At 38.0% G+C, this 72,089-nt stretch overlaps 2 protein-coding genes across 2 annotated transcripts; one reads left to right on the top strand and one right to left on the bottom strand.

The window, feature by feature from the left end:
* Positions 1-2,622: 2,622 nt before the first annotated feature.
* On the bottom strand, positions 2,623-29,758 carry pamr1b (peptidase domain containing associated with muscle regeneration 1b). The gene is made up of 14 exons (XM_015002603.2): positions 28,867-29,758; positions 19,517-19,693; positions 17,769-17,894; positions 16,956-17,070; positions 13,370-13,587; positions 12,598-12,705; positions 9,701-9,871; positions 9,337-9,528; positions 7,493-8,371; positions 7,232-7,408; positions 6,779-6,845; positions 6,396-6,625; positions 3,633-3,991; positions 2,623-3,554 (listed from the first exon to the last, which is right to left on the bottom strand). Exons 1-14 carry the CDS (start codon positions 29,021-29,023, stop codon positions 2,985-2,987), a joined length of 3,546 nt encoding a protein of 1,181 aa, XP_014858089.2. The 5' UTR covers positions 29,024-29,758; the 3' UTR covers positions 2,623-2,984.
* Positions 29,759-51,341: 21,583 nt separating this feature from the next.
* fjx1 (four-jointed box kinase 1) lies at positions 51,342-56,417 on the top strand. Its single transcript, XM_015002596.2, has one exon. It carries the CDS (start codon positions 52,045-52,047, stop codon positions 53,326-53,328), a length of 1,284 nt encoding a protein of 427 aa, XP_014858082.1. The 5' UTR covers positions 51,342-52,044; the 3' UTR covers positions 53,329-56,417.
* Positions 56,418-72,089: the final 15,672 nt, after the last annotated feature.

A 72,089-nucleotide genomic window follows, 5' to 3' on the forward strand; every position in this document is an offset into this window, starting at 1 on the left:
GCTAAAATCTTCTGAGGTAATGAGGATTTTCCAGTAGAGAACATTGTGGCACATCAACAATGGAGAGTCAAATCAACTTGCTATTTTCAACAATGAAACGTCATGCATAAAATAGCAACTGTTGTCCGACTTCCCTGAAAAAGGGGAAGATAAACATCGGTAATATGAGTTATCAGCTTTGCTTCTTACCAAAAATGTAAAATCTCTTTGTCACAGTTTGACATTACCTTCTCTTGATATATTAACTCAGAACAGTGATAGACGGTGAGCAGTGAATTATGTGTGTCATATAATTTGAAAACTCAATTTCCTGCTGATACTGCACTCAGATTAGAGATAAATACATATGAGAAATTGACCTTGAGTTTCATAAGGTGCTGCATGTCACACATCATCTCAAGGTTTTGCAGGTGGGTTTTTATTATGACACAATGTTGTTATTCATTAAATAGATAATGAGACTAAATATTTATTGAAAAATCTGGCACCCTTTTCTGATAACTGTCAGAAACTCACAAGACACTGAGAAGAATGTGACATTTCTCAATAGGTAACAGTTAGTAATTCAGCTGTTAAGGTGAAGCATGCCCTGCTCCTTGCAGTCACATCATCTGGCATTTTAAAGTGGAATTTTTGTAGAGTCATACTGATCACCAATCTTTCCTGTGTGGACTCAGAGCCTTTCTGTTAATGTTCAAAATCTCAGAGTGAATGACACAAGCAGCTTAATATGGAACCTAATATTGGCCTGCTGAGCAAAGCAATTTCTTTAACAAACCAATTTCTTTGCATTTCTTCTCTGACATTGCAACATCAGCACTTTTGATACACTGGCATCTCAGAAACCACGTGTTGACATTTTTTACAGAATGCACTCAATGTTGGGTTCTCTGAGCTGTGTCAAAGCGGTGGATGTGTTTCTCCTAAAAACCTCTCTCTACGCAGATTGTGGCGGGCAGGACTAGAGCTGATCAGGCAGCAGTCAGAAGCGGTACTAAGAGGAGTGGTTTCCCCAAGGCAGACACCAGATGATTCCCTCACCTCAAGTGGTAATCGGATCTGAAGGTAGAACTTATTTACCTTGAAAACTTTCCATGTCGCCTCTCCTTGCTGTCTCATCCAACCTCCAGTAATATTAATAATCACCCACCTTCCCTCCTAGAGAGGCCCTGCTAGTGCCCCACTCTTTCCTGAAATGCCACTTCTCCACAATAAAACTATTAACCTTCCTGTTCCTGTGTGTCCATTGTCTGCATTGGAGTCTAACAAAAACAATTATTATGACACACATGTATAAATTTTGTGTGTGCCTCTTATACCTTTTTAAAAGCATGAAAGGTAGTCTACTTGAAATTTTTAAGACAAACTGGCACTCTGCACAGTAAGAAAACTAATTAATATATTTAAAGACAGTTCCTTTGCCTATGATTTTGCTCAAGGTAGTTTAAAGTAGTCATCCTTTATCACACTGTCTGCAACCTTCAGCTCTAGTCACATATGGCCATTTATGCCATTCGGCCATTAATGATACAGAACTGAGCAGTGCTAAAGAAACTAATGGATTGCACAAATTGCTTCAGTCTCAGATTATTCTATTGCAATATAATGTTTTTAACCTCTGGTTTATAGAAAATCTGCATCAGCAACATTAATGCTTGAAAACAAATTACTCCTTCAAAGCAAGTATTCAGATTCCATAAAAAAAATGTAATAAAATTCCCAATTATGAATTAATTCAATTTTGTCGCATTGTGAGAATCTAATTTACCAGCATAACAGATGTGTTCATTTTCTTCATCCCAGGACTCTAAAAGTAAAAATGGTAGCAGATACCAAACTGCATCAACTGAGTCCCCTTGTGAGACATTGTACCCCACTGCCTCTCAATGCGCTAACCTCTTTCTCATGGCAGCGTTTTCTCACCACTGCTCTGGTCTAAACTCAGACAACGCCTCCGTTACCAGGTCAGTCAGACTATGGTTGAGTGTTTTCTGTCTCTGTCTATTGATGGTGCCTTGTGAGTTTACAAGTGCCTGTGAACGGAGACCATCCTCTGGGAAACACAGAAGTTTGGTGAGCTCAACCTTTTGTTAAAAAAGGAAGACGACTGTGTGTCTTTTACTGATAGTGTTAGTCGTACATAGTTAAATCCGTCCTCATGGGCAAATATTTACCAAAATATTTCTGCACTGGATCAAAGTCAGTGTTCTAATTTCCAATACTGTATTTTTTAAATTCTGACTTTCATGAGTTCCAGAGTATTTTATTTATGGTTTGACTTGTCCATTCTAAGCCTAATTGCTTTCTCTGAAGATACACATTGTATATTGAAGCCACCATACTGATTCTACTTTATAACATTGTAATCATGCTTTTACATTTTGAGTGTTCAGACTATTTTTCAGTTCTTTCAAACATGTTTTTTTGATTCGATGACTTGTGATTTTACCTTGGCTATATCTTTTTTTCTTCGATTTAAATGCTTTTGGTTCTATTAACTGATGATGATGATGCATTTAGTTTTGTGGTTGCAATGTAAAAAAAAAATAAGTGTGGAAAAAGTTGAAAGTGTAAAGTACTGTATCGTGTACATATGATGTTTTAAGAATGAGGACATATACATTTTAACACACTATTTTCTTTATTAAAAAATGTAACATTTTACATTATGTCTTTTAATACATTATATACATCTTTTTCACCATTAGATCTGTTATTATTCAGAACACTGACTTAATAGATATTACAATCCAAACCTTTATTAGTTAGAATTATCATCTAAATTGTTCTCTGGTCATTTTCAAGTCTAAGGCACCCAAACTCTGAGCTATTCAGAGGAAGAGATAACTGCTTAACACATCTATGTTTGCTACCACCCCAATTCACTTAAAGCATTATATTGTCCAGTGTTGCGTCTGCATTTACTTGGAAAATGCCCTTTTGCATTAGACATTGGACAGGATGAGTACTCTGAGGCCAGGTCTTTATTTGATGTTGCTCTCAATCCAGTCTTTAAAGTTAGCCACACGTGTGTAAACTGTGTAGAGTTCAGGGTCACATTCCCCCTGATCATAGCCAAAGCTCACCAGTCCCAGGAGTCTCCACAAGCCTCTGTTGTCCTTTTGCACCTGAGAGGACTTTGAGTTATAGCCGACCTGGTTCCCAGGGTTGGCAGGGAGGACAAGGATGCCCCCAGTGTCAGACGGACATATGTTAGACGGACCGTAGTCAGGTTTTTGGCTTGCACATAGCATATTGTCTGTAACACTGACCGGCACACCGTTGCGAGCATACTGATGCTCACATGGGACGATATCAGCAAGGTGAACCAGCCCAACCCTTGCCTTTTCCTCGAGGCCCAAACTAGAATCCTGCAACGGAGACCAGCCTGTCACAAGCCCTTGCTCTGATGTAACCTCTTCCTCGTCGTTCTCTGACAGGCAGAGCGGCAAGACTTTTTCTCCAATTCTTGCCTTGTCTAGTAACTTGATAACAGCAATGTCAGAGTCAAGAATATGAGGATCGTAATTTGGATGCACAGCAATGGAGCTCACCTAAGAGAGATAGAGATTTGTAATGTCATTAGATTTCTTGAAGAGCAAAATTGGAAAATAAAACATCCAGAAGCTTACCCTGAGGTGTTGAGGACCCTTATTTTCCCTGTGGTCACCGCGATAGTGCTTCCCAACGACCACCTTGATGGTGGCTGTATCCACAGGATACATCTTTCCAAGCTCTGTCACACAGTGAGCTGCAGCTACCAGACTCCTTTGGTTAACCAGAGCCCCGCTACAGATAAGCTGCCAGTCAGAGGCCTGATTTAGGTTGCTACTTCTGTCTCCAGCATCTTTCTTCAGGGTTTGGTCCTGGTTGCTTGTCTTCGTCACCTTGGTCTCGGTCTCCTTGAGGGAGCGGCGGTATATGGCCGCCAGCCAGGGCCAGTGAGCCTCTTCTGGCCTCTCTGGGTCAAAGTTTACATGTTTCCCACAGACTGCCAAAAAGAAAGAAACAAAATGAGAGGTGAGACTATTATCAAGGTGAAACAGGAAGATACAGGGGAAAAAAAATATTTAAATATAGACTGAATTAAGAACTTACAGACTTTTAATAATTTTTATTTCCTTTGAAGACAGATAAAAAGCAAACCAGTGCTGGCAATGTCAAATTCCAGAAATTACTTTTTTTTTCTTTTTTTTTTTTTCTTTGCCTATCTGACTAATAATCTAAAAGACAGAAAAATAAAACAAGATAAATGCTTAACTACTTGTTTGACTTCAACCCTTTCACTTCATCCATAAATCTCCTCTTTGGTCTTTCTCTGGGTCTCCTGCCTGGCAGTTCCAGTATCAGCATCCTGATAATGATGCATTCTCTCCTCTGTACATGTCCTAACCATCTCATCCAGCCTATCAACCTAAATAGTGCATATTAGGGGGAAAAGAGTTTATTTGTTTGAAAAATACAGATTTATCTGGCATTCCCTTCCAAGGCCAGAGATTCTAAACATACAGCCGGAGGTTGAATGTAATGGAGTCTGTGCAAGTCTCCAAATACCTCAGACAAAAGCAGGAAGATAAATACACAAGCATTTCATATTTATTTACTTGTTTAAAATGATATAGTACATGTTTCCTTCCACTTAACAGCTAGAGGTATGAATAATTGATTTTTTTTATTATTATTATATTCTTGAATAGTCCATTTTTATAAAATGCTGCTGTTGCTCATGACAAAAAAAGAACAATACTGTAGCAGTGATGAAATGAAAATTTAATTGCAGCTTATATGAAAACCTGTTAAATAAAATATAGCATTGTTTTACAGTCTCTTTATATGTATTTCTTAATTCAGTGCTACACATCAGTTACAGTTTTATTAACATGTTTTTATACTGAACTGCTTGTAGAAGTAAATAAAACAAAGGCAATAAAATTAGATCTGTGTTCTATAAAAATATGTGATCATATTTAAGAACAAAGACAACTTTCTTTGTGGGTCTGTGTGAAGTGGTTCTAAATGTTGCTTCCTTATGATCATCAAGAGACACATTGGACATACTACATAATAATTAATCTCAAATCATTCCACTTGAAACCATCTATAAAATCAAGCACTGCATTCAATACAAATCTAATATAGATATATTAAATTAAACTAGATGTTCTAGATTATTGTCTTCAATTCCACAGTTTGTGGTTAGTTTTCTTTTTTTTTTTTTTTTTCCCCAACAGTTGAATTTACATCCATTCATGGCATTGGGCCTGCTGTTTATCTCAAGCAGTCAGTTAACTTCACATTTCTCAGAAAAAAACCCTACGGGCATACTTTAATCTTTTTTTTTTTTTTTTACTGCAGCAGTTTTTCATTGAGAAGTTATGAAAACTCAACATCTTATTTACTTTAGATAACCCCCATAGCGTCTTCAGGTTAAAGACACAGTAAGATAGAATGAGGCCATGACAAAGCAGATATTTGCATGTAAGAACAAGTCTCATACTAAAATGCAATAACTACAATCTTCCAGAGTATTGTAATTCATATATTCATAAACCTTTGTTATTCCATTGTGACTATAAAACTGATGAGTTAAGGAGCCTCTGACCACAGTGTCTCTGGTGTAAAGTAAACCAGTCTAAAAGGCAGTGCATTCCAGTAGCTAAAGAGACATTAAAATGATTGTACGAACCTGTAATTTTCTATTAAACAACCTACGCTGGCGCCATCTGGTGGGCAGTTGATGCTTAATCATTTTCTACATTTTCATCCAGAAGCATCAGCCCCAAAGGAAAACCTATCAAGAGCTAAGATTAAATTATTTGCACTGTCCTAGTGCACTTTAGCCGCCCATATGTCTTAAAAGTGTTATAAATGGCATCTCTTAATTGATGGGATGTACTGCCGTGCTTCCATGCCTGCTTCCATGTGTGAATCAGTGTATTGCTAATTACTTATACATTCTTTATAATGGGAACATTATAAAACTGATAATAAGGTGGTACGGGGTTTTTAACCAAAGGTTGGGGGATTTTCTTGCCTTTTCAAGATGACATTACATTTGTGTCTTGGTTTAGTTCTGCCTAGGTGTTAGCTCTGTAATTTCTCTTTAATAAACAAGCATACCATGAGAACGAAACAAAACTAAGCCACCAGCAAAATTACTTTTTGATTTAAAATCGACCTGTTTTAATAAACCTATATGACTAATTTTCTCTTCTGTTTAATATTTTCAAATAAATATTTACATCCTTTGCCATTGCCTAATTCTAAACATTTATAAACAGTAAAAAATAAATGATCTAATTGCATTTTATGACTGCAAATATATCAACGCAGCAGTAGCGAACCGTGCATCTTCTTCTACCTCGTGACCATATGTGAAGCTCTGCTGCCCTCACCTGGTGAACATGAGACATGGCGTCCGCTCCACTTCCCTGTCTTCAAGCATGTGCGCCGAGCGCTGCCAAAGTGATGATAATACTGAGAAGCACACTCATACTCAATATGGGTGTACAGATGATGGAAACCCTGGGACAACTGAGGAAGCACTGGGGAACTTTTAGTGGGCCCAAAAGACTGGAGCTTCTGGTTGACTGCAGAGGAAAGGAGCCTGTGGACGATCGTCTTCCTGTGGGGTAAAAGAACCGCTTGAAAAAATGCTTTTGCATGCAAGTGCTGAAAAAAAAGAGGTTCTTTCTGATCTGACAGTTAACCGTTTTAAGCAGTGTTATAGCAGGTCTTTTATTTCAATATATTTGTGTGAAAACATTAATAAACATACCTGGACGGTACCTGTGGTGGCAAAATTTTTTGCTTGACCAGTTCCGATACTTTGGGTTCTCGACATGCTGTGAATAATAATAATAATAATAATAATAATAATAATAATAATAATAATAATAATAATAATAATAATAATAATAATAATTTCAAAGCATGTCTGATACAAACAGTAAAATTGAATTGACCTTAGGTTCTAAGAAGGTAATAACAACTCTTTAAAAGTGTATGTAAAACTTCTCAACTAATATAACACAAGGGAATTGTAACAATGGGAACTGGTCTTTGTAGGATGGGAGTACTCTGAAGCATTTACTACTTTTAGTCTGCTTTGGATTTTTGCCTCTTTCTTACATTCATCAGGAGAGCAAAGTGATAATTTCCCTTATTTATCACCTGGCAAAAATCTGCAAAACATTTAGACCAAACTAAAATAAACATAAGGTACCAGTACCTCTGAGACAGAAGGGCTGCTTGCCACTCCAGGTACCATCTGGCTGACAGGTTCGCCTTTTATCGCCGCTGAGAGCATATGAGTGGTTGCACATAAACTCCATAGTTTCCTGATCCAACCCTGGCACCACCTGGTGGTAGCCATTGTACAAGCGAGGAAGAGGAGGACACCTCCTTTCTGCAAAAACGGAACACACTGTAGATGAGCTGAAAAACTCAGAACATTTTTATTTGTATTTTTCTTTTTAAATAAAACGCTTGCCTGTTTGGCTCTGGTTGGCTTCTTTGTCTTTTTCTCTTTCTTCCTTCTTTCTTTCCAGCTCCTTAGTTTTTTCTAAGGAATCTTTCACAGTTTCGTCTTTGGTGTTAAGGGAGTTTTCCTTTGTTTTACCATTTTCCCCATTTGCTCTGTACAAAGTGTACTGTGTCACATTGATTCGAGAGGGATCAATTTTCCTCACTGTCGTCGGAGATCCAGTGGTGTTATTTTCCTTCTTTGCATCCTTTGAGGCCTGAGAGTTTGTGCTGTTCTTTGTCGAATCCAGCTCAAATGTTTCCACAGTGGTGTCACCCTCAGACACATTTGTCTTCAGTTTTGTGTCATTTGGGCCAAATTGATCTGGGTCTCTCTTTCCATTAATTTGCTCCTCTTTTCGTTCCTTCCCTTCCTGCCCTTTGTCCTTTTTTGGCACTATTTCTGTGGTGTTTGCCTTCCCTTTCTCTGGCTCAGGGTCTGAACGTTCTTCCTTTTTCTCCGGTGGCTTTGGTCCCTCTGGTTCTTTTTTCTCAACTGTGTTAAGCCTGCTGTCTGTGCTTTTAGGATCCACTTCATTTTTTTTGTCTTCGCTGGGCCTCTCTGACCCAGTATTTGTTTCGTCTGAATCACCTTCTTCCTTACCTTTGTCAACAGTATTTTCTGGAACTGTTTCAGTATATTTATCTTCAGTGTCCACCGATGTTGTGTTCTCTACCCAAGAGTATATATCTTCCCTGCCAGCACTTCCTTTTTCTGTTGTGTTTTGTTGAGGTATCTCTGTAGCTTTACTGTTATCTGTCTCACTCTCTATATCTATTCCTTTGCCAGTGTCTGCCTCTTGCACTTTGTTTTTATCTTTTTCAGACTCAGTTAGAGTGTTATTCACTGTGGAAGAAAGAAAAATAAAAGATGTTAAGAGAGACACTTGGAGCTATTTCCGGTCATAACAGGAAAATCTGTCGACATGTCAATTATTAGTTCACCCCAAATCAAATTTTGACTACTTTGACTGGCATGTTGGAAAAATACTGAAATAGGTCCTCTGGTCCAGCAAGAATAAGACAGTATATTTTAAAGTACATACATAGTGGTTCTGTCTAGGGTTTGACAGAAAACCTAACATCACCCTAAACATGCTGCACTCACTGCAAAAATCGGTGCTGGTAAGATAATAATACTGGGGATAGTTTTCTTTGGTAGGGTTAGTGGAGGTGATCAATTGATGGGAGGCAAATGAAGCTAAACACAGAGCAATTCTTGAAGAAAAGACGTCACAAACATGTATTAATGAGGTTTGTGTTCTATTAGGACAATGACCTGAAGCAGCCATCGAAATGGTTTAGATTCAAGAAGAATGACGAGTTGACTTGTTCGAGTCAAAATCCAGATTGTTGCAAGAGTTGGGAAAAATGCATTCACTGAAACTCTCTCTCCAATCCCACTGAGCTTGGGGAATTTTACAAAGCAGAGTTGGCAAACACTTTTGTGTTGAGACGTGGAACAAACAACAGACACCTGCAAAGGCAGCAAAAGATGCACAAAGTATTGCTGAATTCAAATGCACTTCAGTTTTTTTTTATTTTGCACTTTTTCGGAAACCATATGTGCACCATTTCTGTCACATAAAATGCTAATAAATAAATTACACATAATGTCATGTTACATTAAGTCGTGTAAAAGGTGCGATTACTTTTTTTAGACTTCAACAAGCTGTAAAACAGTCTTGGATCTTTTTAACTTATTTCTTAAAATATATCTTTATAAAAAGAATATTGATTGATACGTAAATATTTGACCCCCAGTCGGATTGTTTTTATGTTATTCTTATGTTGTAGGAAACATAGTCTGACCTTTAGAGCAAACAGGAGGAGTCCCACTCCAGGTGTTGTTTGGGAGGCAGGTTCTCTGGGAGATCCCAATGAGTTCATAGGGCTGGTTGCACATATACTGGAGAGCTATGAGGACATCATTTGGTCCATACACCAACAAGTGGTCACCATTTACTGGCTTGGGTGGTAAAGTACAGACTCTTTCCACTGGCACTAGAGACCAGGAAAGAAAATCAAGTTATTTTCCATGATCTACATCATTCCTCAGGCTGTGTGAAAAGCTTACAAAAACAAGAGAGTGCCACACTGACTACCCAAATCCACAACTGTTGCTATTTGGAAAAAAAAAAGAAAAAAAAAAACTAAATCCCATATTTTATCTTACCACATTCAGGTGCTGCTGCACTCCAGGTGCCATCGGTCAGGCAGATGGCAGTGCGAAACCCCCGCAGTTCAAAGCCCAGGTCGCAGCGGTAAGTGATGCGAGAACCAGAATGTAGAAACAGACCCTCCGTAGAACCGTGTTTGGGCACTGGAGGCCTGTGGCATCCCACCACTAAGAGGAAATACAGACTTGCACAGTTTATTAATGAAAACATGCTGCTTTCATTTCCTCTTTCATAAACAAACAGTGGATGTTCACAATTATGATGTATAGACGGCATCTTGTATGTCTCAGCCTTTGTTTTATTAGAACTCGGTGTTCTAAACAACTACGAAAACACAAATCAATGCAGTCATATCCTTTCGGTTTTTGCCAACAGGCAATGGACTGACAAAAGTCAAACATACCATCTGATTTCCACTAAGAAGGTTCCAAAGATTTTAAAGCGCACCCTGCTATCGCTGTCACGGGTGCTTGTTTACAGTTAATTTCACCCAGCATGGTAAAGTGTGAACAGTTCACAGCGAAACTTTCGCACATGGCTTGTAAATTAGCAAGAAACAGATGCAATAAAAGCGCCGTGGTCAAACTGTTCAACTTTCCACTGTCGTAAAATAGCATTTATGAACTGAAGTGAGACAGACTGATAAAACGGTTGTGGAACAGATGAAAAACTCAATTGTTCCTGTGTTGGATGTTAGAATTTTTGTGCAGATTCTAACGTGCAATTTCTATGTCCATATTTAACCTAGAAGACCTGCAACACCAAGAGTGGAGGTCACAAAGAAAGTGCATTAAAACTGCAGTTTTCCATGTCAGGTAATCTCTCAGGAAAATTAATGTGTCGATGTGAACTGCAACAACTCCAAGAAACTTTCGTTGGCTTTGTGACTTGGAAAGCAAATTTATAACCTGGGCATGTTTTCCTGTGGCCTCTAAGTCTTTTATTATCAGGAAATAGAGTTTTGCAATATGACTCAGACGCCAAAGGATCAAAACAATTTTCTATTCTATTTTGAAGCTGTCATGGCAAAATATTTATTTCATCATGTAAAAAGAGTAAAAAGAAATAGAATGAAAATATGTAACACAACAGCAAACCTACCAACAAACTAAACTAAACTAAACCATTCAGAATATTGAATTAATAGCCCCCTCATTCGGATCGGAACTTCTCTTTTTGCAAAGGACGATGGTTGTTCACAGTGCATCCAATTTCTTTTAAGCTACTTAGCATCGAGCTGGAGCATTACAAAAGTCACAGACAAACATTAGTGATTGGGTAAAATTTAAACAGGCCACGCCTCCAGGATGCAATGATTTCTCAGCAGCTGAGAGTTCAGGCCCTATAGGCCCTATGTATGACGTTAACAGTGTAGGTTTTTTACCAGACTAGGAAGAGTCAGGAAAAGGATTCAAAGTTTTAGGATTTTTGTTTTTTTGTGTGTTTTTTTTTCTGTAAAAAAAAAAAAAAAGAATCTAAAACATTATCTGTAGAGCTATCTGTTGCCGCATTTGCATCTGCAAAGCTCCAACAAGTTCTTGGTACAGGTTTGCCCTGTGTTTAGCTCCATCCATCCTCCCCCTATATCTGTGCAGCTCTCCTGTACCTGTTGAAATGCATGATGCTGCCACCGTCATGTGTAATTAGCCCTTTGCTCCGTTCAGTGAGTCAGTAACGAGAAACGATTGCTTCCTGGAGACATGCAATGTTAATTTTCTGCCACTGCTAACATTTTGCACGTATAGGCCAAAAATGTTGAAACCAATGCACTTTCTTCCACAGGTGACATTCAAGTCTTCACAAAAAAAAAAAACTACAAAGAGGAGATTTTAGGAGTTTCTTTAAACAATGGCAAACAGTTGCTGAGTCAAATATTCTGAAACCTGGTCTCTATAGTTCCTTCATATTTATCACACACTTCTTGTCCTGCTTCATGCTCTCTATGACTGTAATTTCAGTTATAATGGACAGTAATTTGTTGTTTTATTAGCTGTTGTGCCATCTGTTTTTTTTTTTTATTATTATTTTTGGGCGGGGCAACTGAATAGATACATTGTTTTATAACCTATTTCTGCATTAAGTTTCACTACAGCTTTTTCTCAGAGATTGCTTCTGTTTCCTGGTCTATTAAGTAAACAGTCTTTTGAGGATTTAACATGACACCTGTATTAGCACTGAGATTCAGTTTCACAAAAATAAACTCTGTTTACTAATTAGGTGGCTGTTATCACAGGAAATCAAAGTACAGGGTTGTGAATAAAAATACCTGTCACACTGTTGTACAGCTTTCTAACTTAAAGTCTAATTATATATATTTTTCTTTTTATTAACATTTGATTTTGTTGAATGAAAAAATAAATAGAAAAATGGGTGTGAATACTTTTGTGGTGTACGGTGTCTGTCCACAGCTAAAATAATTACAATATTTATTGTTTTAATGTATCCTCCCTTGAATCAGGAAAACCGATTAATTGGGTGGATTTCAGATTTTTGAGTAAAAATTAATTTCATATTTCTTGAGAATCTCAGATGTTGGAGGCAGCTGCTAGAAACTCGGTCCAGACCACAAGCATTTCCCTCATGACAGTGAATCACTGGCTGACTCAAGGCAGAAACACCAGGGGAAAAAAAAAAAAAGAGAGAGAAAAAAAAAAAGCTTCAAGGAATAAATACGTTCTTGATAAATATGCTGTAACTAGGTGTGTCTCCTTTTAGAATTACTGAAATAGCTATTATATTTTCTTTTTATTTCCCAAGGCTTCAGTACAGTCCATGCCACAATGAAATTAAATATTCAAAGTATGGATTCTCTCAGTCAAAACCTGAACACGTTGTAAATACCAATAAACAACTACACGCATTTTGTTTGCAGTAATAAATCCTGAACACGTACCATTTTCACACCTCTTCCCTGTATAGCCAGCTAGACAGGCGCAGTGGTAAGTGTAAGAAGTGTCCAGAATACAAGTCCCGTCATGCAGGCAAGGGGATGAGCTGCAGGCTGTTGACAGGAAAATATGACACTGACACACAGCCATAATTAAGGATTAATCACACAGACATAAATGCCCGTCCATATCATATCACATCCTTTATGTTAAAAGCTGAAGTCTTTATTGCTTTCTTTTTTTAAATGCATGTGGGCATTTTACACAAAACAGCCTCTGTTTACTTTTACAACTTTTGACTTGGCTGCTAGTAACTGATGTGGGTGCATGCGTGTGTGTGTGCGTGTGTATGCGTGTGTGTGTGTGTGTGTGTGTTTGCTGTAGTTTGTAAGAAAGAAGACCTTTCTGGAAAGAAGGTTTTTTGTTTTCCCAACTGACTAATAACAGACTCAATACCGTGACGAAGGCTTTTGCTGTAACATGTAGGTGCCAGTCGTGTATTATAAAAGGCATTTAAAAAGGCCATGGACACAGCGTGTCATGGAAACTTCTTTCTTGTTTGCCTCTGTTGTGGACTACAGCTTTAAAGAGCCTCTTTATTCACTGAGTATAACTTCACAAACGCCCTTTTATTTATTGCACATGACACAGTTCTCATTTACAGAACTAAGACTTGGTTTAGGTGAAAATTGTTCTCTTGGGTAGGGGTTAGCTAAGGCAATTTATTCATTTAAGTGGGCGCAACACTGCTTTCATTTCCTCTTGTAGATGACCCACCTGAATTTTCTTGGAAAGTAGCGAAGAATCCATCAAAATTCTTATAACCATCAGAAACAAACAAAATGTGCAAAGTGTTGCTAGAGCTCTGGAGTGCGGCAGGTCGATTGTTCCCGCAGAATCTACCAATGACACGAGAGTTGATGCTGTCTCCATCACGTACCTCCACAAAGTCATAGCGACAGGAAGGGTGAAATTCCAGGCTCAGCATCATAAACCTGTAAGCACAGACATCAGAAGCATAGTTACAGTCAAAAAGTTCATGTAATTCGTCACAGTCTTTGATATCATTTTGGGTTTTAATGATGCACTTAAACATGTTTTCTTTCTTCTTTCTTTTTTTTCCCCAGAGCGGAATAATCATATGATATAAACATATATTCTCATACTATGACTGTGTCAAACTGGTTTCACTGTGTGGGCATTTACATTGGTGCTCCAGCAGTTTACAGTTTACTGCAGGGATGAGAATTGATGATTTTTAAGAAACCTTTTTCCCACTCCTTCTCCTCTGGAGCAACCCTACCACAACTACCAAATATGGTGAAAGCGGAGGTCGAACATCAGATTGAAGAAGAAGTTTAAGTGGAACAATTTCTGTCAGCAATTAGGCCCCATTTATTCCCCTGTTACGTGCTTCAGCTCAGCCTCCCAAGCCATCTAACTGCATAATTGGTTCTGCATGCAGAATCTAGCAATCAATGCTGCCACAGAACAGGACCTGGATTGCTGCTTTATTTTATTCTTTTTTGGTTACTAATAACAATGATTTGTTTCTTTTTTTGTTTGTTTTTGAATCCAACCTGAAAAGAGCTTAAGAATCTCTGTGTTTGCTTTCATAGGCATAGTCGTATCACAGAAACACTCACGATTTCAGCAAATATGGCAAAAGAGGGTTGTTTTTTTTCTGATTAGTAACCTTGATTGTCTTTATCTGTGTTTGAAATACAAATTACTTACCATTATTAGATATAATAATCTCCACCGATTGTGCAGATTGTTTTGCTTGCTTTTTTTTTTTTTTTTTTGGTAGGAAAACAATGATAAGGATTGACATATTGTGATTATCCTAACAAAAACAAGATGGAGGGATCTGAGTAATGGTTAATATAACATGTATTAACTAGCTATAACTTTGCTCCTTTTTTTTATTTGCCATTTCTGGCACCACCTTAATGTATTTCTTAATGGGTAAGCCATATTCACCACCGATCATTCAAATAAAAATCTGTGTATGTTGTGTTACATTGCTGTATTTAGCTAAATACTTTCAATAATATAATTCGCTTTCCTTGGAACTTATTCACCATGTAGATCACTCTAATTATAATTGCCACCTTTTGAAAGCCGGTTAAATATTTTTTCTTGACGTTGCAGAAACATGTTAATTGCGCATTACTTCCAAAATAAGAAACGCAGCTGTTAATAACTTAAACAAACCTTTAAGTGAAATTAGTAGAATCATTTTCAGAAATGTGTGTGCTCTTAAAAGACAGCTGCTTTGGGATCTTAATGTGATTTTACGTGACTATAATAATGATAAGGAGAAAGTTACTTTATTCACTTTGTATCAGCAAGTGATTTTGAGAAAAATCAAGAAAATCTGAAAAATCTGACAAGTAAGATTGATTAAGCATTTCTAAATTTTACGTAATATCATCCAGGCACTTATGACACTGAAACCTGGACGAAGGAAGGTTGTTCTGCTGCAGCTTCTACTAACATGACTTACAGTTGAGAGATGTTAATTTGAATATTGTTCAATAACTTAATTTTTGACAGAAAAGAATTAAAGCTATTTAATTATCAGCCTGAATGTGGTCTCAATAAATCTCTGTTCAAAGGCTTGCTTGTAAAACTCTTTATGTGAAATGGGAAACAGACACAGAAATAGAAAGTTATCATGGCACAGCGAAGTAATGGCTTCTCCTGAAAAAATGTGGTCTGTTATGGTTTTCAAATTCTGGTATAAACTTGCCATTAGTCCACAAAACACTTTGTGCAGAAATACTTGAGCAAAGTGGAAATTTAAAGAAAGGAGGGCAGTTCTTAATGGCTATTTCAGATGGTCAGTGAACATACCATTTACTTTGACCACACAAAATGTGTTTTTGTAATTTCAAAGTTATTGTAACAAAGTGGTCATTTTGAGAATTCTCATAGCGTTTTCTAAGACACTGCTAGGATTTTCTTTGGAAAGTACGACTTAAATCTGGAAGCAGCAAATTAAAACAAAATGCAGAGCATCTATATGATGACGGGCTGGTCATGTACAGAAACTACTTTCCATGATTTAATAGACTCTATACCAACTTTAAACATACTTTCTATTATTGAGAACGTAATCCATTTTGTTATGTCAACCAATCCTCACAGGTTGTGAATTTGGCCTCTGGCTTGTGTGCAAGTTTGAAATTGCAGCTATTAAACTTACTTTAAATACATGTCTATTAAATTAAACTTCTATCATTAATTTAGATCCCGTGAGACCCAATTAATATAGCGGTACTGCTGCCAGACTTATTAAACCATTGTGTGGAATCAAACCTTATCATTAGAAGTAAATATGAGGACATAATAAAACAAAACATGAACTGCTTTCATTCTAGGTTTTCTAAAAACAATGTCTGAAGCAGAGGTTCCAGAGTTTTACAGAAACATATGAAGTCAATTGCAGATTTATCTAGCTATGGACACTATGTATTAACATTTCATCTGAACTAACTGCCTTTCATAAAATCTTAAAAACAATGGTGGTCGACCTGTTTCCAATTGTGTTTGGATGATTTCCTTCTTGTTTATTTTGTTTTCTAGGTCTTGCCCTTCACTTCTGTTTGTCATATTGTTGAGATTTAAGGTGTTGCCATGTGAGTTAATTCCTTTGTATTTATTTATTTATTTTATTTATACTCGTGTTCTGCTCTTTGTGCCATTGGATTTTGTTCTCTTGAATCGGTAGTTTTCTCTACCACTTGTTTTTCTTTGAGTCTCAGTTCAGCCCGTTGGTGTTAATTATTCGTCTCTCTCGGTCTACTTGTTTGCCTTCCTTCACAGCTGCACTCAGTTTGTCATCAACCTCCTGCTTCTTGTCAGCCATCACACTCTTTCTTTTTGTCATTCCCTGCTGGATTCTTCTGGTTTCTCATCTGCTGTTTTGTTGCATGCTCTGCTCTTCAGTGCATTCAGCTCTAAGCCTCCTGATTATTTTGTTATTTATCATTAAAAGAACTCTGTTTCTGCAACAGTAAATATCTGTGTTTAGGTCCTCCATGAACTTAATAATGACACAATGACCAGTTTTAAAAACTATAGAGATGCTTTTTCTTTTCTTTTTTTTTTTAACACTTATACTGATTAGAATGTCATTGTTTTTGATTGGTGCAAAATAAATTGTAATGTTAGAATGTTCTGGTTTCTATAAAGTAAAGGTCATGCAATAGGGAAGAAAACAACTCATCCTACAAGTAAGTTTTATATTGAGACCACACGTTAACATTGCGTATCCATGCTATGCAGAGAAACTATATAGCACAGCAGTATCACACAGCAGACAAGGACATGTGAAATTAACTGTTTGATGCCTTACCTGATTTCAATAGTAAACGGTTTTTCCACCTGTATGGTCCACTCACACCTTGCATTGTTGGGGTAGCTCTCAAGGACCAAATGGCCCTGCCGTTTACGGATAACTCCTCCACACTCTGAAACAAACATAAAATCAATGCTGCTTTTTTAATTTTTTTTCTTGGTTTTTTTATGGATGGTTTGGCTCTAGCAGCCTTTATTTTGCAGTAGATTGGCAGGAAAGTGGATTTGATTTATTCAGCAGAGGCATGGTCCACATAGACACATGTATGAGAGAGAGGAAAGGACACGTGGCAAAGGTCAAGTGGCTGGGACTCGAACCCGTGACAACCGCATTTAGGATGTACATGGGTTGCATGCTCTATCCACTGCTCCAATGCTGGATTTTTAACTGTGGCTTAATTATTTCAAGGAATGAAAAATTGTTGCTTTTTAAGTTTTCAAAATCATTGTAGAAGCAGACGAGAAATAAACAACACATAAAGAGCCAAAAGAGAGATTGACAAACATTCTTAGCCATCTGCTTTTAATCAAATCCATCCTGTGTAAGTTGTACCCCCTGGTAGAATATTTGCATATAAAAAACTCAGTGCTATATATTATGTTGTTTTATAGGGGTGCAGATTATTGACTCTGATTTGTCGTTCATCTGTTTGTGGAAAATTCCCCAGGGTTCTGGCTAAGATCCAAGATGGCATAGTGGTTCCAGCTTAAGATAAATCAATGAGGAAGAAATAAAGAAACATATGGAACCCTCGGTTTAATTTGACTTATAGAAACGGAGAATCCACCAGAGAAGATTAAGAAAGCTTACTCATGCAATCTCCTCCAGACCAGCCGGGGCGACACTCAGCACAGTATTTTCCATTAATAAAGAAGTTATCTTGGGGCCCCCACGTTCCGTTGTTACAGCGCTTACAGTTCTCAAAAATGCTGCATCCTGCAACAGATGTGGAACAGGAAGCAACATTTCAGTTACGAGGGTGTGTGCCGTACAGTTTTTAAGGAAGCTCCTGTTAGTTTGCGTGTGTGTGTGTGTGTGTGTAGGGGGGGGGGTGTGTGTGTGTGTGGGGTGTGTGTGTGTGTGTGTGTGTGTGCGTGTGTGTGTGTGTGTTTATACAGGAAAATGGAACTTTTTTATGAGAGGAGCAAGGTAGCTGTTCTCTACCAAACCCTGTAAATGTTTCTTTTGCTTCAACACTGTTAAACCCATTAGGCTCAACTGTCACTGAAGCAAAAACACAAACACATGCTGCTGGTTCTTGAAAAAGAAAATTTAGAAATGGTTTCCTTTATGGATGGATTTTCACTTAAGGGGCCAGCCTGTTCATAAAATGTGAAAAGCCACGTGCAACTTGAGTAGTGGTATGGATTTTAACAACAACAGAGCTGGCCATTTACCAATGAAAATTTATGATTATGGTGTTGAAACACTTTTTTGTGTGTAAAACTGCCATTTAAATTTGGAACAGCTGCTTTTTCCTCATGAAAGAGATAATGAGCAAATTCATGCTCTGAAGAAAATATGACATTATTCCACAGGCAATAGGCATGTAGAAAACAATAACTTTTAAAACTCCCATTCATGTTAAAAGGCCTCAGTTTGCACATATACATGCAGGGATTCCCCCAGAAAACTAGCTAAGCCTGCTGGTTGGGGCGCTACATCATTCCACTAGCGGGCCACCATGATTTTGTTAATTAATGTTAAATGTTGAAAAGAAATTTGAAAATTTAACTGCTGCTTTTTTGCTATTGGAAGACATCATTGACCATACTGAAACAACTAGACTTATGAAAAAAAAAACACAGAAAATACAATAAAAGAAAAAAAAAACTGCACTTTAGTTAAGTCCTTGTTAAGTGATCAGTGGCAGTTAAATAATCTATGCATGTTGGTCACAAGTTTTACATGTTTCCGTGTGATTTCCTAAATCGTATCCATTTTTTTTACCTGTTTTGCTTTTTCATTTTGCACATAAGTTTGTGGTGCATTTGTATCCCAAAGAAAAAGATGTAAAAATACAAACATACCACTAACAAAATATTAACATGCATGGAAACATCTTACAAAACCTTGTGGTATTCATGATGCTGCATGAGCTCACCAGTACATTATTGCATGGGAATGCAAAAAGGAAAATAAAATAAAAATAAAAAATCTCCCATAGGAAGCTCCGTACCCCTTCTGTTTTATTTCTTTTTTTTTTACCGGGGCCAATCAGCGAACAAAGGTTCTGAACGATGACGTTGACTTTCTGCGCTGTTTCTGATGTGTAGTTTTAGCAATGGCAGCAGTGGAAGTGAACAAGATGTCACTGTTGTCACAGTTTGGGAACATTTAATTGACATGTGTGCATTAAAGGGAAAGTCCTTCTATACATGTAGTTGTTGGTAAAGTGAAACCAAAGCAAATGAAAACTGGTTTGAGGGACTGGAAATGAGGAGAAAAATAAACAAATTCAACAATAATTCAGTCTCTGAGTCAGCTTGTGCAACAGGCCACAACATCTATGAAGCTAATGTTGAACTAAGGGTTGCGTCCATATGTGTCTGCATTACCTGGATGGATGATACAGGGGTCACACTCGTTGATTGCATTGCGGCAACAGGGCACAGCATAGCCAACCTGAGTTCCCTGGAGGGGACACTTACAGCGGATAACGTCGTACTCACAGCAGCCCCTGCACATAACGCTCCACTCTGGACCTGGGCAGTGGTTGTACAAGTACCTGTAATCTGAACAGCGTGATACATACAGATTAGAGATGCATGTAGGAAAGGAAAAAAACAAGATTAAGGTGAACCAGACATGGAGAATACATGCCAAATGTATTCTCCGTGTCTGGAGAATACATTTGGCATGTATTCTCCAATTACACAATCATGTGTAATCACTTTTTCACACGATTACTCATGTGAAAAAGTGGTTTGTTGTGGGCTATGGATTAATTTGTGATTTTTGGTGTTTGTCTCTGCTGCTGTGCTTCTCTGCCCCTTAATTTCACTTTGATTTCAAGAGCCTTTATAGGCGAATAAAAGAGCCCTCTGCAGCTTACCCCCTCTGTGTGTTACTTCATCAAAAAGAATGGAAAAGTAAACACAATGGAAAACAGATTCAAGTGATTACTCTGCATGAACGCAAGTACAAAGATGGTCCGTATTTGTACATTCTTAGCCCAATAAATGTTATGTTTAATTAACTCTGAAATCAGTCAAAGACGTTTGAGTCTGACTTTCCATATTATGTAGAAGTGTATTTAAAAGCTAAAACAGACAAGTGAAATCCTCTTGTGGCAAATGAGCAGAGGCTGCGCTTCAAACTTGGCACAGTAACAGGGCAACATATTGTACGTCCCTCCAGTCCCACAAACATAATGACTTCTTTGCTCTTAGCCACGGATTTGCAAAAAAAAAAAAAAAAAAAACACAGAAAAACACAACAACGTGCTAGCTCTGTTTTTTCTTCCTCAATGTGAAGTTTCGGCTCCACAGATCCAAGCAAAGAAGTGGACGTACCAAGGCAACGAATAGTGATAAATCTCTCAAAGGATCGTGATCAGCTGGAGAGAAACACAGATGCCTTGGAATGTTGTGAATCCACCCTATTGCTTCCACAGTAATGATATCATAAATTGTGTCTCAGTTCAGCTCCACAGAACTCTGGCCCACTCAAGTATTTTGTCCATAAACATGCACGGACATATTGCCGACAGTAAATCCTGTGATGATATTGAAGTGATTTCCCTACAGGTTTTCTGAGGACAGCTATTGGGTTTCACAGTACAGTTAGAGTTCTTGATTGTATATCATTTCCTGTTCAAAACCAAGGTCATTGTGCATTTTCTTTTAGCTGGACATGGCATCAACCTCAGAAAGCACACACACAGAAGGACAATCAGTCATGCCTTCAACTAGCGTACAGCTTCATAACAATCAGACTTTGTAGGAATTTATGTAAATTCCCATGTCATGAGGCTTACTTGAAATGCAAAGCAGATCATCTTAATTTTCTTTGTCCCCTCTGGACTACAAAAGAAAGCTCACACTTTCTGTTCTGTCATTTTTGTGGATTTTTGCTGGCCAAACTTTAGAGCCACAAACATCCGCAGCATGTTACTAGACGGCATGTTTAAAAGGGATGTGTGCTGACTACTGAGAAAAGACACGGAGCAAAAGGAGGATTATCCAAGCCCAGCATCACGCCCAGATCTTCACATGCTGATGCTTTGTTAGGACCCCTTGGCGCCACATTGGAATTTGAAGGGTACACTTACGCCTTGTTTCCCCACAGCTTTGTTTATGTTCAGAACTTGGACTAGACCCCCCACCATACTGACCAAAGCCAAAAAAAAAAAAAAAAAAAAAACTCTGGATGTACTCCTTATTTAGTTCAAAACTATTTCGTAAAGTGGGGTTGTGTAACATTATCATTAATAGTTTGCTTACCTGAAGCAGAAAGATGGCTTATCTAAAGTTATTTAAAACAACTTACTGAAGGGTTTGTATGTGCAGGATGCATAAAATAATACAATTTAAGGATCTACTTTCTTTTTTATATTTCTATTGACAGAAATCAAATAACCTAACCTGTTTTTGGTTGCATTTTGTTCTTAACGTGTGCAGTCCTTATCAGCTCACCATATATAGAAGATGGTTGCCTATGTTCCAAGGCAGAGTTGCTCTACAAAGAGGATATCTGAACATTTTAATAGCTTAATTTACCTTATTAACTAAAGACTTCCATTACCAAAGTAGGAAGGCCACATTCATGTAAAAATAACCTTTATGACCTTCACTCGCTTTGATTATGTGTGTGTTATTCTTGAGTGTGTAAAGTTTTTTGACGTAAGGGGTTTTGAATATGTTTCTTAGTGAATTTATCTAATCAGATGATTGGTTATTTGCTCATTTGCTTAAACAATTTTGAAGGTAATTATTAGAAGATTTAACGTGTACTGGTTTACTACAGAAGTGAGGCCTTTTTATCCACCTATAGTCAAGTTTCTGAGCTTTTCTTGGTCTTCCTTCTTTTTATTTTCATTTTTTTATTAACCCAGCACACTGACAAACTGCTGATGAGGTAATCAGTTTTATTCCATGGTTATAAGCATTTTCTGTTTCCTTTGTTTGAAATTCTTAAATTTTCTGCAAACAGATAGCAAGACATCATTATACATCAAGTGCTGGGGCTATTACTGATTATAGCTTCAAAGAATTGCACTTCAAAATATTTTTGCTGCCCCTTTAAGCACAGAATGAACAAGAAAGCTTGTTACATGCCTGCCATTCTGCTTGCTTTCCTCAATTACTATCCAAATTAGGATTTTGACTTTTATTCTGTTAGTTAGTTAAGTTCACCATACAGTTTCTTTACAATCCTCTTAAATTATGTTTTGTACATGAAGTGGAAATAGGAAAAAAAAAATATGGAACATGTTTTGCAGACAAAATAACTCCATTCCAAAATTCCAAAAATGGCCTGGTGTTTTATTCCCAACAGCAAAGAAATATGTGGGAATAAAGCAAAAGTGAAATTCTCAACATGCATGTTGCAATGTTGTAAAGATTATTCAGGCTTTCTCAGGCCAAACTATTGTCTTCTTCTGTTCTTTACAAGGTAACTGTGGTGACTGAATGCACCCCCTTGTTATAAACATTAAACGAAAACAGACAAAAACTCAAAGAACGAAATAAGACTTGGAGAAGTCTTATTTTCTCCGAGAGTAAAGTAGAAATTTTTTTTATTTTTCTACTTTTCTACAAACCGCGTTGGTGGATAATTCATCACGGACAGTTGGCTTCAAACCAGGATGAGTTTTGATGATACAATATTTATAATCCCCCACCTACCTCTAAGGAATTTGGACTCTAATTGTAGTCTTCTCTCACTTTCCACCAACACTGTGTCACTTAAAAAAGTGACTTTGTACAGAATTACTGAACTTAAAAACAAAACAATTAGCATTAATTTGATTGTATCAATTAAGCTGAACACTGTTTTTGTTTTGGTTTCAACATTTTCCTAGCAAATTAGGAATTAGGCAATTAGGCAATTAAGCAGTCAGTGGCAGACCAAAACTCTGAGTAAATGTGCTTTTCTTTAGCTTGTCCTCAATGTTACCCTGTGAAGATGTTCTTTTTTTTTTTCAGCAAGACATGAACAGTGTTTGAAAAGAAGCAATGCCTACTGCATTGTGATTTAGGAAGTGCTGACATCACCACCTCCCCCCATTATGTAGGTCATGTGCCTCTGGACTGCAGAACACGGTCTGGAGGGGCCATGAAATCTAATTTAATGGACATAAACATGAAAGAGTCAAAGGACTTCACGAGAAGGTCTGGTATTGGGATTACACTGACCACCGATGCATGTTTTTGTTGGTGCCTGTAAAAGAAGGCCCCAAGTTTGCAGCGGAATGCAACAAAACAATTAATATTCATTCCTAAAGAAATTTTCAGTTTCCATTATTCCTTTTGCTTTCCTCAAAGTATTACATTAACTCAAGAAATAGTTTCTTCAGAGTTTATAAATTCTGGACTGTATTCTTTTTTTTTTTTTTTTTTTCTGAAATCCAGTTTTGCTGTTAAGGCTGCAATGTTTTGCTCCAAAGCACGATTATGAAAGTTCTCCCCAGAGTTGGACACATGCTGGAATGCATCTTTATTTTCTTGAACTCCCTTTGCTCTTTCTTTGATGCGCTTTTGCAGGGAGTAAAACATTCTTTCTTACTGTTAATTTTTTTCCCTCTAGTCAAAAAGATTGCCCCCCTGTAAAAATATTGCAGTTGTTCACTCAATTGAACACCTGCAGGTTGTTGCTGACTGAACTGGCAAAATGTCATGTGCGTTTTTATGGAAGTTTTGAAAGGTTAAAACAGGTGTGAAATCGTCTGTGCACAGCTGCTCACCCGCAAACAACTACTACACTTCTACTGATACTTCACTGATGTATTTTTTTAGGTTCACTTCTCAAAAGCATTTAAAATGATTTCAGTCACTGTAAAAAAAAAGTATGAACAGATTATTTTTGACTTGCACAGCACCCCATAATTTAACTCAAAAACTGTGATTTCACAATTTGCCCCCAGCTAACATAAATTTAAAGACAAACTAAAGGTGTTGGCAGTCAGCAGAAAGAGATACCCTAACTATACAGAAATTGCTTTTTATAAAAAAAATAAATAAAAAAAAATCTCTATGTCATGTGTTGTAATGCGATTGTAGGTGAGTGAAACAAGATGTAACCACTGAGGAATGAAACGCTATTAAAGATCAGGACAGTTTTCTTTTTTCCACAGTATGTTTTCTTCTAAGTGTGCACATTTTTGTGGGGGATGTTCATCTCCTCTTATGTAAGATGTATCTGCTTGTTCCATTGCAGACACAGAGCTTCTAAATGGACTGTTAAGCATGCATGGCACGAGTCCATCTAAAAAAAAAAGTTTTTTACATCTAGTTAAAAGCATAAAAAACTGGGATTTTGGCAAAGCTGGCCAAAGTATATAATGTACACAATGCTCCTGTTAGGACCTCCAGACCAGCAGGGGGCCATGAAGACTGTTTGGCTGTTTGGCTGTTTGGCGCAAAGACGTAAGCCGCATGCACCAGATAAATTAAGATTCTAAGATCTCTAAATATTAAATTTAAAATATTTTTTTGTTTTAAAAGCTAGACTGTACTAGATGTAACATGAGAATTTCATAGTTTGATTGTTATGGGAGTAAATATTTATCATGCAAATAATTTTCAATAAATAACAGTTTTCAGGTTACTAGTGAGCAACAAATTAAACTTGGCCAAGCCTGTCTTGACATGTGAACTTGAGCTCCTTGAACCTTGCATACAAGCCCGTCCCTTTTTCCATACTATTTTTAGCTAAACTGAACAACCGCATTACACTTGGAAAAATACAGTTTCCACCACATCCTCTTGGAGGTGATAATACCTAAGGTTTCTCGGCGTCAACACACAATGTGAAAGGAAGAAAGAACTGTAAAAAAGTGACCTTAATGTCATTTGTGTATACTTGCAAGATGACCTAGCTTCTCCCCACAGTGTAGTCCATTAAGAAAAGATAATTGTGAACTTTCTCCTGTGACCTCAGAGTGCAGGGACTTGTCCTGTAACTGGTGTGTTGGGACAAATTCTGCTTTGTCCCATGTGATCTTGAAACGTCTATAGAGTTTAGGCAGCTGTCTTTGTTACCACCATCTGCGCTGATCCATATTGCACAGGTAAAAATTCCCATGACTCTTGTGAACATCTGCCATCTGCTCGGACTCGTTGCGGTATTGGTCCTTTGACCTTCTGAAGCACTGCCAAAAAACACTTTAAAGTCAGTGGTCGTTTTGTATTTTAGGATGCGCTTAAATATAAACCCATGATTATACAAAACATTTCAAATGTGTTACAGATGATGAACTTGACCTCATGACTGAGTTATGGGTCCCACATCTGCACTAAATGAGTGAAGCAAATCTATTTTCTACGCAGCACCTCTTTGGAAAGTGAGATGAGTCTAAAACCCAAATGTAGGGCCTGTTTTCCTCACATATAATTTCCCAGGAGAATCTTCTCTTTCTCCAGGTTAGACTTGCATCCAGGTGTTGTGTTCAGAGCCAAACTGGACTCCAAATTGGCATCCAAAAACTTTGAAATGTGAATGGTTTGGGATTTGGCAAAGAAGACAACTCTTGAAGTGAAAACTAATGTTGCCCTCCAAAGTATGGAGCACATAAATAACTGCTGTCAGTTGTGAGCAAAACCTAGCTCAATACCACACCATTAACAGCTTAAAACACACTTTGAGAACCCGCTCTAGACGAATTGTGGCACATCTGCAAACTAATAAACTGCTGTTCATTTTGCTGTCTGTATTTTGACCATGTAGTGGAAACAGCAAACATCTATGAGCAATCACTTGAAAAGACTTATCTTCACAGTTCTGAAGTGGTAAAATCTTGCTGTATGATCTTCTTCATCAAGGACAAGAAAGTCCTTGAAGAAAACCTGCTAGAAGCAGCAATAGAGGCTGAGATCACGGTTCACCAGAATGACAATTACTTTTAACATTTAGTCAGAGCTGTAATGGCGTAGACCAGAAGGAAATGCACAAACAAACTTTACACATTCCTCCTTAGTCAGAAATGTTATGTAACTGATTTGATTAACATCTTAACCACAGAGTGGGCATGAGCAATTATTTTAAATTACATAACTAGTGGGCATTGTTTCTACCTGTGGTAGTTTTCATCTTTATATATTTTGAATTTACAAACTTGTTTCCACAGTTTGACACTGTTAGTATCACAGCACAATGAATGCATTTTAGATTACTCTGTTAAATTTAGACTGATGCATGATAATGCTTTTGAATTTATTCACAGCCTTTGAGCTCAACCATACATGTTGGCTTTCACACAAGATTTATTGTTTCAAAGTACAAACAAACAAAAAAATCTAACTTCTTGAAGTTTCAAACAACTTACTAACATCAATTCATCTGATGTTATTTATAACTGAACTTCTTGCCCAACAAAACAAGAAGTTCAGCTATATATAAATATTTTTTTTGCCATAGTTAAGTGGCAATTTGCTTTGGAGGAATTTTCCTGCTATAAATGACAACTGGCAGTATTTATATGCAACTAAGTAAATACTTTCCCCCCTGACAAAATAAATCTTATTTCACACTGATGTATTTTGGAAAAATAACTTTTTTACAACAGCTGTGAGAGGAAGCACAGTGTAGGTTTGCGTTGTAGAGGAGCATACAATTTCTTTTTCTTACTGCCCACAACAGCTGTCTGGTATGTTGAGGTCAGAGTGATTTAGTTATCATCGAAAAGGGGAAAATCCCAGGGCAGCACTGTGGTCACTGTGTGTCTGAAGCTACCCGAGAGCAAGGATTTGATTGGCCGGTCCACATATGTTGATTTGAGTAGGTTCCTCAGACTGGAAACCGCCAACAGAATTAAATGTCAGTCCACCTTATTCGACTCTGTGGGTAAACAGTGTGATGGAATGCTTATATAAGGTAAAGTGTCTGGTTTTAAGCGTTAGGTTATAAAGCTGATATGAAACTCAACTTTGTTAAAATAAGTTGCTCTGTTGTTTTAGATCGTGCGGCTACACTTCGTAATTTACTCTGTCTCTGTTTAAATATGCAATTGAAAACAAATTTTCGGTTAAATAGAATAGATATCTTTTTCATCAAGATTAACAGATTAAATATTTTCTATTTTAGGTCAGTAGGGATTATTAACACCAGGAAAACAAAGGATTTTTTTTTTTTTTACTGTCTAAAAATTCAGAAATTTAAGAATGTAAACAATTTGGGAATGCCCAGAAAACAAAGTAATGGCTCCAAAAACCCCAGATAAGGTAATGTACAATAACTGAGTTTGATGGAGACACATACTTGGATGTACTTTAATCCAACACCTGACACATTGTTTTTTTTTTTTTTTTTTTTTTTGTGACAGCATGGTAGAAAATTTCTCAATAGAATTAAATGCTGGTATTAACACCATGTGAATGTCCTGATATCATACGCTGCAGGACGGAAACAGCAAGTGCTGAAAGACCAGACAGGGAGGAAAAGACCATTGCTTTTGCAGTAGCATAAAAAAGCAGTTCGTAAATACATTCTAAAATAAAGACCTTAAAGTTTGGATACATGTTTTGTCGCCATATGAACGTAAAATTTAAGGCATGGACAAAGGTAAAAAGGTTTTTCGTGAGTGTACACAGATGTTTATAAGTAAACAAACATATTTCTTTTTGTGCAGTGACTGTAAATATCTCGTTTAAGATATGTTTTTTTACATATGCGAGCATGAATATTTGCTTCTCTGGTGTGCGCTGCCCAGAAACACAAAAAAAGGATTTTTATGTGGGCTTTAACTAAACACACCACTGCTTGTCAGAACAACAAGGGCGAGAGCACAGGGGATACCAAACAGGAAGTCTTAAGCACATCAAAAAGCCAAAGAGGGACACCAAAACATGACCAAACTGCCATAAATGCAAGCAGAAACAAATGCGTAAACATCCCCCAAAGAAAGAAACATGAACCTTCTCCGTGTTGTGCAATAAAAGTCCTATCATCAGCTGATTATGAAACAAGACATGCAGTAAGTGACTCAGCTGACAACAACATATGTATCTGCCAAAGGGAACTGTTTCTTTCCAGCCGTATGCCAAACTCACCAGTATTACTTGTTAATTGTACATATGGGTTTTTAATGAACCTGAAGCATCTTAAAGAGGAATCAGACCAAATGGCAGAGGTCCAGCCGGGAGCCTTAGGCACAGTTTATGGTATACAGATTAGAAAAGAGTTACTGACTCAAATGTGAGTCATGTCTTCCAGTGGTTCAAGTGGTCATGGTAAGCAGGGAGAGACAGTCCTGCTCACAGCACGCTTGAGAATTTAAAGAGGGGAATCTGAGACAATGGGGAACATGTGCCAAGATTCAACAGGCTTATTTGGACTCCGAGTGCCTAAATTCACCTCGAGGAATGTATGACGGCATCCGACTTTTGCTTTGTTGGCGATTCTTTCAAAACAAAAACATTTCCACTCATTCTCTCGAAAGCAACTGAAAAGGTGAACATCACAGAGTCATTATCTCCGACTAGACTTCACAGGCATTAATGTCGTTTCATGATAAGGGATGTAAGGCAAGGACTTGCACTGACTTGTATTTTTATTCACTAAAACAGCAATAAAATAGACTTCACATCCCCCTGATCCTTCTGTTGCAGAGTGCTTGGACTGACAAGAGGAGAGGGAAAGGCAAGAGCGCAGATGCTTGGGGTATTGAGAAAAAAGACAAATAAACTCTTGAGGTAGGAAGAGGGAGAAAAACAAGTGCAGTGAAGGTAAATCATAGCGCAGCTCTTACCGTAAGGCCATGCTGTCCCCAAGGGCAAAGAGATGAAAATAAGGGAGACAGAGAGGAGCCAGCCCTCTCTTCTGGACATAAAGGTGTTGGTCAGTCGGATTGTCCGAATGCTCCCGTGGGTTTGCCCCAGCTGTTGTTCCTGTCCCGCAGACAGCATGCTGCAGTCTGTGCCTCTGTTTACTTTCTGAACTCAGCTGACATTACTCTCTCTTTGCCTTTCATTCCTTCCCTCCCCCTCCCTTTTATTTCCCTCTTTCTTGCCCAGTGTCTTTCTCCCTCAGCTTCTCCCTCTCTTACAGCTCCTGGGGTTCAAGTTACAGCCCAGCCTTGCAAAGGAGTTCCACTGGCAGTGGTCTCCCAAAAAAAAAAAAAAAAAAGAAAAAGGAAAAACTCCCCTTGCCTCACTTAAACACCAACATCACGGCTGATGAATGAAAGCAAGCACCAGTATTTTATGCTTATAACTTATAATGATCTCACACACACACACACACACACACACACGCACGCTCAGAGTGAGCTGAAATGTATTGCAGCCGGTTTGCGTTCCACGCTCTCTCTGAAAATGCGGTGACAGAATTTATGTCTCTGTCACTGGATGTGTGTCCGTGAATAAATAAAAAAATCCTGAGGTTAGTGTTATTCAAGTTCACACAAGCAGAAAAAATGCCACAGCTGTGTTTAGTCTCAGAGAGCAGTAAGCGTTTTACAATAGGATGAAGACAAGTCATTAATTTGAGATTAAGTCAATAGCACGCCCACTGTGTTTAAGAGCCACTCCTCCAATTTCTCGTGATTAAACACTTGAGCTAAAGCAGACTGATACAGAATGGAAACTCTACAAAACCCCGGTTTCTGATTGAAACTACAGTGTTATATCTCTGGCTGTAAGCTTGGAGCTGCTGTCCTGCTGGAAGGTGAACCTCTGCTCCAGTCTCCAGCAGGTTTTCTTCCAGGACTGCTCTGCATCCTGCTCCATCAATCTTCCTGTCTACTCTGACCAATGTTCCTGCTGAAGAAAAAACTCGGGATGGTGTGTTCAGGGTAATGTGTATTATTAGTTTTTTTTTTTTTTTGTCTTACATTTTACCTACATTTTCGGATGATGGATCAAACAGTGCTCTATGAGATTCCCAAACCTTGGGATATACCTTTATAGCCTAACCATGCCATAAACTTCTCCACAACTTTATCCTTAACCTGTCTGGCATGGAGCTTTCTCTTTATGATGCCATCTATCTACAAATGTCCTACAAGTCTCTGAGGCCTGCTCAGAGCAGCTGCATTTATACTAGGAATACATCAAAATAGACAATATTTACATATTGTTTGAGAGCTGAAGGCATCTGGTTGTCATTCAGTTGATTTAGTTTAGGGGTATCACAGTGAAAATGGCTGAATACAAATGCATCCTACACTTTTAGATTCTATTTATTTATTTTTTTTAAGTTTTTTGTTTTGTTTGTTTTTTTTTCACTTTAAAATTATCCTCTACTGTTCATTGTGCTATTTGGCACAAAGTAATGCTGTAGAGAATTTACAAATATCAGAGCTTGAATTCTGCTTTATTAATTTTTAGGCTCCCTCTATCATTCCCTTGCATAAGGAAATCATACACACTACAGAGCAACAGTGATCTGGATTTCATTAAACTAAAAATGGTAAGAGAGTTATGTACTGTAATAACGGCTGTTGACTGCACTTAAAATCTGTCTGGACCATTAGTCACACTAACACTCTCACAATGATGTAATTCTGCTGCTCACACATAATTAAGTCTTAGAATACCCTGAAGGAGAACGGTTTTCATGCGGGACGGCAGACTTACAAAGCTCAGGTCTTTTAATGGGTTTTGTACGTAAGCTACACAAGTTTCAGAAAAAAACATCTCAGCACTGACAGCACAATGTGGGTTGAAAAGGAATTTGCAATGATTTTAAATACCACTGCAACTACAGATTCCCTCATTAGAAAAAACACAGACTGTTGGGTGAAACAGTAGCAGATGTTGAGGTTTGCATGAAAGATTTGTCAAAGAGAAATGATCAGAAGTCCTGCTTTTATTATTTTTTCTTTCTTTCTTTTGGAAAGCAAACTCATCATGCAAAGTTATTGTCTAACATCTTGATTTAACTCAATAAAAGGGTAATTGTGACAACATCTCTGTCACATGACACATTTGAAGGTCTTATTGAGTCACTTTTGGAAGCCTGAACAGGCACATTGTGGCATTTGAGGACAGAATGCTAACCAATCCATTGTTATTATTGTGTTATTATATTTATGTGTGATGTTCAGTCATATGCAGGGCACGTACTGCTTCTTAATATATTGCTCGTGCTGTGCAGTTACTCTTGGCTGAACACTAAATTCAACGTTTTGCACAACAGCAATGCAAATTCTGCAAAGTTAAAAATATTTTGTGATGTTTTCCATTTTGCTATGAAGTAAATGTGATAAGTGAAAAGTTGGTTTTGCTCTCAAACTGCTTAAGTGGATGTCCCAAACACTAGAGCAGAATATAAAGAGATGTCCTGCAAGCATTCAAGACTGAAAAAAAAAACCCTACAGCTTATTTATATTCATCTTCACTCAACTTCATCTTCAAGTTAAGTTGGTTTTGCTAATCCCTAAAAGTAGAAAATAATACCAGTTCTCACTATATATTTACTATGTTGCATCATAAATGGGAAATCACATTTTGTAAATGTTTTACATGAAGGGTTAAGCTTACAATATTTTCAAATCTGCTATCATTTAAATTTTACACAGATCACAACTTTCTGTGATGATGCTAACATGAAAGAAGTACAATATTGATTTATTCCATCTGGCTCTGGTTAGTTTAAAAAAAAAACAGTTAATCGTTGTGTGGTCTTCGGGGTGTGTTTTATTTCATCTGAATGCATTATGAGAATTATTTCATCTGTTGTTCTTAGCCCAGTGGGATTTCACGTTGAATGTAAAAGTTAACTTGGAACACAGATCAAATGACCTGGGGCAGGATAATCAGATGTCCTCAGATCTTTAAGCTGTTCTGTACTGTGAGAATGTTGTTGGAAGAAAACTTTGGTGTTTGACTGCTGATAACAGATGTTTGTGCAGAAATGCTGTGCTTTGGTTATCACTGGGCATTAAATGACAAACATCATGGCCCAAAATGTCTGCTTTGATCTCACCTCTCAAAAAAAATTGTTGCAGAAGTCTTAATTCAGATGATACTTTACTAATCCAAGAAGACTTCCTGCCAAATTCTTTTTTTTTAGACTGAGCAGACTTTCACCTAGTCTTTTGTCATGAAATGGAACATTTAATTACTCACTGAGGCCCGTTAAATGCTGGATAAAGTTCTCGAAATCTGCACAGTCAAAAAAAAACAAAAAACTAGTTTTTCACTTGACACAATCTGATCAGGAAAGTGGCGTTCTTCTGGCAATTCTCAAACCAAAACTCACACACTGGATCGCCAGACATGCAGACATGAGCATTTTTTGTGAATGTAAATGCTAATGAACAGAAGCTCGGTGCTTCTTGAAAAAGAGATTGTAGATCTTGGTGAGGTTTTCATCTGGTTAGATAAGTCATTATATACACATTTCCTTAACTTTAGAGTTCAGTGTGTTTCACATTATTATGCATTTTACATTGCTCATGCATGTAGATGCATTTATTTTTTTTACTATTACAGCTTAAATCTAATTCATACTTGATATGTACTTTAATATGTTTAATTAGTTTTTGAAAATCTTAACTTGAAATAAATATTAAACTTATCATATAACAGGTGTTGAAGTGACCTGCTTCCACCATAACGACTCACCCACTGACATTTTTGTGACTTCTAATAGAAGTCCATAATAGTTTACATGGACACCAAAATTCCAGCTGCTGACCTCTTGCACACCATCTTAACCCCAAATAGAAACAGGGAGTTAAAAGAAATGTCAGACTTCTTAAATAATACAACAAACACATTCAATATGGAAACAAAATCATTATAAAGTGCTTGCTGAAGATTTTCTTTATTTATTTTTTATTTTTTTATTTTCACTACTTTCATAATGTGTATTTGCTGTTTTTAGCTCTTGGTTGTATTAGCATTTTCAAAGCCAGAGGTTTTTTTTTCTGTTGTTAAAAATGGAATGCATGTACATCTCTCAAAGAGAAGAGAGCTGTGTTGACAGGAGGGTTTCCATCAAACTAAAGTTAGGAGGGATTCTCATTACTGCCATGTTATAAATGGCCTCTTGCTTTAAAACTGTTCATTAAATTAAATTACATTAAATTCTTACTACCACACACTTTACATTTTAAAGACTTTGCTTATACAACATTAAAATTGACCTCAGTAGGAAGAAATGCATATCAGATTTTTTTACACTTACCAACATGCTTCAAGCCACGTCCATCCATCGACGAGCACATATCATGCTTGCCAATCAGATTGGTGGCTTAGGAAAATGATAAAGACAAACAACTAAACTTGACAAGTTTCTGGTCACTGCTGAAACTCTGCTATGACCTCACCTCAATTTGCCACGTTGTATGTGTGAAGTCATTTTTATTTAAAATTATAACATATTTAATGTTATATATTTTTTTTGTCCTCATTTCAAGCCAATTTATTCATCAGCTTAAAATTAAAACTTGTCCATCTGTCGCACGAAGTGAACTCGGGTCAATAAAGTCGAGCCATGTTGCAGTTTTATGACCTATAATGGGAATGGGTTGTGTAAAGTTTTCTCGGGCGTTGCAGAATTGACTTTGAAAATAAACATCGTAGCTGCTGGTATGCTGTTGTCCTGCTGCATCCAAGCTAATCATGTGCAGCTTTTTCCTTCAGTATGAGACTTTGCACAAATTATTGATTCCAGTTTGTTTGCTGTGAAGTCACCTTTACACCTTCAATTTACAGGGAAAACTAACAGAATCAGGTTATATGCTGGGAGAATGGTTTTGAATCATTCAGATGACATCATTAGCCGGTGTTTTGTCCCATAGTAGAATTTTATTAATTTACCCGTCATGTTACAGTAGTTAAGACACATTTAGTCATGTGGAAATCATTTTCACTACACAAGTTCCCAAGCTGACAGAACCGCATTCGGTCAAAGTAAATGGCCCCCCCTTGGCTACAGTGATTGGTAAATCTCATTACCAACCACATAAAGAGAACAGTGGCAGGGAAGTGTATTACCAAAAGGCCATCATTGCCTAAACAGTGCAAATAACAAACATCTGATCTGATTTACGATGTTTAGCACAAAAGGTTTACAGAATATATTAGTGAAATGAGCTCAAGAGGGATATCGGATCAGCTTATGAATTTTAGCTGAAATGTCATGATAATGCCATCTCACAGCTGATACTTAATTATGTTAAATAAAACATGTAACTACAGGCCCAGGATGTTTTAATGCTAAGAAATCCATCATTGGAATTGCGTACCAAAGACACAGATTAAACCTCGTTACCTTTTCCTCATCCCTAACATCTTCCAGAGTCAGACCTGCCATTTCCATTATGGTGGGTGGAATTAAGGCTGTCTGTTTTAAAAGTAAAAAGGCAGCTGCCAGTGGCAGCTCTTTCTGAAAAACTCCAATGGAAGGTGTGCCAGGACCATGGCACCACAAGAAGTAGTTGTAGTAATTTAATGGGGCAAGACCATTTCGAATTGGATGCCAAATGTGTGGTTCTCATTTATGTGTTGCACTCTGAAAAGAGCCCTTCACTTGAGAATAATTTATTTTTGTCTGTAAATCTTTTAAACTTATATTTTCTCATTTTGTATAAAGTAGCAAAAAGTACTAAGGTCTGTAGTCTCACCATTTTTCCTTCTGATTTTCATTGATATAGTAAAGAACAGAAGAATCAAGAGTAAGGACTTTGACCCTCATCACATAGTGACTCTCACCACTTCAACCTTTAGAAATGTCTTAATGATAAAATTGTGTGTATTTTATTGTAATTGTATCCAATAAACCAACACAAAGCAAAGCCATTGATGAAAAGTGTTGTGTGCAGTTAGCTGGACCAAGCATCAATAGGCAGAATAAGCAAAAACGATGACCAGGCTTTGGTCAAATGCAGCCAATGCTTTACACCTTGTATGGAACACTGCATATGACTCTGAACACACCATCTCCAAGGATAAACATGGTAGTGGCAGCAGTATGCTGTGGGGAGATTGGGCCAAAGGTTTACATCCCACCAAGATAACAACACTAACTATACAGCTAGAGCTGCAAAGCATGTCCATGTGTTGAAATCAACTTGTCAATGTCTAAGACCTGCTTTAAATCAGAGAAAATAGTTATAAATTGCTTGATCTTGAGGTGTTAGGTAAATGTGCAAAGATGCCAAGATACCACAAAACACTAGTATTTACCTAATGCACCTGAATGAAAAGGAAGTATCTTTTTTATTTTTATCATTTTTTTAACACATTTTTTTTCTATCCACTTCCTAGTTATCCTCTGGTTTATCCCAGTGTTACATACATAATTCTAATCAAAGACATGTAGGTCTCCCATTGCAGTATAAAAACTGCAGAAATGTTTAAAGTTTCTGGATACTTTTGCAATTACTATGCAATCCCAGGCCCCTGGAATTGCATGATGGATTTCTCATCTTAACCTTTCAACATGGCAACATGCATGCCATGCTAGATTAAATGAGACAGTTCTACGTGAATAAAATTTTAGATTATGGCCCCCGCATATCTGGTACCTGACACTTCAAAGCTTTCCCGGTGATTGAAATGCGTTAGATTAAAGTAATATCTCTACTGGTATTTCATACAGCTTTATGTCCTCACTCTTGGTTTCAGGTCACACTCCAATTTGTCCTCACACTTTCTTTGATTCACATAAATCCATAATTCAGGTCATACACACTTACAGGCTGCTAAAGGTTAAAATTCACCCTCCTGCATTCACACCCCATGAAGTTATACAGTTATGGCTGCACCTTTGGCTCCTGATAACAGACTTGGATGGGATTTTACATTCCGCTGTGTTCTCCTAATTCAAGTGGAAACGGTCACAACAGCAGAACCGCAGTAGTTCTAAGATTATTATAGCAGTGTCGAGGGGACCTACATATAGTATGCAATATATATAGAGCACATATTTGGGTGTGTTCACAGGCTTGTGTGACTGGCTGAGCCCCACACTTGTAGCTGGAAACCCCCCCAGGACCACGCCATTGAGCCTAGCAAGTCTTTGTTGCATTAAGCCACTGTTTGACCATGATATGAACCATCTGAGGGTTTTTTTTTTCTTTTTCCTGAACACTGGTTGACAAATCAAATGACAGGTCAGCACTTATTTTGATAGGAAACAGTGACATCTGCATTACAGCATTTGTGAGATATCTGAAAAACCTCACGTTTCCTTGCTAACTTTGGCAAAACCAAATGTAAAATCAGCCAGACGTTGCAAGTGCCATAAAACTGAAACGCACATGTTCCTTTTGGCTTTTACAGCTCAACATTGAAGCAAGAAGATTTATAAAATCAAACAGGGGGAATGTGATAAGCTTATTAGGACTCCTTTAAAGTTCGATTTTGGCTCAAACACTGTTCCATTCTGTTTTTTTTGTTTGTTTGTTTGTTTTTTCTTGGAGCAAAGGATAATGTTATATTGCGTTGTTTTTTCCAAATTCTGTTTTCAAAGTTGGTTGTACAAACCCTTTTTGCTAACATTACAGCTCCAAGTCTTTTGAATTATGTTTCCTCTAGCTTTTACTCTTTACTTCATCTAGAGACTGAAGTAAAAAAATAAAAAATAAAAATAAAAACTCTTCTTTGAAAAATATCCCAAACTCCATCTGTGATGTTGTGTGTTTGTTGAGTGGATCCAAATGCAGAGAAGCTGAGGTGGCAGTAGATTTGAATATTTAATGAAAAAATAAAAAATCCAAACCAAGACTTACAAAAAAAATAAATAAATAAATAAACATGGGACCCTAGGGAGCCAGGGGACACCAAAAAAACAAAACAAAACAAAAAAACATCAGGAACAAACAAAAGCAGAAGGAACATGACTGTGGGAAAAGGATCTAACAAGATTAAATGGGAGGAAGCAGCAAGGCGGAACTGAGAAAGAGTTGTATATACACTGGGGAGGTTGATTGCTGAACATGGAACAGATGACTGATTAGAAATGAGTTGCAGGTTTGAGGGGACAAAGAGAGAAAGTGGCACAGGGCATCAGGGAGTTTACACAGGGGACTAGGAAATAAATCTAACACTGAAGAATAACTTGACCAGTCTTTATCAAACTCTGATCCCCCGGACCACCGGTGCTCTTCAAGGTGCTGCAGGTAAACAACCGTTTATCAGAGCTGCCGAATATTTGCTGTGATGTAAGCTCAAAGTGCAACACAACCAAATGACTGTGTTTCAAAACAATAACGGTTAAGTGGCTTAAAACTGGATCACTCAAAAGAAAAACTGATGATACCCGTGGACAGAAAACAATGCCAGGACAACTTAATATGATTGGAGGAAGCCAAGTCTAATCTGCTGAGAGCATTGACGTGTCCTTCATTCAGTTCTTTTGAAAGCCTCTATGAAGGGAACAGTAGGTTTCAAGTCCCAGTTAAAGAGAATTGTTCTTTGTTTTTTATGACTTGGCTTGCTTACGCTACTATGCTTACACGCCAACAGCTATTGCTGTTTTTATTTAATTAAAAATGATTAATTAAATGCAATAGTTAAATACAATTGATAGAAATGGGTGTATAATTTTTATATTTAATGGTGCAGAAGATGATTTTTGTTTTTGCCAAAGCAAGTCAAGTCCATTTTTCTTTGTGTATGTGAGTAGCCCTAAAATGCTGTTAATGCACATAACACTTGAGAACAGAGCCAACACATTTATTTCAATGTGTTTGACCTCATCGGAAAGCTTAGAATCCTCTCTTTCAGAAAAGTGAATAACTCAAAATGTTCATGGTTTCATCTTAGCCAGTCATGTTTACCAAACTGCACCACTCTACTCATTAGGATAAACAAAGAAAACAACAATAAGTGTTAAGAGACGGATATTTTCACTTCAAGTTGTTTATATTAAGATGCTATTGCAGAGCAATTTCAAGTTAGGGTGTTTGTTAAATAGATTAAGTGCTCCTCAGACTGCACTAGACCTAAGAGACATAATTAATTTATTACTAGAGTAATAAAAAATAACTAGAGACGAGAACTAAACACAATATATCACCAAGGAAGGACTGAACTAAAGTAAAACAGAAACAAGACCAATCTAATAAGAGGAAACTAAGGAACACAAAATAATAAACAAACCGCCAAACAACTCAGGATCCTAACACAGTTAGATTGGATGAAGACCGTCTGCGACTGCAAGTACTCATTTTCATCTCTTCTCTCAGTTTCTCAATAGGAGTTTGGTCTGAACTTTGACTGAGCCATTCTAACACATACACTTTTATTTAAGCCATTCTGTAGTCTATGTGTCTGTTTGTCTCCATGCGTTCTGGTCCATCTACTTTCCAACTAGCTTTGGATTGCTTCCTTGTCGCTGTTGAAAAGAACATTTTTGTGTCATGAAACCAAAATAAAAGTTAGATAAGGAAGACATGTTCTTTCAAATGTTTGTTGTTTTTTTTTTAATTGCATGTGGTAAACTGACACTGGACGACTTGTTTCTTATCTTTTTCCTTCCCACTATTCTTCAGCAAAAGCCAGATTACTGGAGGACACACAACTAATATGTGTGTTGTTAAAAGAGTCAGTTACCTGAGTTCTGTAGCTCTTCCAGAAATTTTGGGCTATTGGCTGCTTTTCTGATTAATGTTTTTTTTTTTTTTTTTCCCTTTTCCGTTATGTCAGTGCAGGTTGAAGGCCAGACTTTTGTGGGCTCACATTTCAATTTAATCTGTCGTTTCATGTGACAGATTAAACAGTCTTTTTGAGATCTTCAAAGTTTGTTTTTAAACAACACCAAAGCAATGTCAATTTTTCAATACTGACAGCTGGATTTTCCTCTGAAATACATTTGGCTTTGAAATCAAATGACATCAACACAATAACTTACTCTTTCCAGTGATGTTTATGGATTTAAAATAAAATCATCTAGCTTTGAAATCTAAGACAACAAATCAACTTTGACATTTAAATTGCTGGATGGGAAAGACAGTCCATGTACTGAAAACATTGGAACGATGAAGAAAAAAACAAAAGGTAACTAAAGTATGGCAAGCTTGAGAGACAGGTTTAAGAACCAATATGGAGTTGTAAAGTCTTTGAGATGAAACACATTCTGGTGAACACTGTCTGCTCATTTTCCTGCAGTGTTTAACCGTCATTTGTGTTTATATAAAGTGACTCCTGTTGTGTCATTGCCACAAAACTGCAGCCTCAAGGCCAGTAATCCAGACAACTGTCTCACACAGACAACTTGTTTGGGGGTATCATGGAAACGAGGTTTCTGTTTACTTTTGTTTGTTTGTTTGGTTTTTGTTTGTTTTTGTGCATGCCCTTTCTTTCATGGTGCTGAGAAGAAAACAAAGGCTGTAGCACTGCACCGGAAATAATTTGGTCAGATACCATGGAGTAAAAGAAAATAAAAATAAAATAAAAGTTTGATATTTTAAGATTGCAACTAAAATGCATAATGAAACTTAAAGTTTTAAATTATGTCATTTAAATCTTCCTGCTGCTAGCTTTTCTACTGGTCAATTAGTTTCCCATTTTTGATTTCTGGTAGTTTTTTTTTTCCTATTTCTTTTTTTTTTATTATTACTTTGTAGGAGTGCCTAGCTTAGGCCAAATGATTTCAACATTTTCTTAGTGACATAAGTGGCATTTTAGCTGTGGAATGGAACATTTGACTTTAGGATTCACATTTTATAGAGAAGAACGACTGCTGGTGAGGCATAATGTGGAACAAAACAACAGGCGAGGGATCATAATAATTGTGCTGGCTGTCAGGGTGCGGTGTGTGGATGTTGTACTCCACCCTCACAACGCTTGATATGTCAACCGTATTTATAGCTCTATTATTTTAGGACTTTATTCCATCCGAAGGTTTGTTGGCTCTCAGATTTACCAACACTTGTTGAATAAGATTTCATTCTCTTGGCTCATTTTGTGTGTAGGATCTGAAATGAAGAAAAAGTAGAAAAATTCCAAATCTTCATGATACAAACTCCTATTTTATGTGTATATATATATATATATATATATATATATATATATAATCGCATAAGAAATCAGCAAATATCACAAAACAGATTATATGTGTGCAGCAGCCTCTTCTGGACAAAGCTGGAATTGCAAGCCAAAAAGCAATATATATATATATATATATATATATATATATATATATATATATACATATGTGTGTGTGTGTGTTTGTGTGTGTGTGTGTGTGCGTGTGGGGGTGTGTGTGTGTGTGGGGGTGTGTGTGTGTGCGTGTGTGTGTGTGGTTATTGCATGCTCTACAAGTATTAAACGATACCAGCATTCAGATGCCACTCCATATGACTGAGTTGATTCTACAAATAATTTAAAAGAATTAAAAAATGGATCACTTTCAGGGACTCAGTGAATTTAAATGCACAGCAGTTTGGACAACAATCAGTTAAAATTACAAATGGAGATAAGAAACGCTAAGATACAAGGTGTGCAGGAACACACATCCAAACTTTCTGAGACTCTCAGTTTAGTTCAAGAAAGGTGATGCAAAACTTTGAATCAAAAAGTATGTTGCAGTGGCATCATGCATGCTATCACTGGCGTTGTTTACTAAAGGCCCCTTGATCCTTTTACTGCGGTAAAATTAATTCTTAATGCTGCAACACGTTAAAATCCTTTGGTCTCGTCCTCACTAACCATCCACACCCCTCTCAAGTTTCAGTTCTCTCCTTCTTAAATGCCTTTTCCGTGTGACATAGATTTAACAAGGACACAAAGAAATCCGTTTGAGGTTTTGGTCCATATTGATGTGATAGAATCATTTATTTATTGCAGATTTTCATCCTGCGCAGCTGGAAATTATTGGAGCTTAGCAACAGTGTAATGGGTAGACTGTTGTCATAAAGGAATGGAAACGGTCAGCAACAGAGCTCCGGTAGGCTAACGAGGGCCAAGAAAATATTCCTGCCAATTATGGCACCGCGACCAGTCATGACCATGTTGCTTTGCCCAAATTCTGACTCTACTTTCTGAATGTCACAGCTGTTATAGAGATTCTCCAGCAGTGGTGATTGCTAAAATGAGCGACATCATGGGCAACCGCCCAAAATTAAACACTGAACCCTTTCGCCCCCTTCTGGCCCCCAGCTCCTCAAATACTCTCCCTCTCCCCTGTCTTACAACTGGAGGATCTAGGCACCAGAAAGGCGGTTCACCCAGGGCGCCAGATAGGCTAGGACCGCCTCTGCTCTCCAGACAATCTTTGCACACATGTGCAACAATAAAAATTCTATGTTGATGATTTTCCATTCCATGTTATCATTTTATTTCTTGGAATAAAATACAAAACATTAAATTTCAGACATTATGCTGATGTGAAATTATGCAACGTGCCCGACTGATGTCAAATTTCCTCTGACAGAACCAGTTCGAAAGCACAATGCAGTGTTAATTTTAGCTATGATCTAAAACACACTAATTTGCAAGTTTGGATGTTAGTTCAGAGGTCTTACAGCAAGGAGGTCACTGAATACTGCGCATATCATTGGAGTAAGTGTTCAGAGTTGTGTGTAACCTTGTTAGTGTTGCAAAGGACTGCTGACATGGCATCCTTTGGCCGCTGAGGTGAGAATACAGAACATTTTGACAGGCAGTCCAGCATGTGTGTTAGTTTAATATAAAAGTAAATATTTTATGCTATACTTTGAAAAGGAATATGAGACAACCAATGTGACATTATGCATAATAAAAAAAAAAAACAGAGAATATATGTGAAGTAGAAAGAAAAAAGATAAATGCTTTGTGTGGTGTGTATTCAGCTCCCCTGAGTGATTCGTTTGTAAACTCACTTTTTGCTGAAATAATTTTACGATAATTCTTTCAGGGCAAGTCGGTGCCAGTTTTTATATTAGAAGCAAAAAATATGTCCAAATTATTGTTTTGTTACAAAAGAGCTCAAGTTCAATCAAATCTCATGAACAGCATTTGCTAACATCAATTTTCTAATCTAAGCCAAAGATTCTTAATTGGATATAGAGGAACTGAATTGATTGAATTGGAGCTGAGTTGACTTAAGCCTGAACTTTAATTGGCCTTAATTAAATTTCAGGCCACGCTTTGGATTTTTATTTGCAAAACAAACCTGTAAATCTCATATTATTTTTCTTGGCCTTTAAAACTAATACACAGTTTTTTTTTTTGTTGTTTTTTTTTGCTTATCACATAAAGCTCCAAGAAAATATCTAAAAAAAAATGAACTTTCATAATGAAAATTTTTGATTTAGAAGGCTGTGGATATTGGCTACCACTGTAATTTTTAAAGCTGTCACAATTTTAAAAATATTCACTTCCATAACATAAGCAGGCTTTCTACAAATTTCTGTTCAGTACTTAACATTGTTTTCCTCTAGAGGGAGGCATGGCACACAAATAATTTTATCAGCTTGAGACTGAACGAGATGAAGCGAGGAGGCAAGCTTAGGCTTACATGGAGACCTGCAAACAGGCTTATGTTATTTTTTTTTCTACCAACTTATACAACTAATGAAGTAAAATGATCAAAGTAACAAGATGAAACCAACAACACAACATATTACCTCTCATGTTACACATTAAGAGTCTCCCAGCCCCATTATAGGTGTTCTTGAAACATGCAAAATGAGCTGTTATAGTGAAGAAGACCAGAGTCAGAATCCCTGCGGTTAAACTAAGAATAAAACAATAGCAGGGAACCACAACTAATCACTTTGATCTTATTTTATCATTTATACCAGCACCACTGCTGAGTTTTGACTGTTTGATCAATTCTCCTTTTCTTTTATCACCGCTGAGTCACTGCCACCTCAACCTGGTTTGCTAAATTATTCAATTGGACCTGCTTTGTTCTTAATAGCAGTGATCATTCTTGCTTAAACGGGATAATGTATGTGCTGACAGACAACAGCGATACAAACCCCATATCCTGCGGGACACAAATCTATCAGTGGTGAACGCCTCGTCTTCCACATTGGTAATTCCAAGCACCAGCGGCGCACAGGCAGGTAAAATACACTCAATCTCAAGGTGTCTGGGAAAGCCTTGCTCCGTAAATGATCAAGCTTAAGCTCTTCCTGCGACATGAAGCCGTTTTTTTTTTTTTTATGGGCTGACGTGTGCAGGGTAAATTTACTGAAAAGCTTAAACTAGATAAGAACTATAATCTATTTCTAGCTCAGAAATTTAAACCAACACTATTTCTACAAAACAGTTTAGGCAATAGACCTATGCCTGAAGTGTGTACCGGCCCCAACGTTTTATATCATATTGCATCTTTGAAAAAGTGCTTCCCACCATGCACAGGCTTTCATTTGCACTCTAAAAATGCAGGACATTTTAGAGAGCAGTAGAGGGGTCAGTTTACGGGAACAGAACCACTGATCTCTAGATTGAAAAAGAGACAACTTCTCCACTAGAGTCTAATAGGAATATGTTAAAAACGAGGTGGGATTTTAGTAATGTACATTCATAGTAATACACTTTAGAGATGGATGAAGGTTGTGACTCAGACTGGAATTGAAGTTATAACATAGGATATTGATGCATTTAATTTGCCATGGTGTGTAACTCAGGCAGCTTCTGGTGTTATCTTTCTTCTAGAGAGTGACCTGTAAAATTGCTAGATACATTTTCTTTAAAACATATGCTTTTCAGCTAAAAGAAAAAAAAGCTAAATTGTCACAATCTTACATATTACTGCGAGGCACGTAGTGAAAGAGGGGGGGTGGGGGAAAGAAAAGCTAAGAGAGCTTTATAAAAACAAACCAACTCTTTGTTGTTCTTCAAATGTTTGCCTGAAAGTGTGGCCATATGTGGCTTGTTTTTCTTCCCCTCCTCCAATCCAAAAGTGCTCTCAACACGTTCAGCCTCATGGGTAGAAAGGGGATAAAATTCCAACAGGTCAATTTTTTTTTTTTTCCCCAGAACGCTGACCTTTTCCCTCCTTTAATGCCCTGACACGGCTATTACTTCTGCTGAAGAACCATTAAAAGTCTCGTCACTAGGGAATATAAATCTTCAGGCTAGAACTATGTAAACCTTTAAATAATAGAGATGAAAATAATCATGTCATTGGATTTTGCTGTCAACGCTTTTATGCTATCCGTTGGGATTTTATATGATATGCAAAGAAAAAGCATGTCATATAAATGAAGTGGAGGACCATTGTGTAATTTGTCGAATTTCTGCAAATATAGTCTAAAACGTGTGGCATGCATTCTTTATAGAGCTACACAGAAATAAAACGTTGATGATCCACCTCTTAAATTACAGCTCCAAGTCTTTTAAAGTATGTCTCTACCACCTGTGCACATGTAGGGACTACAATTTTCCTCATTATTTTCCCTGCAAAATAGCTCAATTTGTATAGACAACATTTTCAAATATCAAATCTCATATTATACCACAGGTTCTCAATTGGACATTTAAGTCTGGACTTTGACTGGGGCATTGTAAGCTCATGAAAGTGCTTAAATCTGGTCCATTCAATTACAGCCCTGGCTGTTTGCTTATGGCAATAATATTGTTCTAAGGTGAGCCCTCCAGTCTTTTACTACTACTAACTTGTTTTGTATGCTGTGCTAGGTTTCCATCATGTCTATTGCTATTGTCATATTAATATGTAGCAATGATTTCCACTGCAGTCGGGGCTGGGAAAACATAACCTCTTTTTAAATAGCACACAAATAATTTCCAAATGTAGTTTTTTATTATATTTTTTTAAATCAACGCATCAAATTAGTTTGGATGGCTGTCAAATACTGAGATACTCTCTGCTCCCTGTAAGCATGTTGCTTCTATCAAACTCATGTCCTGTTTGCACATCCAAGGAGTATTTTGAACGTCAACCGAATGCATTGGAAATACCACTGGTGCAACTGTTTCTTGTCAACTGACATATGTTTACAGTTTATCCCATATGAAAAATAAATATTAAAGTGTCACGCTGCGGATCTGCTAATGCCACAATCGACTGCTCATTTGGAACTCTTAAGATGTGGAGGGTGGTTTTTCCCATCTGTGTTTATGCTGTCCATCGAGCCCACAGAGAATGCACCACAGTTAAAAAGGAATCATGCTCGTCTTCAAGCATCTGTTAAAATTTCATCTGGATACCTTGTTGAAAATGCGCCGTCCTTCTCATTGGTGGTTACTTGAACTGGATTCAAGTCTGCAGAGGGTGGAGGTTAGTGAGAAGATGCATGCAAACCACAACACTCTTTGCTTGCACATGCCCTACAGTAAACTCCAATTTGATATGAGAGCATGCACTCTGCTCGGCTGCATGCACATTAGCTGCTAAATATTTCAGTGGAACTTTAGGAGGCTACCTCCATTTCTAATCTCGCCTTTTAAGAGCTGGATAAAAGCCAAATCACAAAGGGTAATTCATCTTAAAAAAAATAAAATAAAAACCTTATGGACTCATGACTTTGTTAATAATGGTCAGATGTTCTTAAGCTTTCCTCCCCACCTTCTCCCCCTAATTTACAAAGAAACGTCACCAGAAAGTACTCAGCACACTTCAGTCAATGGGCCAGTTAACAGGAAGGAGAGAGAAAGAATTCCATTCCTGACTTATTAAATAGAGGATTTGGCGTGCCAGGTCAAGGGTTGTAATCCAGGAGATTGGACACTGATTCTTTAATCAAGTTGCTCCACAGTACATCTCCTTCCTCCTCTCCCGATTTCGCTCTTGCAAGAGAGTCCCCCTTGTGTAGCGCTGAATTTCAATGGCCCACTGCTGTTTCTGATCCGCACTCATGCACATTCTCCCACCACCCCTCTGCTGCATTGAAACCAGATGGAGATGGGGAGTACAGTGCATCCATAAACTAAGCCTTCTGCCTTCCCTCAATGGCTACAGAAGAAATTAGAAACACTGGCCCATTCATTGGCAACATGGCAACTGGCTGTTCTTCTGAAAACCTTGAGTCTGCCTAACAGTGTACTGGCAAAAACAGACCTGTGAGACCAGAGAGAACGGTGGAATAAGGCTGCAGTTTGGGTGGCTGTGGGCCACGTCTTGTTGTAGCAACAGCCTTGACGTCTTTCTGCTCACTGCTTGTATTTCTGTCATGATGAAACCAGGAGTGAAACTGCTTTAGGAACTGCGTCATCCTGAAAAAAACACTGATTGAGTACATGACCTCTCACATTTAACACGAGCACCATCTGCCCACTAATTGATGCCAAGAAACTGAAAGTAGAGCACTGACTATAAAGTCAGCTATTTTTTTTTTTTTTTTTTTTTGAGGAGGGGGAGTGGGGTTGGATTTATGTGGTGCTCCTACTCATGAGATGAGATAAGTGCTGAGATTAATGCTACAGAACTGTAACTCTGTCACCCTGTGGTTGCAAAGCTGTCTTATCTATCGTTGGTGCATTTATTATAATAGTACATCCTCAACTAAATGCTTCTGAGGGAAGAGCAAAGAACGTGCTGCGAAGACCGCAATTCCTAGATTCAAAGAGGATCATAACTCATTCATTAAGCATATTTACAGTGCCTGACATAAACTATTCATGTCCCTTTACCGTTCCCACATTTTGTCACATTAAAACCGCCAACTGAAATGTATTTTAATAAGATTTTATGTGACAGACCAACAAGACGTATAACACCATTCTGATGTGGAAGGAACTGTTTATATGGTTTTCAATAAAAGAAATATTTCCCCCTTTCCTTTTTCCTATTACTCTGACACTCCAAAATACAATGGTACACGACAAACTCCCTTTTCAAAGGCAATTGTGGCAAAGAATAGCTAATTTACATGCAGGGGAACAGCAAAAAGGAAGGCTTCAACATAACAAAACTACTGAAGCTTTCAATGGTTTGTGCACATGAAGTCGTGTTTGCAGTTTGACACCAGCCAATTCAGAAGAAACTGTAACAACCTTAAAAATGGTACAGTTGTAAGATGTGACCACATTATAGTGATGCATAGAGATGGCGGCATGCTGTGTAAAGGCTTTACTTCAGTGGAGAAAGCTGGTCTGGAGTAATGGACATACATACAGGAGAATACTTCCCACCAGAGGCTGTAAAAGACTTGAGACTGGTGTAATGGTTCACCTTACAGCGAGAAAACGACTCTGAGATCACAGAATGCTCTACAGTTGATCTACAGTGGAATAATTTACGTTACATCAAAAGCATGTTCATTTGGTAGAATAGATCAGTCAACATCTAGGGTCCAATTCAACATATAATCTGTGGCAAGACTTGAATATTGGCTATTTTGCATAGAATGAGAAAAAAAAATCTGTTTCCAGTGCATAATGCAAAGCTGGTAGAAACGTAGAAACATATCTTTAAAGTAATGAAAAAAGTAGTTTGGATACAAATCCAGTAGAGTTTTATGATTTTTATTTGTAAAGAAAAAAACAACAAAAAAAACATTCAAATTCTAATAAAATATGTTGAAGTCTGTGGTGGTAAGGGGAAAGTAAAACAACAGGACAGTAAAGTTCAGAATATTTCAAAGCACCTTGTAGATGCAGAATTGATGCATCTGTAAGGTGTGATTTTTCAAAAAATAAAATAAAATAACTTTTTTTAAAAATACACACGAGTACACCCATTCACGTACAGAATATTTCCACTGCAAACACAATCCAGGAGACACTAATTTATTCCCATGGAACTTTCCCCACCCATCCCTGAATCCCAGTGCATGAGTAATCATCAGGCCCAGTAAAATGATTGCTGCTTTCAACACTAATGGAAGCCCGGCACATTCATTATTCAGTACAGGAAGCTGAAACGTGTCGAGGGACCTTTGAGTTATTACTCTGCATGAACTAACCTTAGACTAGTGACACAAGCCCACCACACTTTCTCCTCTTCTGTGTCCGTGCGTTTATTGCGACGGGCCCTCCCTGCGTCCATCTGCACCGGCAGACTGGAACCACACAGAGAAGACGAGATCGTATCACAGCTGTGGTGTCAGACAGCCAGTGACGGGTGTACTGTGTCGCTGCAGACAGAATGACAGACGATCTGAGCTCCTCTTGTGTCACCACGGCGCTTGACCACGAACAGCCTTGACTGCTGGGGTAAAGCTTTCCCAGTGTTACAGCTCTCTCGGGGCTGCTGGAGCCGGAATGCGACAGGAGGGGGTGCGGCAGCTCTGAGACGGCATGGGGAGCGGGGGGCTCTGGAGTTGGCTGACCTGCACAGAACGAAAGTCGTGAAACAGATAGGCTTGATATGTGAACATGCCCACACTTGTGTTCAAGGAAAGAGACACCGCGGACGAATGAGCCAGTCAGTCTTGTTACCCCCCTCCTCCTCCCCAAAAGGCAACACAGATCAGACAAAATTCCAACAATGCACTAAAGCCATCTTTAATATCCATGTCTGGACTCGTTAGGATTTGCTTTCACTTAGTTTTCAGTCAAGATGAATTGTGGTATGTGGAGCAAATCCATGTAAATCTAATAAGGAATAAAATTTTGCCTAAACCTATTCGTCCCGTTTCACTTATTACAAAGTCTGTAGCCCTTTATTTCACTAAAATACCCGAGCAAAACACATTTGAGCTGGACTGAAAAAAATAATAATAATAATAATCCACCGTAGGGATTGATGATTTTGGTGTAGAAAAACATGTCCAGCCAGACATGTGCACCTCTGACATGATTCCTTGAGTCATGTTTGCATGTCTCTCTGCTCGTGCACAATACATAAATTTCCCATTCACTGTGTGCTGTCATTCCTGCCAATCTGAAATTTTGGAGAAAAACAGAACAAAACATTCTGTTGACAGTAAAACAGAAAACCATGACAGTAGATTATGCCGGAGGGGAAACAGTCCATTATGCCACTTCAGAATTACAACTGAAACCTGAAGTTCTAATACACTGTACAGGTTCATGCCAAAATATTTTGATATATTGCAAAAAAAGAAAAAAAAACAGCTTACATTATTTCAGACAGTGAAACTTATATACTGTGCAGATGTCAAGTCTTACATACTATACTCTTGATAATCAAAGCTTCCAGATAATGAAAACCAAACATCCTGTGTAAAAGCTGGTCATTGACTGTGTTTACTGTAGACCAACGTCAAATCAGTCCTGAATATTCACACTGAACTTCTAGCAGTGGGGAATATGTGCCTCTCCACTCTTCTTCCAAACTCTGAGAATTCGATTTCAAAATTAAGTACAAACTTTACCTTCCACAATTCTTTGAATTACACAAAAAAGATCAGATTGTTTGATGGGATGTATGTAAATGTATATATAGTTATAACCTGACAACATCTAGAAAGACATTCAAGTCATAACAGTTCAAACACTAAGGAAATGTATGTTAGATGATAAGAAGGGAAAAAAAGGTACTGTAATTTTATGTATATGTCTGGTTTCAACTGTACTTAACTAACCTATGCAAAGATTTTCCATTTCTGCTCTTGCAAATCGGTGGGTGATAAAGAATAACAGAGCAAGGCTGGCTTTTGTGCAGTTGAAAAACAGTTCTCTTCAAGGTATAAAATCTCATTAAAATCTGTATAGAGATAAGACAGTCCCAGCTCACAGCGCTTAAAGCATACATTAGTAGATGTGTAGTTTATTGGCTCTAATCGTGTATTCCTGTCCGCCGGTGTCTTTTTGACTCAGGCAATTTAGCATGCTGGCATGTTGCTTTAAAAATGACCCAATTAATTTGATTAGGAACCTGAGGTTTAAACATGAGTGGAATCATAAGGGTGGTGGTGTAGAATTAGAATTAGAAACTAATTCAGCAAAAGAGATGCAAATAAAGAAGTTTATGTAGGTGTTATATTTAGTTTAGCAAGAGCTTTGAACAAGGATGAAACAAGGGAAAGTTCTTTTTGTGCAAAAAAAAAAATGTCTATAGTAAATTACTCAGATGATATGCAGCACATGAGATGATTAGTGTTTACAACTTTATGGGGTTGACAACGTTACCAAAACAAGCCATTTTATGTTGAGTGGACTATTTTGGGGGTTTTATATATATCACTGCTAAGGATGTTTTAATATGCCTGAGGGCTGGCTGAGAGCCAGTAAGGGGAACTTATTTTCTGGGCAATTTAGGGGGAAATTGATCTAGAAATAGAGGAAAATTACTTTGCACAAAAAAAAAATGCACTATGGAAAATAAATTAGATGAGAAATATCATTCTGATTGCATAATGCAAAGAGGAACTGGAGGTGATTTGGTTTCATCTGTTGCCATGATTATGTTCATTTCTACTGTCCTGTTCTTCTTCTGTTGTGAAGGGGCTGTTGTCCATCTACAATTTGGAAAGACCAATTGATTTAACATGTGCTGCGTGATGAAGCCAAGAAATACTTCAACACAATTATAAGAACACTGCAGCGATGCACATGTGATCTGAACTATATTGTATGATGTCGACTTTAGGCTGGACTAAATTGTGGCTTTTTTGGAAAGCCAACCAGTTTAACATACATTTTGCTCAAAATGTGAAAGTAAGTATACGATTTAATTAGCTTTTATTTTTAGCCAAATATGAATAATGAAATTAAACATCTGTTCGGAATTGCATTGCAACTAGAAAGCTACCCCCTAAAAAGTGACCCAAGGTAAGATGCCTTGGTCACAGCAAGTTGGTGTGCAGGTATTTACTACATGGACTTTCATACAAAATACCACATTATTATTAATACTATAATGTATTCCGGAACAGTGTCCTCATCAGTAGCTCATGCTAAGTTCTGTACAGCTGTAGCTAAAGATACACAATGATATGCATTGGCTTCTCTGCTCCATTCTGGTCATTTTGTAGTAATTCCGGTTACATTCGTTTTGTTAATTTATTGTTGTTGTTGTTGTTTTTTCTCATCATTTTCAGTTTTATAGTTGGCTGCCACGTTTTTTTTTTTGTTTTTTTTTTTACTGAGAGCTTGTGGCACTCATTAGGCTATGGCTTCCTGAGTGGGAAGCCTTACACCCCATACAATGCCTGTACATTAACAAAACTGGAAATAAATGACACTGATTTCAACTTACTGCATGTGACTTAAATTAAATTAAGTAAAGCTAAAGCAGAATAAAATAATGGTGAAGGCTGAAAGCTTTGACTCTCTTCCAAAGCTACAATTACGATCAACAACAACAAAAACGACATTGTAGAAGGTATAAATTGTTTCTGTAATACATAAAAAGCATTAAACAGTGATAACCTTTAAGGATTAAAACGTTATCCCACATCCGGTCAGATCTATTCCAGCCATAATCGCCTTGTATGCTTCATTGGATGTTTTGATTTTCAAGCACGGGAATAATTTGTTTAAAAAGGGGAGATTAATTGCAAATCAAAATGTCTCTGTTCCGAGTATTAATTATTATAATGGATGCATGTTTCAGTGCCACACAATCCTCTTGCATCACGCATGCACGCCATAAAACGCGGCGCGGTGCACTTGCTTCGCTCCTCGCTGAGCCCTCCTTCCTACGATCCGCCCACCACCTCGGGCTGAAGTCACGTGCTCCACCGCCTAGTGTCTCTCGGCGTTTCTACACCATCACAAATCAAACTCTCAGTCAGCGCCCGACGGAGAGGGAAGCCGAGATGAGCGGCAGAGAGGCGTGTGCTGCACAGACAGAGAGCCCCCAAGACGCCAGCGGGCTTTCACTGTGAACATCTAACAGATTACATCCTCTGCAGCTGGCCTTTTTTTTTTTTTCTTTTTTTTTTTTGTTTTTGTTTTTCTTCTTACTGATTCCTGAACTCATCGGAACAGGACGGGAGATGAGATTCATACAGAACAGGAGATCTCCGCCTAGTTCCAAGCAGTCTGCCAGCGTTCAGCGGTGCGTCGAGGGTGTCCGGGACACAGAGCGCGCAGCCCAGAGCCGCTCCACCTCAACTGTGGACTGAAGACAGTTGCTTCTCTCTTCCTGAAGCACATATTTTTATTATTATTTTTTTTATTCTGCTGGATTCTGATCTGAGGTGGTGTTGGTGGTGGGGGGAGAAACCATGAGGGCTCTCTCAGCAAACTTGTTCGCTGTGCTCTTAATGTGTGCCCTTGCAAGTGTTTTCTACGTGTGGAGCGCGCTGGAGAACCGCTTGGAGCGACACAAACGGGGCTTCTTGGTGCCAGACGGGGGGTCCTTTCATCAAGGTCCTTCAGAGGACCTTTCTGCCAAAACTTTCCGAGCGCTGCTTGCTGTTCCAGCTGCACAAAGACAGAACTCGGCGGGTAGATCGAAGGCTCAAAACCGCACCAATCCATCTGCCTTTGTGGGAAGTCGAGATTATCATGTGAATGGGGATGACGAGAGGTCAGCGCAACGGGAGGGTCCGGTCAAGTTAGGCTACCCAGTGGATGATGGGATATTCTGGAGCAACTGGCTAGAAGACCTCCTCCCTGTGAGATTCACGGAGGGATACGCCGAGGCGTGGAGGAGCAAGGCAAGGACATCACCGGTGGTGAAGCTGGAGCCTGGATGCGGCAGGATATCCAATCAGCTGGCCACGTTTGCAGACGGGACTAAGGCGTGTGTGCGCTACGGGATCAACGCGGACCAGGTGCAGGGGGAAACTCTGACATACTACCTGGCCAGTCTGCTGGGCATCACAAATCTGCCTCCGCTCGTACTGTCACAGCTGAACGGCGACAGCGCGCAATGGGTGGCCGTGAGGACGCGGGTAAATAATTTGCAGTGGAGCGATCGGGCTGTTGTGTCTCTCACAGAGTGGATTTCCAACCTGACCGGCGTGGTCACACCTGCGCCCCTCAGACAGGAGAGCGGCGGGCTGCATCCCGCCCTCGGGTGCTTCGAGAACAAAACTACGGCAGAGCTGCTGGAGCTGATGCAGTGGAGCGACCTGATCGTGTTCGACTACCTGACTGCGAACTTCGACAGGCTCGTCAGCAATCTGTTCAGCCTGCAGTGGGACCCCCACGTGATGGAGAGGGACACCAACAACCTGCTGAAAACGCCCCACGGGGACCTGGTGTTCATAGACAACGAGGCCGGACTCGTGCACGGCTTTCGGGTGTTGAACATGTGGGAGAAATATCACCATTCAGTCCTGAGCTCCGTGTGCGTGTTCAGGAGAAGGACTATGCAGCGCGTGGCGGAGCTGCACAGGCGCAGAGACTCCAGGCAGAGGCTGCTGGAGCTCTACAGAGACAACGAGCCTTTGTCTCAGGAACTGGGGTTTCTCTCAGACGAGCACGCTGCTGTTCTCCAAGACAGGATAGATCAAGTGTACAAACACGTCATGCAATGCAAAGAAAAGTACAATCAGCTGTGAGCACTCAGGGCGCGCAGGTGATAGATTGGCACGGCAAGCCGTTAATGACAAACAGTGGCGCTCAGGACGCAACACAATGTGAAAGCCCTACCAGAAAACCGTATTTGGCTTGTGTGATGTGTTAATGATAATAACAATAAAAGTTTACAAAGGCCAGCTGATGTCAAGCACCCCTTCAACATTATCTAAATGTCAATTGTGGTACTTTTGTCCTACTATAATTTTCAACTGTGTTGCTTATGTTTTAAAGAAAAATAACTTTTATTAATACACTATAACAGAAGCAACTGTTTCAATGATGAAACAGTGGTGGGGGAAAAAAAAGCCATTTAATGGCCAGATGACATGCTGGATTGTTTTTAGTCCTCATGAACAGTTATTTACTGCACAACTGCGTGACATAAAAAATGTTTATTGACCAGATAGACCGCTTTGTTTTCATCGGTTGTTAACACAACTTCATTTCACAGTTTTTCAAAAGCTCACTCAGTGACTGGATAAAACATATGTAAAATATGGGGTTCTGGTGGGGATTTTACGGTGTTCTGATATTAAATGTTGGGTTTTACATATTTTTATTTTTTTTTTACCAGACAAGTACACCAGTGTTTGGCACTAATGGAATGCCATAGATGGTTTGCACGGTATGAAGAGCTTTGCAAAACCGATGCCTGTTACACAAAGCTGATTTGAATATCCAACTGAACTACCTCTTGTGAATAGAATGTGTTGCCTACTTTAAATATAAGTCGAGTTTGAAAAATGTTCATAAGCTTCCCGCTGAGATTTATGCCTCTCTGAAGTGGAGATAATGTGGCCAATTTAAGTTATTTATTTTTCTTAATTCGCAGAGCATTTGCTGACCTAAATATGAACAAATGTAAAGAGTATCTGCTGTAGACCTGTTTGTGATTAGGGTACCATAATGAAGTCCTTAAAGAGATAGCTCATACTTTTTACAGTGAGGTTAAAAACTTATTAGCAGTTAATATCTTAGATGTATCAGATAACTCTCATAGTGTCTTCACTTTGCAAAAATAAGAAGTGGTTTTCTCTGGATCCTGAAGCTAATGGCTACTCAGAGAGGGACCAAGATCAAAGTGGGCTTCTACCCTTTTAAAAACAGAGCCCACTCGCAAAAGTGTCACAGTAGTTTATGCAAATTCCTTTTTAGGAACATTTAAGCTGTCATCATGTCTGTATGGGGACGTTATTAAGATGAAAGCTGTTGATTTCTTTCAGTGTAAGAAATCAGGAAATCCTGCAGCATCCCGGCTGCAGGAGGTTGTGAACTTCAGAACATCTTCCATGTGAAATGCATGCTAAGAACACACCATGTTACTCCTTTTCTAGTTATTTTAGCATTTTAATAGTTTTAAGATGTTAGAAGCCCACTTCTGCTTGACCCTTCTGACTTTTTTTAATATAAAAATTAAGACATAAGAGTTTCTTTTTTTTTTACTTAAGATATTAACTACTCATAAGCTTTATTGCAGAACATCACTTAAAAGAATCAGAACTACCCTTATGTTGTGTTTGAATTTTTGCCTTCTGTTTAAATATCCAAGTGACATATGCCTACTCCAAAGCCTTAACCTATGTTGATTCTTCTCCAGTATTGTATTTCGCTTTTTATAGACAGTAATTTGCACACATTGTAATAGATAGCACCTGCACTCGTGTCAATGTGTTAATATTCAGCCTTAAAAGTCACAGGTGTGTCATATCTATTGTGCATTTGCTGTTTATGTTGTAAATATTGTCTGGCAACAAGTTTTGATGCTGAACTGACTTAATGTGCATTGTGACATTCCAAAATTGTGTCCTTTTTTTTTTTTGAAAAAAGAAATACACAAGACATATTTTACAACGTGTGTTTTGTACAAAAGAATATACCCAAAGGCATCAAAAGCACTGTTGGTGTAGTACATCTAGAGTCTAGTGGGTGGGAAGTTAGAGTAAAAGTCCATTTAGTCTTTGTATTTTGCAGATACAATTTTTCACAAAAGCTTGACTGTTAGCCACATGCTTGCAACAACACAAATCTCTTTAATCCCCCTTTTTTAAATCCCAAATAGAGCGATGAGCTAAAGCAGACTGACTCTATGGGACACATTTGAAAAAGGGTTTTAGTGTTCCCTAACTATAACTTCCCTTTTTTTTTTTTTTTTTTTAATTGCTAAGCTTTGGTCAAAGATTATAAATTGTTACTGAATCAGATCGATAATAGATTGTGTTTTAGATTCAATCTATTGACCTAAAAGGTAAGCAAGCTCAGAGTGGATCAGATAAGCAGAACACTTCACAATTAATGGGAGCAAAGCATTTGTATTCTTTCGCAGCACGATTTTGGAATTTTAAATTTATTTCCTGAGCGAATGTCTTCACCACTTCACTTTCCACCATTTTGTAGGCCCTGTTCTGTGTCTAATTTCTGTTTTGTCAAGCACATCCACAGAATTTTGAAGGCTTCATTTTTCACTATTTCACTGTCATGCAAATAGTTATTTCGCTGTTACGACGCAGCACTAACTGTTCCAGCTCTATCAAATTAGTTAATCTCCTTCAAATTGTGGGTATTTTTGGTACTCGCAGCCCTTGTGTCAGTGATTTGTGGTTATTTCACAACAGAAGTGTAGGCAGGTGCAACTGGACTAGATATTTTTTTCCTCTCTCTATTATTTTCCAGACTGCGCCTCAGCTGTGAAAGGGACTCGAGGATCAATATGTGCACTGACTGTAGTATGGACGAAAGCAGGTCATGTTAATGAGCTGGGTGAGGGGTTATATGTGAATATTTGTGTCTCGGCAGGGATTTCGCAAAGACTGCACTTGCAGCTGGGTTTGGTGCTGTAAGCATGTCTGTTTATGCTCTACAGAGATTTTGCAGCAAGCTGCACACACTAGGGATTAAAAACAAAGCCAACCAGAGGTCTGCACGTCTGAAGCGCTCTTCCTATCCCCCTTCTGTCTTGTATTCTCTTTCTCAGTATTTTTATCTACATCACAACCATTTCTCCAGTGCATCTGCATTCTTTTAAAGCATTATTGTCAGCCTCATTTGTGAATAAAAGAGAGAATGAAAGTTTCATTTTCCTAATTAGCCTTTTTTGTGGACTCCTCTGCACATGAGAGCCCTTTTAACCGGGGGGACCATGCCAGCGGTAATCACACTAATGGGGAGAAATCAAAGGGGTTTTCAAACCACTCCATAACTGTTCACATATGTTCTTCTTTCACTCTTCCTGTCTGTTCCTCTTCAACCTCCCTTTTCCACCCGATGGCAACTTTTTTTTCTTTTCTTTTTTTTTTTTTTTACACCAAACACATGGCACTTTTTTATTTATTTATTTTTTTTTTCCTTTGGCTATTCTGCAGAATGCAGCATCTCCTTGCTCTCTGAATGTCAGGTTTATGCTCTTTAATCCTGATTTTTCGTCCTGCTTGTTTTTAGAACAAACCTAATTACAGGCTCAGTCAGTCTGTACTTCCAGGGGATTCGGGCATGCCCGAGCGAAGACCCCAGGTAGTGGGGCTGATCTCCTGGTTCTTTGTGCACATTGCAAACATTCCAGAGAAGCAGAGGGAGGATCATCTCCATGGACACATTAACACACACAGACACTGCCCAGGCAGGAAAGTCAAAAGAATCCCAGCTGTGTAAATAAATCTCTGCAAAATGTTTTTTTTTTTTTTGTTTTTTTTTTATTATTATTATCATTTTAATTTGGCCTCTCAAAGGTTTTAAACTAGTAAAAGTAAGTTGTTTAAAATGTTTTTGTTTTTTTTTTCACACGAATGCAGCATTTTATTTGCTGTAGTAAAAGACTGTTAGAAATCTCTCAGTAAGAAAAAAAAAAAAAGCAGCTATATGATTTGCTTATCTTCAATACTGGAAATGCTTTTTAAATATTAAGTCCTGCACATTCAAAGATAATTTTTTTGTTACAAAAAGAAAAAATAAATAGGAAACAGAAGAATAAAATCAGCATACTTTGCTCTATAAGTCTTAAAGCCACACATTTTCCTTAAACAACCATAACAAGATAAAATATTGCCATTTTACTTATATTGATGTTTCTATGCCATGGATTCTATGCCTTCAAAACCATGTTTTCTTGCCTCTTTTCAAAGTTAAAACTGTTTTTTTTTCACTGCTTTGCAGCAAGTTTAATTCTGAATTCTGAAGATGTTACAAACATGTTTTTTTTATTATTTATTTATTTTACACAGCTGAAGCTGTTTCCCCTTTCCAACTCACTCCAGTGAATCCACTAAACATCTAAACTGTGAGTCTGAAAACATTGATTTTCTGGAAAAGAAAACATAAATGTTCTATAACTTTCCAAACGCTGCGTGGTCTGTTGCGAGGCAGGTGACTAAATGTTTTCTCTGCATTATGCATGTGTAGAGACACATGCATAAGCATTCTTTTTCAGGGCTCTGAAGAATGTGGAACCTCTCGCACATGATTACATTATGAAACATGGACATGAGTCACTTAGTCACAGCTGAATGAATATGGGCCATAGTGGGTAAACTGGGGGGCTGAGTCAACGTCTGGAGGGGATTTAACAGCATAAAGGCTGCGGTGTCCTGCAGAGGTAGGACAATGCTTGGCTTTGTCCAAATCACTGTTCTAGGACTGAGGTCAAAACCTTTGAGCATTCTTTCTCAAGGGAAAGTTGAAGTTAATGAATTTAAGGCCGAGAGGGGGAGGGAGCAGTTCCTGCTTGCAAATACTTTGTCTTGTGAAAAGGGATGAGTCGTATGTCCGTAATGGTTTCCGTTGAGTGAGAAAAACTAGGATTTTATTTAGTTTCCATTCATATTTCGTTTAAGTTGGTAAGATTTAGTCTTACAAAATTTGGTGTTCTTCAACAGATTTACATGCAGCGTTAAGAAAAGAAAAACTCTTCTTATTTAATTTTACACGTTCAGTCAAAAATAAGTCAAATTGTCATTTTTATTACACTTAAGAGAAGAGACACTGGTTGATTCATATTGGTTTATGTTTTATCTGTACTCAATATTATGGAGCCTAAATTCAAGAGACTGCATGTTGGCATCTAGATATAATGAAAAAACAGGCTTTCAGTATTTGTTGTAAACCACTCCTACTTTCTTTGATTTATTTTGTTTGCTTTAACATTAGTGAGGCATTCTTATAATCTGATAAATATGCTGCCACCTCTGTGTTTAATCTTTCAGTTTTGGTTTTCTCATCACCTTGATAAAGCTTTCAAAGGTGAGGTTTCCCCACATTAATCTGTTTTCAATCTACATACATGCTTAAGTGTGAATAACAGTAGTTTTCAAACTATTTAATGCATCTGTCTGCTTTCAGCTGTCACACTCCTCTCATATTAGCATGAGAACAATTAAACCAATTGGTCTCTTTCCGTCATCAAGTATTTAAAAAAAAAGTTGTTTACACATCCCAATACATAAGCTAATAAAACAGGATAAAACTGCTCATTGCCTCATTACTTTATTTTACATTATAGGATTGAAACAGATGATACTTCAGAGTCTCTGCATACATACACATTGATTGGATATAATCCACTAAAATGTTTTAGAAACAAGAACTATTTAACCTTAATTTAGAGGCCCTCCATTTTCCCTTAATACGATTTTCTTCATGCTAGTCATAGCACACACAAAAATAAATCCTGATTAATTTCGCCACTTAATTCCATCCTATTCGATGTGCTTTGTCCCTCAAGCTCTGTTGACAAAACGTCACACGAGAGTCTGCAGAATCTAATGATGGCTGCATTTTATGCAGAGCTCAGAGAAGAACGCTTCGACTGTTTCACGTTTGTTTTTTGTATTTTTTGGTTCTTTTTTAGCAAATGATGTATCGTGAAATGATGATAGGTAAAGTGATGCTCATTCATATTCCAGAGACACATTCAGATCATTTTTTATGGCTGTCAGAAGGCCATTGATGATATAATTAACCACATATCAAAAAATAGTTTTTGCTTCTCTGATTTATTCAGTCTTTTTTTTTTTTCATTCAGATATGTAAAAGCCTTCAGTTGTAATGTTTTGCTTTCCCCATCTTGACTTTCACTGCATTGATTGACATGTTTGATGGGTTCAGATTCTTTAGGGTGATGTTTGTTGATGTCTCAGTACAGCCAGGGGAGCTTTTTCAAGCACACACTGTTTTGCATTTGGATTCATCTCTATGTAAATGTGAATCAGCATGCTTATGGAAATTATTTTTTGATTTTTTTTTTTTTTTTTTTTTTTTTTTTAAGTCTTTCACTAGAAAGAATTACTGATCATATTCATGGGGAGATAATCTAGCATTTTATGGTTGAATGCATTTTTCTTGCAGCCATCTGCACTTAGCTCAGATTGTGAATATAATTAAAGTTATATTATGCAAATTTCAGGAATTCCAGGTGGGTGGTCCCAAATCAACTCCAGAACAAGGCAAATACTGATTGGCCCAATTTAGCAGACTGGACATACATAGAGCCGTGATTACCTAGCAAATATGAGGAGTAAAGGTTTGTGCAAACGCATTTGTGCTTAGCAAAGTCTGCTTCTACATCTCATAACTTCTATGTCAAAGAAAAAAAAAAAACAATGACAACCTTTACAGTCTGTACTGCCTGAAACAAAACTGTTGCTACATGTCATTATTGTCCTTCTTCGTGTTTTATGGGAATGTTGTGGATTTTATCCTCTCCTTGCCTGAAGGGTAGTGAGAATCAATACGCAGAAGGGCAAAAGGACGTGTGATACTTGATGACAAAATACCTACAACCTGCTGAAACAGCACATTCCTTCCTGCTCGCTAACCACTTCATCTCTGAATGTTAGTGTTGGCTGGAGGCTGTAACCTGATAGAGTCCTGCATGTGGGTATTCGCAGCAGTCATCCACTGGCTTTAACAGTGCTGGGTAATTTGGCCATTTCTATGTAAATTGCATGTTGTGCTGCCATATCAGGATCTCGTACAGCAGCATATACATCAACTTTCCTCTTCACTCATTGGGATGATTAAAGGTAACTGTGAGAAGACAGGAAGGATAAACCTAGGAACAAAATTATAGCAGTCATTTGTCTGAGGATACAATATCACAGCAGGAAACCAAATGTAAAAATTTGTAAAATGTGGGTAAATTTATTGGTAACAGTTCAGCCAATCAAGTTTAAGCTCCCACAGTCATGATTGAAATGCCTTGAAATACCTAAAAAATCAAATAAATCCTCCTTACTTACCAAATCAGCTTTGCTCTGATCAGAACCAAGTGGACTATGCAAAATGTGCAGCTGTGTTGGAAATAAAACCACTGTGTTTTAAAGTAGTGGCTAAACCTTAACATTTATGTAGCACATTTTATTTCCATGCAAACAAGAGCAAAATGAACTTTTCCCATTTATTAGAAATAATAGAAAAAAAACATGAATTAGAACAATTATATAAAAGAGGAAAAAAAAGTAGGATTTTATCACAAAGCGAGGTATAATGTAATGGAAGTACACCCACAAAAAGCTAAATAAATAAATTAAAAATGTTAAAAATGTTAGACGTTGTTTAACCTGTTTGCTGTATATCATGCATGAATTCTTAGCTTTCCTGTGAACATTCAGTTTCATAACCACGGTTTCTCAGAACTGCTTCCCATCTGTGTTGTATGGAGTCAAACAAGTTGAGGTTCTTGTGTGGAGTTGCTTCAGTGGGAGGATTTTTACTACGTTCCACATTTCCTTAGCCATTCTTAGTTTTGCCTCAGAAACAGCAGCTGCTTTCACAGTCTTACTGAAACGTTTATTTCAGTCTGACATGAGTGTGCTTCTTATGCAGCAGAAGGCAAAATGACAACTCATTATTTTAAATCTGCTCAAACTAATCCATTATATGCTGTAAGTGATATTTAAACTAAACATCATGAAAATTATGACGTCTGAGCTGCCATGACTCACAGTATACCATTGGCTGAGTATTCAGTCAGCTCATAATACTGACAAAGTGTTTTCATCCCCTTTCTGGCAGAGCAGACACTGACCAGCTGACTTGAGGGCAAACTGTTTTTCGCAGTTTTTTAAAATTTTTATGTGAAATAGTCTATTTTTCCTGCCGAAATATATAAGTGACCCTATTCAGTTGCAAATTGCTTTAAATTTTTTTAATGTAATATTTCTTCTTATGTTGTAAATTTGCCCTCACAGTACAGTGTTTTGTTTCTTATTATTTTGTTTTCATATTTCTACCTTTGTGTGAAATTGCATGCTTCTATATTTGCATGTTTTCCACATTGAGGAACAATCATGACACATATCAACTTCATGAAAACAGTTTTGTCTCTTATTTTTGAAGGATCTCTTTGCTTGCATGGTTTTGAATTATTAGAGCATGGTGAAGCACACAGAGAACAACCTTTTTTTTTCTGCATACTAGAATGTTTTTCTCACCCGAGATTCAAACCAAACCCAGAAATATTAATCACCATCCTTCCACTCACACATGGAAAATTTAGTTTAGCCTTTCAACTACTTTTACCTCCAAAAGTTCAATGACACTAAATTCTTTCATTACCAATTTGAAATGTTTGGAGGTGATAAGGATAGTAAGTTTCAAGCCACTCTGCGTTTCTTTGCAATTCTAAGTAGCCGGCTTTCTTGTAATCTTTGAAAAGTGGTAATAGCTTCTCAGGCTTTTACACTGGTGCATTCTGACTCATTCATCAGTGCCAATGTTCTATCCCACTATTTATTCTATCAGACTTTTTAGACATTTCACAGAAATGAATTTTGTTTCTTCAGTCAATCCACCATGCTATAAATCATTAAAGCATGAAAATAAAATGTTAATCTAGAGACGGCGTGCATTTGACAAGGCTCAGCAAGAAAGTAAAGTTTATGAGAAATCTATGTTCTAATGTTGAAAGGGTATAATCAGAAGTCATGCTGACTGAAAAAAGTCAAAGAAATGCATGCATTCTTTCTTAGGATTTGGGATGATCTGAAAATGTGTGCAAAGGTCAGAGTGTACAAAGACGGTGTGCATGTGTAACAGGGAAAGGTCTGAGTGTGCCAAGGAACAGTCGGAGATACTGTCACAAGAAGTTTAGACAAAAAAAAATCATCTAGTCTTTGTCTTTTCCCAAATATTACTAGAAATCATATCTCAAGAAACTCAGAAGTTAATACACAACTTTTTGCTATCTGTCAACAGCACATTTATTCTGTTTTGTTAAGATTATGTAGAATCGGGAGAATTAAGTTTACTTTCCATGTGTCTATTAAAGATTGTGGGAACTGAATTTAGTGGTGGTTCAACAAATGCTGCTTTCCATTTGTAGGCAGAAATCTGAAATTCCGGACTTCAGTTGGATAAATCAACTGGAACGCCCAATGAAGTCAGAGAAACTCCGGATAGCCTCAGTTAGGATTTTAAGGCCGACTTCAAGCTTCAATATGGCCACTGCAAATGGTTTCAAATGAACTGTTGACTGAATATGTAGGGAAAAAATTGGCATATGTTGTCATGATGTTTATTGTCTTCTTAAAAACTTTTAGGAAAACACATTAAGTTTAGAACAATAAAGATCAGCTGGGCTATAAAAAGCCTGGCTGTACACCAGATGCCTTGGAAAGTTAACTGTTACTGAAATAGAAAAGCCTTCAGGGAAGATGCAACACCGAAGCCAAGAGAAATTTAATTTTGCTAAATTGTTAACCAATTACTCTTCAAGGTCACCTTAATTGTGGGTATGATTAACAGATCAAGTATCATGTGGTTTGTAAACCTAACAATACCCTGACAATATACCTGGGTAAGTTCAAAGTGAGTTAAAAGTCCTTTCTGTTATGTTCAGAAAATATGTTGTAAGTCCTTCAAAGAGCCTGATATTCTGTTGGTCCAGAGAGCTTTAAAATGGGCTTACAGAAAAGCTAAACTAAAAATAAAAAAAACAATCAGATGTGACTTAACACTTATCTACAGTGTGATAAAAATGCTGTTGTGTCTTTGAGAAACCTCATTTACACTCGCTGTTGTAGTACCAATATACCCCAGTGTTTTAGAAGTGGGTCAACGTGCTAATGGTGGAATTGTTCAATAAATCCTCTTTTAGCCATGCTCTGCTTTTCATTTTAAATGGTTGAGTATGCCAGGCTTATGCTCGAATGAGTACCTTGTTCATTTTTTGTAACGTTTTCTTTTGGCACTATCACAAAGTCAGATCTAGTTAGATTTATGTGTCAGCTACAAGTGCAAACTCATCACTCTAATAAATTAATGGTTTTGTTGTGCTTCATAATGCAACATTGTGAGGAATGTAAGTCTATACAGATATCCAAAAGTTACAATTGTCGTGTTAGATGAGACACTTCCCCTGCTTTTGACATATAATATCCCTTAAAGGAAAAGCTAAATTGGGTAAAGTAACAATTGATTAAAAATCAATGCTCCTGTGGTAGCACAATTAAAGGTTCACAAGTAAGATGTCAAAAGTCAGTGAGAATGTAAAGGAAATATCTGAAACTGAAACGGTATAGATTTGCTGTTTCAGTTTCCTTATTTGATGTTCTGTCCATTCTTGAATAACATGCAAAGCAGTGGTGCTGAATTCAAGGATATATTACCTTAGGTCAGTGATTTTTAACCCTCATTCTCAAGGTACTCTTCCATGCAATTTTTAGATGTTTCCCTGTTTCAGCAGACCTGATTTCAATTGTTTGATTAACAAGCATTTGAATCGGGTGTGTTAAAGTAGGAGAAGATCTCTTCTTCTGCCGTTTAATGCCACCAGTCTTTAGGGTTAATTAAGTTACCTAATTTAGAAATGTCTGTTTTAGTGAACAGCTATTGACATTAGCAATATTCATTCCTACCCAGAATCATTGTTCCCAAGTTTGGTTTCCACAGAAGTAAATAAAAAAAAGAAATTAAAAAAATCATCAGTTTGTGACCTTAGGCTTTACTGTAACTGGGTTATGCAGGAGAGCAATATCCCAAAATGCACCAGCAAGTCCAGCTTAAAGACAACAAAATTGAGATTTTTAAGTTGCCTGGTGAAATTCTGGGCTTAAATCTACTTAAAATGCTGTTTCAAGACTGTAAATTGGCAGTTTATACTTGAAAGCACTACATTCAGGCTAACCAGAAATATTTGGACGAATGAGAGAGAGTCACAATTCATCCGCAGTGATGTAAATGAAATATCAGTTTTCACAAACACCTAATATTGTCACCAAAATCAGAGAAGCAGGTTATCACAAATAAGATTAAGGTGGCGATTAATTATTCACCAAGGGCCAACTTGATTTTGATGTCTTTGTCAATCAGTGCATTTGATTACTTGAAAAATTTAAGCCTGAAAAAGGCTAAATCTGTGAAAATCTGTAGCACCTTTTCACAGCAAATGAACCTGTGGAGTGTCTTGTGTGAGAAATAACAGAGTGAAGGATAGGATAACAAAGATTCCTGTCAACATTTTTGGTGTACATTATCTATGTCCTCTCTTTACAAAGACATGTACTGTCTGGAAAAAACAAATAAGCCAAGTACTATCTCAAGTACAACTTGTACTCTTTACAAAATGTCCTGGCAGGAAGTCCCCCACTGCCACTCCCACCACCATTCCACGCCACACCTGTAACCCGAGTCATTTCAAATTACAAGACTGAGGGATCCGAGCTTCCCACGCCAGCAGCAACAACAATTATACAACAATCTGACACGACTGCAGGCTGAGGACTCAGCGTCTGGCACCCTTAAATTACCTTAACCAGAGAAACAACAATACGTGGTGTCGGAGTTCACTTCCTTCCACACTGAAGGGCAATTTAAGCAGCTAACCTTTTGTGTTTATCTCTATTCCATGCATAATATCCATCCTTTGGCAGCAAAACCGAAATTAGCATACTAGGTTTCAGTATCCTGTAAAGAAAAGACATTTGTTGGAAGGAAAGGTGCGGCTACAGCAAATTTATATCATCTGAGAATCAGCAAACCAGATCCACAGCAGAGGGAAGCTTTTGGAAAGACATGTGGCTGTTGTTCTTATCTCTGTTTCACATATTCTGCCCATTTTCCAAGTGACTAATCTCCTTTTTTGATTCAATCTTTTTCTTCCCATTTGTCTGGTCTGTGCCAGTATCGCCATTTTGGGATCCAGAGGGCATTGATTGAGTGGATGTGGGGGGTCCGAATCATCTGGCTCTACTTACAAAGCCATTTTCAACACAATCAATACCACTTCCAGAGGAACTAAATCTTCTTAGGGTCCCACAGTCCAAAGTAATATAGGACTGTCTACCACATGGGAGATATCTATTTTCTCTCATTTTGACTCTGTTCATTGTTCCGCCATTCCTACGATTTTTTAACCACCTCATTAATTCTGTATCATTGATGCTTTCAAAGAGAAAATGGGAGAATTTATCTGACTCGTGGGGTTTGAAATACGTCAGCGAGATCAGCCGCTGCGTGCGAGTCAATTTTAATGGAGGAAAATTATGGCCCCCCCATCAGGAAATTGAAGAGTAGAATGTTGGGCAAAGGCACAAAAGATGCTTCTACAGCAAGGACAAGGAGAGAGCCTAAAAGTGATTTATTAATTTCTGTTTGGACTTTTATGCCCATCTTATTTTTCCCGCGAGTGTGGGGTAGCTGCAAACAACACGATCTTAGTATTTGTAAACTTGTCATTCCAGACACGTCACACACAAGGATGCAAGCACCAGCATGATGACCATCTATGTGGCTTGTTCATTAAGAGAAAATTAATTAGGAACAGTTTCAATCGTTCATTAAATCATTTCAATCAATGAATTAGTTCTTTATCCTGCACTTAAGTGGATTGGAGAACGTGTAATCTGAGAATGGCATTACATTTCTCAGACAGGACGACAGGCCAGTGCACTTCCTTAAGAGAATTTTCTAATCCGTTCTGCACTGTAAACAAAAGAGCGGTGCATTGTTTTTTATTGAAAGCAAGGTAACAAAAATAAGTTTTCCATTTTTCCTGCATAAGTAGACTTGAAGTGATACTTTTAAGTGGCAATAATGGCATGTTTAATCGATGAAGAACAATCACACTGATTCTATAAAAGTAAGTGGTTTAATACTGATTATTATATCTGACACCTCAGCTCAGTTTTTCCTGGCAGCAGACTCATGACAAAGCAATATTTGTAACGTTGAACGTGAATTTAATAATTTTTTTAATAGAGCTAAGGTAATTATACTGTGAATTACATGAATATTGCTTAAAGAAAAACTACCTTAGCAATTATTCTTTAGACTCCCATTTTTCCAACCCAGGAAAGGAATTAGACCAGAGGATACTTACTTATACTTATCTAGCAACCCTAAATAGGATTGTCTAGTTTATATACCTTGGATCAACATTATTAGATTACTTTTTCTCCTTTTGCTCTTTCCTTTGGATTGTTATTTTGTTTGTATTTCTTATCAAGTCATGTAAAGCACTTTGAATTGCCTCGTTGCTGAAAATGTGCCATGCAAATAAAATGGCCTTACCTTACCTTAAAACTCACACAACTTTATTTTGAGAAACTTAAAAGATGTCAAATTATGTGGCCCTAAACTCGTGGTGAATGTTTGCACCGTAAACAGCAGGAAACTGAAGAAGAGTTTGGGAAAACAGATGGTAAACAGATTCAAACAAACTGCTGATCGCTGACACAAATGGAGCTCAGACTCTGAGCATGCAAGCATGAGGAATGTGAACTTGCTGCACAAGATCGACAGTCGAGCCAGGTTCAGTGACCCTGGCCATGTTTTGTTTTCATAACCCTCTGCCACTGCAGAATCATTCCTCTTTGCCCTCTTTGTCTCATCCTTTTGTTTTCCGCAGCTCATTTCAATCTGAAGCCTCCACTGGACATTTTGACCGTGCCCTGGCAAAAACAAGAGGCATACGTGAGTATGTGCATGCCATTGGCAGGCTTGTTTTTCACACTTATTTCATAATCCAGAGGTGTAAGATAGCCGTTCATCAGAACTAATCCATCTGTCTTGTTTGCTGTCAGCGTGTTGCCCTTCATAGGTGTAATCATGCCAAACCCCCCAACACCCCTACACACACACACACACACACACACTCAGTCTGTCTCCCCGTCTCCTTCACCCCTCCCAGGTGTTCCCATAACTCACTAGGTTCTCAAATCCCATATGGGCATTCCTGAACTTCAGGCCCTGGATTTATGTCTTGCTGATGGATGGTGGAGGGGGGGAGAGGAGTGAGGATTGGAAGGTGATAGGGTCCACTTCAAAGAGAAGGACACGTTTGTTGTTTTATCCAAGGCACATGTGGTGTGACTGGCTCACGCTGCAGCTCCCTACCTCAGACAGCACACTCAACCACCGGTTTGCACACAAGATATGCAAAAAATAAAACAGTTGTTGATCATACCCTTCAGTATACATCTTTCATACAACAACAATTGCGCAAACATAATCGAGCCTTTAATCTTCCATAATATCAAAGGTGACCCTTCAAAGATTGCTTTCAGACTGCGCACGCATACGAGATCCCAGCACTTAAAAGCCATCGCATTCCATCTTATTAGAATATGTTTGGGTGACTTTGCATATTCCTTAATAGGTCAGAAACTACCTCACGAGTGTGTTTGTATTTGCGCATGAGGAGCTCAAGCGTCCCCAAGCAGCCAGCATTTCACCGCACTGGGGCTCTCGGTGTGAAAAGATGATGGATGGGTGGCGTAGCATCGCCTCTCCGAACGGATGTGTAATGAAGCCTGCTTTGCCTCTGTAGCATTTCAGCTGATTGATTACAAACAGAGGCCATTTAACAAGCAGTAGGGTTGCTTCTTAAGAATGCAACACAGCTTCACAAATGAGACCATACATTTTGGCATGTGTAAAGATTGTTTCTCTTTTCCGCTGTTCTTTTTAAATAGAAGCTGTCGTGGTGGGTTGTTTTTTTTTTTATTTTTTTTACACCAACAAGAATAGAATGAAGCTCCATGAAAACTTACAAAGATGTCCTTATCTGAACAGTGCAATTCTTGAAAGTGATTGTCTGATTGAGATAAGAAGATTGAAGTTAAGTGGTTGTTGTACCTTCTGAGGTCCCAGTTCTCTCGTTTATATTTTTCTTTTTTTCTCTTTGCCCTCTGCTTTCTCTGCAGCTGCACTCAAAGCACTTTTTTTTTTTTCTCAGAGGTTCCCAGCTCTACTCTTTGTGAAGCTGAAAGCTGATGTAACTTGTGGCTGTTAATCCAAGTAACCAGGGTGATTCAAAAGGGTCCAGCTTTCCCACATCTTGTCCAAACTACCATTTGCTTTCCCTCTGCCTTTCTTCACTGCTTGGTGTGCAAAATAAAACTGTTGTCAAAGAAAAAAAAAATCTAGAAAAACTAAAGACTGAACCTGCTCTTGAAATGGAGAAACATTTGTTGGTGAACCTGATACATAAAAGTAATAAGTAACTTCTGTTGTCATCGCGGTAGCATAAACTCACACTGAAAATGCTTGTTCATTTCTGGAGCTGAAATCTTTGACCATTGTTCTAAAGTTGTCTATAAAATCTGGTTGGTTATGCACACGTCTCTTCAGCTCACTCCATTAGCTTTTAAAAGAAAACAGGAGGTCCATGACCTTGGAGACTCACCAAAGGAGATCAATTTTTATCTCCAGTAAACTATTTATGTCTTGATTTGAGCTTGATTTTATTGTGCAGCAGATTCTTATTTAAAAGGTCCTGCCAGTTTGGAGGCACTCTAACAAGCTTTAATGGATGCTTTAGTACAGGAAAAAGGCTCACAGTATCACAAATACTGCCACCATATAAAAAAAAAATGTCATGAGGTCCTTTTCCACACCTCCACATCAAAGCATGAACACGCCGTGTTCATGCTTTGTTTCAATCCCATCCCATGTGAAATATTTGTTGCTAAAACAGTTCCCTTTAGTTTAATCTGATTTATTCCATATGATTATATTTGTGATGGTAGGAGAAACACATTTGCTTTCTAAAGGTCTGACCAGTTGGCATCTAGTTTTGTTAACCCAAAGTTGCCACTTTTTCTTTTTTCTGCAGCTCTCTACCAGTGAGCTTTAGAGATTTGTTTTATCTCCCTCGCCATCCTGTCCACCATGTGTGGTGCCAAGATAAATATGGGTCCACATCCAGGCTAATGGCTATTGGCTACAATAAATGGGCCCATGTGTCATGTCATATTTATATCACAGTTAACCAGAAAGTCATGCATTAAAAATTAAGCATTTCTAAACACCCTGATTAACTTAAAAAAGTAAATCATACATTAAGAATACTTTAATTACTTTTTTTAGTGGTACCAATATTTGTGCCAATAGTGACTGAAAAAAACCCATACATTTCTAGCTATTGAGTATTTCCCCCCCCACTAAACAAATGTAGTCGGATTAAAGGATGGATGTTTCTAAAAACAAAACAAATATTCTTAATGTTGAATTCATATTAAGGCACCACACACACCCTTCCTATTGGAGCTAATAATTTCACAGAAACTGTATGCACATCAGAGTGGGTGCATTTAGTCTTTGTGCTTTCATGTTGTTTTCCGTCCTTGCGCCATGTAGAGAGACTATCGAAATTGCTTCATTTAGCCAGGCAGGGGTGCCACAAAATTCTGATTCTTAATGTGTGTGCGGGTGTGTTTGCAAAGTGTGTGTTGTACTGGCCCTGAAGTGACACAGCGAGGGTATAAATAGCGCAGGCCCACAGATCACTGTGCCAGACAGAATGTGGCATCTGCTGTGCTGAGAGAGAAAAGTGTTTGAGAGCCTCTAAACTCCTCTCCATTTCATTTCCAAGCCCTCTTTTTCTCACTTGTTTTTCTCTCTTTTATACTCCAAGCTTCCAAAACCCATCCACGCTCTTCTTTTAATATTTTGTCATCTTCCTGCTATTCCCCATTTCCCCTATTCCTTAACCCTCTCTCCCTTGGTTTTGTTTTCCTTTTCGCCTTATTCCCCCTCTCACATATCTACACATCTGCTGCCATGTGTTGAGCATTGCAAGACAGTCCCACTTTCAATTTAGGTAATAAGATCGCATTTCAAAACATAAAGAGAGCACCAGAGGAGCTGGGGACGTGGTGATAAAAACATAGGAAACAGGAAACAGCACTGGCCCCTGCAGAGTTTTCCCATCAAAGGGTCGATTTTAAACCATCTCAGTTTCAACGTTCCTGTGCAGCACATTCACTATGTAGAAAATGTTTAATCTCACATGATTATGTGGCGTTCTCAAGATGCAACTTTGACCAAATTTGTAAGCAGAGGAGACAAAAACCGATAGAGATTAAAAAAAAAAGTCCTTGTCATTGTTTGGGGATTAAATCCCATCCAGAGCTGATTATCAGTCCGACTGATTTAGTGATTCGTTTCCTTTCTCCCAGTTAAGCCACAGTAATCTGAAAGTAAGCTCTCAATCCTTGCATCAGTCACATGGTGTCACACTTTGGAAAATGTCTAGGAATAAAACTCATTCACCCAGTATTTGTTTCCCCACCCAATGCCCTACATAAGACAAAGAATTCAGAGCAGAACAATTTTCTTCTAATGCTATTGTTGGTGTGTTCATTTAAAGATCTGATTGTTTAATATGTATTTCCCAGAAGCACACCACTTAATCGTATAATCTGCTTTTCCTTTGATGGAGAGTTGTATGCCCGCAAGACAGAAGACAAACAGGCAGGCGCACATCTGCACATAGACATTTGCAGCATCAGCAAAATTAATAATCAGTTTAACAATTTTTAGAGCTTCATTTTTTACAATGATCCATCTGTTCTTTCCCATGTCGCTTTTTAAATTCTGACTTTAAATCTTTTGCTTTAACCATCTGAATGCATTGTGATAGGTATTTTTTCACATTCGTGTGCTGAGTTGGCATATGTCAACCCCTTTGGTGCTCTAGTAATTGTTTCAAGAGTTGGTATTAGATAGCGGCAAAGAGCGAAAAAGGGAGAGAAAAGTAGGAGCTGCCATCGAGAAGACAAGGGACTGTCCAAACGTCAGCAAGAAAACGGCAGCAGGTCATCTTTTCATTCTTTTTTTTTCTTTTTTGCTCGCAGGCGCTGTTCTTGCCTGTGAAGATGAAATTCAATCTTCATCCCTTCACTCACAGATTTCTTTTCTCTCGTCTTTTTATCAGCCTGCCTTTGTGCTAAATTTATTCTTTGCCTCTCTTCCCTTCTCCCCGTTCCTCAATGCATTTCTTTTTCTTTACCATCTTGTCAGCCACATCAGCAGCAAACATCCACAGAAGGTTTAAACACTGCAAGAACTTATTTTTGCCTTTAAAGTCAGTAATTAAGTCAGTGATTGAAGCAAGTGCGGTCTCGTTTGTTGCACGCAGCACTAACATTTACGTTTTGATTGGCAGGTGCAGTGTCTCAGCAATCTGGGATCAATGCAAAGCTCTGATGGGGGAACACATATGAAAATACTGAGTTTGCCACTGTCAGGATGAAGGGTTAATTATGAAAAATGTGACTTAAGAGGTAGTCAGTAGCTGATAACACTCAAGAGAAAAACCTTCAATCTTCCCCAATGTCTAAAATGTGGTTCTGTTTCAGTACTGCTACCTGAAGTGCCTCAGAAGTTTTGTCACATTACAACCAGACCTCAGCATATGTTAATGAGATAGACTGACACAAATTACTGCATAATTGTAGAAGGAAAATGATGCATCCATCCATTGTCGATACCTATTCAAGCCAGTGTTACAGTGGGACTGGAGCCTAAATAA

This window comes from Poecilia mexicana, unplaced genomic scaffold (genome assembly GCF_051168715.1).
Source record: "Poecilia mexicana isolate PSO_F unplaced genomic scaffold, ASM5116871v1 scaffold_6, whole genome shotgun sequence".
Taxonomy (NCBI): domain Eukaryota; kingdom Metazoa; phylum Chordata; class Actinopteri; order Cyprinodontiformes; family Poeciliidae; genus Poecilia; species Poecilia mexicana.

Coding starts and splice junctions, on each gene's coding strand:
- pamr1b (XM_015002603.2), bottom strand. CDS start 29,023: ATGCTGTCTGCGGGACAGGAACAACAGCTGGGGCAAACCCACGGGAGC. Junction 17,071..17,768: donor GTCTGGAGGAGATTGCATGA/GTAAGCTTTCTT, acceptor TGTTTGTTTCAG/AGTGTGGAGGAGTTATCCGT. Junction 3,992..6,395: donor CCATGTCTCATGTTCACCAG/GTGAGGGCAGCA, acceptor TCTTTTTGGCAG/TCTGTGGGAAACATGTAAAC.
- fjx1 (XM_015002596.2), top strand. CDS start 52,045: ATGAGGGCTCTCTCAGCAAACTTGTTCGCTGTGCTCTTAATGTGTGCC.